Source organism: Lutra lutra, chromosome 10, assembly GCF_902655055.1.
Source record: "Lutra lutra chromosome 10, mLutLut1.2, whole genome shotgun sequence".
In the NCBI taxonomy this organism is placed as follows: Eukaryota; Metazoa; Chordata; class Mammalia; order Carnivora; family Mustelidae; genus Lutra; species Lutra lutra.
The window spans coordinates 107,245,291-107,311,882 of record NC_062287.1 but is presented as its reverse complement, the minus strand read 5'-3'; the positions used below and the strand labels follow the sequence as shown (position 1 = coordinate 107,311,882).

The window sequence follows — 66,592 nt, the reverse complement described above, 5'->3', positions numbered from 1 at the left end:
CGATGCGCTGGGTGGCGCCCTGTACTGAACTGCGTCCCCCCTAATCCCTTCTCCTTCCCTAGGGCACGTTCGCCGGCCTCCTCATCGGCCTGGCCCAGCTCAACTGCTCCGAGCTGAAGCTGAAGCGGCTCTGTTGCCGACATGGGTGAGCCCCCCATCCCCTCCAGCACCCCCAGCCTCCCTTCAGGGTCTCCCGTCTTCCCCTGCTGCATCCTGACAGGTTACGTGGCCTTGGCCGAGTCATTACTCCTCTGGTGTCTCAGTTTTCGCTCTGTAGAGTGGGCACAGTCATCCTTTGCACTGGGCTGGTCGGCTGCTGGGGAGAGTGTGGGGGTACCTCAGGCCCTGGCCCTCTGTGTGGGGCTGTGCCTCCAGACCCTCCTCTCCTCTCCCCTTCCCAGACTGCTGGGTGTGGACAAGGTGCTGGGCTACGCTCTCAACGAATGGCTGCAGGACATCCGGAAGAACCAGCTGCCCGGCCTGCTGGGGGGTGTGGGCCCCATGCACTCGGTGGTCCAGCTCTGTGAGTGGTGGCTATGGGGGCCCTGGGAATGGCTCTGACTCTGGGGCAGCCTAGACGCTGCCCCGGGAGGAGAGGGAGGAGGTCCTAAACCAGGGTCAGCACGGGCTGCACAGCCTCAGGCATGTCTGACCGACCCCATGCCTGCAGTCCAAGGGTTCCGGGACCTGCTTTGGCTGCCCATCGAGCAGTACAGAAAGGATGGGCGCCTCATGCGGGGGCTGCAGCGGGGGGCCGCCTCCTTTGGCTCATCCACGGCCTCGGCCGCCCTGGAACTCAGCAACCGGCTGGTGCAGGCTATCCAGGTGAGCGGGCTCGTGCTTCCAGGCCGGGTAGGGCAGAGCGGATCTGCCCCACGGCGCCCGATCAGTCCCCAAAGCGCTACTGAGGATGGCAGGTCTGGGGGCGCGGTCTTGTTCTCTGAGACACAGTCTTGCACGGGGGAGGCCCAGTGACTCCCACAGCAAGCCCTCGGAGTGTGGGCGCCCTGCAGCCTCCCGTGTCTGCTCCTGGCCAGCTCCTGGAGAGGAGGGAGGGGGCTGTGGCTCTGTTTACAGACAGGAAAACTGAGGCACAGACCGGCCCTTGCTCATTCAAGGCCCGCACATTGCCAGGCCCAGAGACAGACCCCGGGGAGGCGCGGGAGTCCTGCGAGCGGCTGTGGTTCAGTGCCCTGAACCCTAGTAGGAGGGTGAGGAGGCGCAGGCCTCTGTGCAGCAGTCACGGCCGATGAGCGCACAGATGATGGGGAGCTCGGTGCTTTCTGGGATCTGCACGCGCAGCCCCCTGTAGGCCGGGGCGAGATGTCCAGCCAGAGGCTGGAACGAGAAGCAGGCCCCAGAGAGGCCCCCAGATGGGGCAGGGGTCCACGCGTGGCGGTCCACCCGAGGAGGGCTGGGGGGTCCAGAGGACTTGAGGACGATCCCCTCAGAGGCATGCCTTCCACCTGAAGCCCCCCCCAACCCGGGTGCTGGAAGCATTGGCAGGACCCCCAGGAGCAGCACCATAACGCAGGGCCAAGGGACAGGCGGAAGCGTGATGCCCGCCCACCCCTACCCCGGGCTGGCCAGGGGTTCCACATGCTTCTCTGGGGCTGGCCCGGGGGCCTCAGGGCTGGGGGTGTGTGCCTGGGCTGGCTCCTCATCTGGTGCCCTCCGTGTCCCCTCAGGCCACAGCTGAGACTGTGTACGACATCCTGTCCCCAGCCGCGCCCATCCCCCGCTCCCTGCAGGACAAGCGCTCAGTGCGGAGGCTACGAAAGGGCCACCAGCCCGCTGACCTCCGGGAGGGTGTGGCAAAGGCCTATGACACCGTTCGAGAGGTGATGAGACCCTGTCCTCCTCCCAGTCCCACACCCACTTCCTCACCCCCCACCCACCAGTGGCTGACTTCCCGACTTCCGCAGGGCATCCTGGACACGGCTCAGACCATCTGTGATGTGGCCTCCCGGGGGCACGAGCAGAAGGGGCTGACAGGCGCTGTGGGGGGCGTGATCCGCCAGCTGCCCCCCACTGTGGTGAAGCCCCTCATTCTCGCCACGGAGGCCACGTCCAGTCTACTTGGGGGCATGCGAAACCAGATCCTTCCCGACGCACACAAGGACCACGCTCTCAAGTGGCGTGCGGATGAAGGCCAAGACTGAGCACTGGGCGCCGAGGACCCCGGGCGCTGCTGCCCTCCTCGCCCAGCCAGCCCCAGGGCCATCGTGGCTCCTGCGCCTCCCCAGAGCTTTTTCGGTCCATAGCCGGGCAAGCCCTCAGGGGAAGGCTCTGGAAGGACCCTGCCTGGCCCACCTGCCAATCGCTGTGAGAATGAGGCCTCCCCGCCTGGGGCTCAGCCCCGTCTCTGCACTTTTCCTCTGGGGAGAAAGGACACTGCCTCCACCACTACCTGGGCCCACACTGCCGCCTTGTCCCAGGACGGAGGCCTTTGGACCCTCAGACCCCAACCCCACTCAGCCAAGTGTCTTTCTGTGTCTGGGGGGAAGTAGGGGACAGACACTGTGGTTCAATGTATTTTTAAGCTCCTTGAACGTGTGGGTCCGTGTCTGCATGACGTGGAATAAACTGCACCCACCGCCAGCCCCCTTGTCCTGTGTGCCTGTGCTGCCCCAGCCTCAGCCTTGACCTTGGCCCATACCCAGATCCCCACCTCTGCCCCCAGGACCTCCCCTGTTACCAGCAGGGGTCACCACACCTTCCCAGCAGGTTCAAACTGGCCCCATCTACCTGTCTGCCCCCACAGTCCTTCCCCTGACTGTCTCTGCCCTGTGCTCCTCGCCATCGGCCCTGCTTCTGTGTGGCAGGAGCCCAGGGCAGCGGGAAAGAGGAGGCCTGGAGCCCACCTCACCCAGACCATGTTTCTTGCTTCCAGCCCTGCAAGAGCCCAGGATCTAGCCTTACCTAGGGCCTGGGTGAGGGGACAGCTGGGAGGACACTGAGCCGGAGCAAAGGGTCAGGCTGTGGGGTGCCCCAAGAAGTTTCAGACCCTCACCATGTATTCTGAGGCTGCGCCCTTGGCTCTTGAGTTTCGGGTCCCTCCTGGTAATCCCTGTCCACAACCAGCACAGTCAGTCAAGGCCATTCCTAGAAGGCTGCGCCCTCTGGAGGCTGCTCTGGCCATCCCTAGCAGATGGCTTTTTTGATGACTCAAGCCCCTCCCTGGGGTCCCAGCTCCAGGGCAGTAGAGGGGAGGGGCGCGGGGGCAGCACAGGCTAGCAGGGCTCCTGACGGACCTTTGCATAGAGACTTACATGGGGTGGGGAAAATAAATCGTAAACCGCTCCCCCGCCCCTTCCCACACATACCTTGTTGCTTCCGAACAAGAAGGAGCTACTCTGATCATACCCCACCACGGTTCCCCCACGAGCACTGCACGGAAGCAGGTGGGCCTGTGGGGAAACTGAGGCTCAGGTTAAGAGGCACAGTCTTAGAGAACCCTCACTTGCTATCTGCAGACCTCTTGGTGAGCAAAGGTCCCCCAAGTCCCCTCTGGGTCCTTGCTGTCCCGTTTGTGTTGGCACCAAATGAACAGAGCAGAAGTTCTGTCCATGGTCACCGGGGCCAGTAAGCCGAAATGAGGGGGAGGGTGTCTGATGCCACCAGAAGGGATGGATGGGGGCCCAGCCTGATGCTTCCTAGTAGTGCCCCACCCTGCCTGGGCACAGTCCAGGCTTCCATGCCCTTCGAACCACACTTGCCATCCCTATTGACAGGCGGAAGGATAATCATTAACCACCGCCAGGGGCTGGGCCAACGGCTCAAAAGGCACAGGGCCCAGGGCGTCCCCACTTCCTCCTTGCGCCCCAAGGGCCAGCCAAGCACCCAGGTAAGAGCCTGCCCCAGGCGGTCAGACCCCTACAGCCCCTTGGCCCCAGGGCTCTCCTGAGCCCTGCCACTGCTGCAGGGGACCCAGCCCTTCCGAGGAAAAAAGGGAAGGGCCAAGGCAGCTGCTGGGTGACCTAAGCAAGTCCCTTCTGGCCCTGGGCCTCCATTTCCACCTGTGAGATGAGGGGGTCAGGACTTCCGCTTGGGGGGCCACCGCTACTGCCTCCACCAAGCCTGGCGCTTGGCCTTGTCTGGGTGTCTTCGGGAGGCCCTCCTGGGCTTTGGCGGGTGGGCAGTGTCACCTGCTATGGTGTCTTCATTCACAGGCCTGTCCTCCCAGGCAACGGACTCCTGCCCGGGGACCTCCCATCCTACCTTGACTGCATCCCAAGAGGAAGGAGGCCACTTCAGCGAAGTCGCCAGACGGGACGGACCTCAAGGCCGGGCTCCGTGACCTTGGGCAGCTTCCTTTGCCTCTTTGGGTGTTTCCACTGCCGTGAGAAGGGGGCATGGCCCAAGTCCACTCTCAAGGCTCAGAATCTCAGGTCCCCCTCCTCTCTAGAAGTTTTGGGTTCTCTCCAAAATGTCCCCTAGGTGGGGAGGACTGGCATTGGAACCTGTCACTGAAACCTCTTGGGCCAGATCCTGTCTGGGGGGCGGGAGTGGGGGTGAGAACACACCTCGCAGGAGAAAAGTCTGCTCTCCTGGGGGTCCTGGTCTAGCTCAGGGACCACAGCAAGCAGCCCCTTCCACTTCCCACAGCAGGGGTGGAACCAGAGCTTAATAGGAGGGTGGCCTTGGGAGTGTGGCTTCCCACCAGGCCAGGCCAGAGGGCAGCACGGATCTCACAAGGCCTGATTTGCATGTGCGGAAACAGCAGCGGCTCTGAGAGGTTAAGCCAAGTGCTCAAGGTCACCCAGCTCCCAGACCCCTGCTGGCTCTCAGGCCACTGAGGTGCTAAGCCTTCTTCTAGCCAGCGATTGCTGACAGCCCTGTTCTTAGCATTCTGCCAGTTGGGTTAGCGTCTTTTCACGTTCCCTGTTCTCCCCCTCCCTCCCCCCTGGCCTTTCTCAGTCCCTTTTTGCTCTGTTCCTTTCTAGTTCCCTCCTGTTCCACACCTGCCTCTCTCTTGGCCTCTTGGTCTCATTCTCCTACTTTCTGTCTCCCCTCCCCTCTCAGTCTTGCCTCCAGCTTCTCATCTGGGGCCATCCCCAGGAATCTGGGCAGTCGGCGGTCCCTGAAGACTGACAGATGCCCAGGTGTCCCTCACTGTCCCTCGACCCTGTGGCCGTGGCAGGAAGGGTGGGCAAAGGGCAGAGGGTGGAGGCCGCCGTGGCCCAACCTGGAACTGAGGCCCGGTGCTGGCTGGGAAAGAAAGGAGGAAACAAGGAACTTGGGGACAGAGGGTGTGGGGGTGGCCCAGTGGGCAAAGGCTGCCCAGGAGCTGTAAATCGGAGCCACTCCCGGCTTTATGAGCCCAGCCGGGGCTGAGCCTGGACTTCGCCCGGAGGAGGAGGGCTGGTGTGGGGCCTCCAGGTGTGGGCCCAGATGATAAGGAGCCTCAATAAAAAGACCATGGGCCTGCGGTCATGAGGACCCAGGCAGCCCTGACAGGTGGGCATTCTGCCCGGGGGGAGCTGCCAGGCAGGCGGGGCCCCGGCCTCCAGTAGGCTCCCACCCCCTGTAACAGCAACTCCATGTGGAAGTGCCCACTGGTTCCAGTGGGGCTGCTGTTATCGGGGACGGGGGCCAGTACCCACGGAGGAGGGGAGCCGGCTGCTGCCCAGCAGACCACCAGGGACCTCCCTGGCCTCGCTCCCAGGCCCAGGATGGCCAAGGGCAGTGGGCCGTCCGCGGGCCGCTGAGACCGAGTGCACAGGGCTCTGACCTATGAATCGACAGCCAGTGCTCTCATCTCCCCTCTGGCTGCCAATTCCATAGGTCATAGGTATGTTCGCCTCAATGCCAGCCGCCAGGACCTGCGGGGGAAGGGATGGGGCTGGGGGTACTCTAGGGCAATGAGGACTTGCTACCCTAATGCAGCACTCACGCCAAACTCCCTCCTGTCTTTTTCCTACCTTTCCATTTCCCCTCCTGGGAGACTTCACTGCTTTAGGTCCCCAGTTACATATGGACTGTTTGTGGCGAGCCTCTGTGCCTTACCCATGCTGTTCCCTCTGCCTGGAATACCCTTCCAGATTTTTTTTTTTTGGGGGGGGGGCCAGGTTCACCCTTACTAACTGTTCCAAGCTCTGCCCAAGCATTTGCTGCCTCCAGGAAGCCTTCCTGAAGCCCACCCACTTGATCCCAACTGCCCACCTGGGCTCCCCTAGCACCCTCCACTTCTCTAGAGGACTGAACTCCCCCAGGGTTTCTATCCTCCCCATCACCTGGGAGCTCAGCTCCCAGCCCAGGCCAGGCCCAGGTGTGTGCTCAATAAATGTCTGAACAGATCCTAAGCCTTCGTCTTGCACCCCAAGGGAGCACCACCTATGTCCCAAGTGGCCAAGAGAGGCCAAGGGCCCTGGGCCCCGGTCTGTATTGGAGCTCCCCCCAGGACAAGGACGCAGAGCAGCCTCCCTCCTCTCTCTCGGATCCCCAACCCCGCAGGCTCCCCCCTTCCAGCCACCAGCTGTGGTGTATACCCTAGTGGGGCCAGACCCACTAGGATTCAGACGCAGTCCCTCCGCCAGCTTACCCAGCCCCTGCGCCAGCTTCCCGCACAGCCTCATTCCTGCCTGGCTTTGATACGAGGTAGTTCTGGAGACATTCTCATTTGAATAAAAAGGCTTCTGCTGCTAAAAGATACACTTTTCAAAACTGGAAACACACACCTAAGAATAAAGTTCGAGTTGCATAATAACAGGAGCTGTTTCTTGTGCCTCTCCGTGCGCTGAGCGCTTGTGCAGGTCAGTCACCTGGGGTCAGCTCGACGACCTTGCAAAGCTGCCATCATGAGCCTGTTCCAGAGGTGAAGACACAGACTCAGAGGAGGCACATCTTGCTGAAGCCACACAGCAGGGGCGCCTGGGTGGCTCAGTCGGTTAACATCTGCCTTCGCCTCAGGTCATGATCCCAGAGTCCTGGGATAGAGTTCCTCATCGGGCTCCCCGCTCAGTGGGGAGTCTGATTCTCCCTCTCCCTCTGCTGCTCCCCCTACTTGTGCTCTCTCCTGCTCTCGCTCTCTCTCCCTATCAGATAAATAAATATGAATAAATAAATACGAATAAATAAATAAACATTTTTATTTTTTTTAAGATTTTATTTATTTACTTGACAGAGAACACAAGTAGGCAGAGAGGCAGGCGGAGAGAGAGGAGGAAGCAGGCTGCCCGCTGAGCAGAGAGCCTGATGCGGGGCTCAATCCCGGGACCCCGGGATCATGACCTGAGCCGAAGGCAGAGGCTTTAACCCACTGAGCCACCCAGGTGCCCCATAAATAAGATTTTTTAAAAAAATAATATGGGCACAGAGTAGTTGAACCTTCTCTCTCCACGGACTAGGCAGCAGACAAGCATCTAGGCACCCTCTATTGGCACTTATGACGGTCACTTTTCCCAGGGTGGCTTTGCTTGCGGGGGCCCTATCTGCTTCGGCTCCCTGGACCCCCATCTCTACCGAGCTCAGCGGTCCCTCCAGTGACGACAGGAGCTGCTCCCCCTACGGCACCGGGGGCTCTGCGGGCCTCTCCCACCAGCCCCTGTCCTACTCCCGCAGGGTTGATACCTCTGTGCACTTATCTTACCCCAGCTCTGGTCTGAGACTCTTTGAGGGCAAAGTCCATGATTCACTCCTCCAGCCTGCCCCGCTCCCCCACCCAGCATAGTAAGTGTTCCAGATCCACCGGCCAAATGGCAAGGAGATGAACTCAGGCCCCAGGCCCCAAGTACTGGCTTAGAGGGGAAGGTGGTGACATGCAGCAGCCCCTGCCTTAGGTGTCCATCTCCACTGGCCTCGACAGAGCCTCTGCGGGCTCCCGCAGATCACATCCCAACTCCCGAGCAAGGCAGACCCAGCTGCCGCGGACAGGCTCCTCTCTCTTCACTGGCCTGTGCCCATCTCACCTCACCTGGATCCTGCTCTCACATCCTCCTGAGCCCTCTGGGACCCCTGCTGCTCGCTGTCCCATTCATGTTCTGGGAGCTCTCTTAGGGTCCCCACCACCCATGCCTAGCTATTTCCCGCCCAACTTGTGAACTCCGGGCAGCATCAGCCACTGACTTTTGGTTTCCTGTAACCTCAGAGGGCGCAGAGTAGTATCTTCGTAAACACAAGCCGTGGGACTGATAGTGGAGGGAGATGCCTGGGGGCAGGCAGGCATCCGACCCTGGAGCCACGGTCATGGTCAGCCAGCGCGGGCAGTGGGGAGGCCCTCAGTAAGGGCCAGCCGTCACCACACATTTGGGAAAGGACAGGCGTGCAGAGAGGGTATGCAAATTCACTGCTCTGACAGGAGAGGCCAATGGGGTAAGCAAAGGTCAGAGCACAGCGCCTTTGCCCCGGGGAAGTCTCCCTGAGAGGGGAGTCCGAGTCCAGCTTCTCCTGAGGTGAATCCTCCTGGAGGAGGAGGTACTAACAGGGGAAAAGGGGCAGACAGAAGGAGGCAGGGGGCTGGGGGTAAGGGTGGAGGGGAGCCGGCTCTTCTGCAAGCCTCACTCCCCGAAGCCACCACCAGGGGGAGCACTGCGCCGCGGCCCTCCCTAGCGGGGAGGGGCTCGGCGGGGCTCGGCGGGGCTCGGCGCTCCCACCCTCCTCCCCACCGCAGGGAGTCCTCCCCAGCCTTCCCAGGAGCCGGCGGCCAGAGGTCCGTCAGTGTCCTCAACACAGTGGCGGGTCCCAGGCATTCAGGGCGCACCTGGCACAAAGTGGGGGGGGGGTTCCTTGCTGGGGCTTTTACAGCTGCTATTCATGTATAAAACATAAATGTATAGTGTATATTTATGTAATTATAAAGTAAGTCCCTGTGTAACTACCACTCAGAAAAGAAAATCTCTGGGGTGCCTGGGTGGCGCAGTCGGTTAAGCTTCTGACTCTTGATCTCCGCACAGGTCACGATCCCAGGCTCCTAGGATCAATGCGGGGAGGGTGGAGGGGGAGGGGAAGGGGGCGTGGTTCTCGCTCAGCAGGGAGTCCGCTTAAAATTCTCTCTCCTTCTCCTTCTGCCCCTCCCCCCACGCTCGTACACTCTCTCTCTCTCAAATAAATACATACATCTTTAAAAATTTTTAAGAAAATCTCTGTGCTGCAGAGCCTACCCCCCCCCACAAGTGTCCTTCCAGGTGACCGCTCCCTAGGTAAGCACAATGGTGCCTTTTACAATCATCGCTTCATTGCCCTTCCCTGTTCATCCCCCCTCACCATGTATGCAGCCTAAAACAATATGTGTTCGTTTTGCCTGCATTTGTCGCTGTTGTCGTGTGCTTATTATCCAAGTGGAACCCTGCCGCCGGCCCGACCAGCCCCGGAAGTCGCTAGCGTGAGTTCAGGGCGGTGTGGCATTCCATCGCACCAACGGAAAAATAGTGGGTTTCTCCCTTTTACTATAAATGGACTTCGCTTAGCTGTGTCCGGCAGGGGGCAGCAAATTCACACTGGCCCGGTCCCCAGGGGGTGGGGCGGAGGAGCACCTAGTTACAGGCCTGATTTTGTTTTTGCCAAAACAAAAAAGTTGCAAGAAAAGTACAATGAGCAAAAGTTACCAATGAGGGGCGCCTGGGTGGCTCAGTGGGTTAAGCCGCTGCCTTCGGCTCAGGTCATGATCCCAGGGTCCTGGGATCGAGCCCCACATCGGGCTCTCTGCTCAGCGGGGAGCCTGCTTCCTCCTCCCTCACTGCCTGCTTGTGATCTCTCTGTCAAATAAATAAATAAAATCTTAAAAAAAAAAAAAGTTACCAATGAACTCTTCACCTGGATTCACCAATAAGAGTAACATTTTGCAACAATTGGTTTCTCTTTCTCACACCCCTGGAATTTCCTCGGACCCATCTGAGAGGAGGTTACCTAGGTTATGACCCTTCACCCTTAAATATTTCAACATTTACCCCCCCCAAAATGAGATCTCTTACACAACTGAGATATGGTTCCCAAATTTAGGCCCGGAGACAGTGAAGCAATCCTGTGTTGTGATCGAACATGCCATCCACTTTTTTTTGTTGTTGCTTTTTTTTTTTTTTAAGATTTTATTTATTTATTTGACAGAGAGAAATCACAAGTAAGCAGAGAGGCAGGCAGAGAGAGAGGAGGAAGCAGGCTCCCTGCTGAGCAGAAAGCCCGATGTGGGGCTCGAACCCAGGACCTGGGATCATGACCTGAGCCGAAGGCAGCGGCTTAACCCACTGAGCCACCCAGGCGCCCCTGTTGTTGGTTTTTTTAAAAAAGATTTTATTTATTCATTTACTTGAGAGAAAGCGCTTGCGAGCAGAGGGAGGGCCCGAGACAGAGGGAGAGAGAGAATCCCAAGCAGACTCTGTGCCCAGCTAGAGCCTGGCCTGGGGCTATATCCCACCACCCTGCGATCACGACCTGTGCTGAAATCAAGAGTCGGACGCTTAACCCCCTGGGCCACCAGGCGCCCCTGCCATCCCCTTTCCAATGTCACCAGCTGTCCCAATAAACAGAGATCACACCTCACATGTGGCCACCAGCTCCCTTCAGCCTTCTTCTTTTTTTTTTTTTTTTAAAGATTTTATTTATTTATTTGAGAGAGAGACAGTGAGAGAGAGCATGAGTGAGGAGAAGGTCAGAGGGAGAAGCAGACTCCCCATGGAGCTGGGAGCCCGATGTGGGACTCGATCCCTGGACTCCGGGATCATGACCTGAGCCGAAGGCAGTCGTCCAACCAACTGAGCCACCCAGGCGTCCCTCCCTTCAGCCTTCTTTAGTCTACAATTGTCCTTAGACTTGCTTTGTTTTTCAAGATCTCGACTTTTTTTTTTTTTTTTTTTTTTTTTTTTTAAGTACAGGCTGGGGCGCCTGGTTGGCTTAGTGGCTTAAGCCTCTGCCTTCGGCTCAAGTCATGATCCCGGGGTCCTGGGATTGAGTCCCACATCGGGCTCTCTGCTCAGCAGGGGGCCTGCTTCTCTCTCTCTGTCTGCCTCTCTGCCTACTTGTGATCTCTCTCTGTCAAATAAATAAATAAAATCTTTTTACAAAATTAAAAAAAAAGTACAGGCCAGTTGTTTCGTCCCTCAGCTTTCCCTCTCCCCCCAATTAAGAAAATCAAATATGTCCATTATATCAAGTTTGGGCAATATAGAAAAGTCAACAAAAATTGCCCCAGCTCCTATGATGCAAGCGTAGTGGTGTAGACATTTCCTGTGATCGCTCAAGTTAGCTGACTTTGTTTTTCTGTGCACGCTGCACAGCACCTCCTTTACCCCTAGAGGTAGGTGCTTTCCTGACAGCTGGTCTCAGAGACCTCAAGTCTTGCTGAAGATCACACAGTGGGTAGAACTGGAACCTGACCTTCCACTTGGCCCTTAGGCTACACTGCCTCTTGACAGTGGCTGGGTTCAAGTTGGCGGGGGGTGGGGGATGTCTCAACCTTCTATGGACATTTGGGGCTGGGTAATTCTCTGTTGGGGGCCGTCCTGTGTGTTGTAGGATGGTAAGCAACATTTTTTTAAAGATTTGTTTCTTTCTTTCTTTATCTATCTATTTGACAGAGAAAGAGAGAGAGAGAGAGAGATCACAAGTAGGCAGAGAGGCAGGCAGAGAGAGGGGGGGAAGCAGGCTCCCCGCTAAGCAGAGAGCCTGATGCGAGGCTTGATCCCAGGACCCTGAAATCATGACCTAAGCTGAAGGCAGAGGTTTAACCCACTGAGCCACCCGGGTGCCCCGGTAAGCAACATTCTTGACTCCAGCCTGCCAGATGCCAGCAATGATCCCCAAGTTGTGGCCATCAAGAATGTCTCCAGATGTTGCCCGATGTTTCCTGGGGAAGGAAATCTCCTCTGTTAGGAACCTAGTGTGTGTCTTAGTGTGTGAGTCTAAGTGAGTGTGTGTGTGTGTGTGTGTGTGAGTGTGTGTGTCAAGCCAGGCAGCACCCTGTTCAGTCTTGCAATCTGCCTTATCAGTTACCGACTCCACGATCACTGTGAGTGTCTTTCCTTTTCTTGTTGTCACCGATTGGCGCCAGTTGTTGCCAGTTGAAGAAATCGTCCATTGACCAAAAGACACACCCACCGCGGCAGTGCTCTTCCCACCACAAACTCAGGGGCTTAAAACAACCATTTATGGGGCGGCTGGGTGGCTCAGTCTTAAGTGCCTGCCTTGGGCTCAGGCCATGATCCCAGGGTCCTGGGATCGAGCCCTGCTTTGGGCTCCCTGCTCGGCGGGAAGCCTGCTTCTCCCTCTCCCTCTCCCCCTTCCACTCCCCCACCTCTGTTTTTCTCTCTTGCTGTGTCTCTCTTTGTCAACTAATGAATAAAATCTTTTATTTATTTATTTATTTATTTTTTAAAGATTTTATTTACTTATTTGACAGACAGAGATCACAAGTAGGCAGAGAGGCAGGCAGAGAGAGAGAGGAGGAAGCAGGCTCCCCGCTGAGCAGAAAGCCCGATGCGGAGCTCGATGCCAGGACCCTGAGATCATGACCTGAGCTGAAGGCAGAGGCTTTAACCCACTGAGCCACCCAGGCACCCCTGAATAAAATCTTTAAAAAAATTTTAAAAATAGAGTGTTTTAAAAAAAGTGTTTTTTAGCTCCTGGTTCTGCAGGTCAGAAGTCCCGAGTCTCAGATGCTGATGCTGGTGCTACCCTGGCTGAGTTCTCAGCGCGAGGCTCGGGGGCAGCAGGAGTCTCCCTCCGTGCCTGTTCTTGTTATCCCTTAGCGGGGATTCCTTGCCACTTGTCAGCCTCAGCTCCTAGAGGCCACCACATTCCTTCCACATGGCCACCCTCCATCTTTATTTTTAAGCCAACACTGGCACCTTGACTCCTTCTTGTGCTTTGCATTTCTGACTCCTTCCTCTGCCACCAGCTGCAGAAAACTCTGCTTTTCAAGAGCTCCTGTGATTAGGTCAGGCCACTGGGAGACTCTCCTATCTAAAGCCAACTGCGGGGACGCCTGGGTGTCTCAGTTGGTTGAGGGTCTGCCTTTGGCTCAGGTCACGATCGCTGGATCATGGGATCGAGCCCTGGGTCCGGCTCCCTGCTCAGCAGGTAGTCTGCCTTTCCTTCTCCTTCTGTCCCTCCCCCCTTCTTATGCACACAAGCTCTCTCTCTCTCAAATAGATAAAATCTTTAAAATAAATCCATAAATGAATAAGGTCAACTGTGCCACTGAATGTGACCTATCACAGAGTAAACCCATCACAGTCACAACCGCAGGATCTATACCCGGTGTGTACACCAGAGTGGGAAACATTGGGTACAGCTCAGAATTCTGCCTATCATGACTAGCAGACAGTGATGGGGTGTCTCAGGGTAAGGTCTTAGAACCCAAGGGGCCCGAGGCCAGGCTAGCTGAATAGCAAACATGGGTTCGAGGTCAGCTCTGGGAAGGGTCCTGCTGCATCCCTGCCCTTGGATGAGTCCCAGCCTGTGTCTCTGCCTGGGTCCTCTCTTCTCCCCAGATCCCAGTCCCTTTTCAGATGGCCCATTTTCGTTGCCCGTACTTAGGGCAGGATGAAGAAGACACAGGTCAGAGGAATGTCCCAGCTGGGCCAAAAGGGAAGTGAGAGACTGAGTCTTGGCAGAGTAGGTCACCTGGGGCAGCTGCATGGACCACCCAGCTCAGTGGAACTATTCAGGGAGACCGAGAGGAGGAAGGAGGAGGGAGCTGTAGGTCAGCAGACGGGCCCGGAGGGTGGCTTTGGGCACAGTGTCTGGCCCCCACAGAGGTGTGGGTGGTGGGAGGCAGGTCTAGAGCCCAGAGGAGCTGGCTTGTGCCTGGGTAGACATGTGTGACACCCTGCTGGGCACAGAATTGCTGTCCAGCCCCCAGCCTCTGGGGGCGCATGGGGAGGCTCAGGGTAGCCCCCACCCCATGCCGTGGGGGAACAGGGCCTCAAGGCTATGGTGAGGGAGAGTCAGCTGGCGCAGAAAAGCATGCCTGGAGGGGACTCGAGGTGGGGCAGTGGCCTGTACTCACACGGGCGGGGCTACACCTGTGGCCGCTTGGGCAGCAACATCTGAGCCCCTCAGGTGTCCCCTCCGACTGCTGAGACCGAACCTCCCAATCTTTCCCACCAGCCCTGGCAGCTTCCTAAGTGGCCGATGGCCTCCTCACGTCCTCCGTGGCTCCCACTGACCTCAGCCTCTTCCCTCCTGGGGGGCTTAGAGTTAACATAGCGCTCTGGGCTCAGCTGCAGCTCCTGGCTTGGGGGCCCCCGCAGGATGGGGGTGCTGGGAAGCCCAGCAGTGGGTGGAGTGTCTACCACAAGCGCTCAAGAGGTTTCTGGGGCTCAGCTCCGCAAAGCACTACGGGGTTCTGTACCCATAGCACCCGGCTCAACCTGCAGGCTGGGGCCCTGGGGTTGCAGAGCTCACAGGCGGAGTTCACCCCAGCCTGCACTTGGAAAGAAGGTTCTGGAAACCCTCTCCCACTGTGTGGCCACCGGCCCGACCCTGACCTTGCAACTTCAAGATGTGAGTGTGGAGAGGGGGCGTGTTGATTCCAAAGGCCCAGCTTCTTATTTGGCCTGAGTGACTCCAGGCCGGGCACTCACCATCCCTGGGCCTTGGGCTCTTGTCACTGAGATCAGAAAGCAGAGATCCTGAGCAGCCCTGACACTCTGTGTCACCTCCAAGCTGGGCCTGTCCCAGCCACTGGATACCTTCAGAGGTCCCTGGAGTGCAGCAACTGTTGCTGGGACCCTAGCACCATGGCCGCGTGCACTGCCGTACCCCTTCGAGAGGATTCGCGGGGTACAGAGGATGCCCTCGTGACTGGTGCTGGACACCCCAGACTGCAGAGGAACAGACCTCCCCCGTTCTTTACCTTGATTTGACAAAACTCACCCGTTGGCCAAATCTGTTCCTCCTGACTCCAAGAAAAGCTATTTCTACACAGACTTTCTCAGCAGGAAGAATGAACCACTCTTCCAGGAACAAACCTATGTGTTTTTGGTTTTTCCCCCCGCCGGCCTGGCTCTTCTGCCGTATTTGGACAAAAGTCTGCTTTTCTTTTCTCTTTTTTTAAGTTGTTTTTAGGGGCCTTGTACATAGAATCTTCTGCAGACCAGGCCATTACGGGACAGAGCAGATCACCTCCAGGGGAAGCAGATAAGCCTTTTCTCTGGGGAGACCTAGAGAACAAGGCCTGATTGGGCAGGTGTGTGTTTGTGAATTTGAAAGAAGGAAACACTAGGAGTGGGGGATGGGCCTCATTTCCACATTTCCTCATTTCCACGAAAAAGGAAAATAGTTGAACTCTTCCTTAGTCTTTTGTCACAGCCCTGGGCAAAGACAGACAGAAAGTGAAACAGAGAAACCAAAAGTGAAATGTTTCACTTAATGATTTACAAAACTCCCACCGAATAGAATCTCCCCGGCTCCGACTACAAAAAGAGAGTTAGGACATTTTCACAATCTGGGAATTACTAGCTCAGGAAGCTCCCCAGGATCCAAGTGCCAACTCCATGAATTTCGGGAAACTAATTTCTGCCCCCCTTGAGCCCCACTGAGGGAGAGATCCCTTCTTCCAGTCCTTTGTGTTCCTTGGAGAAAGTCAAGGGCCGTATAGAACAAACAGGGGGCTGGAGTCTCATGTATAAATAACCCAGGAACATTTTGTTGTTTTCAGTTTTATTGGGCTGGCTATTCCCAGCATAGAGGACTCTGGGGAGATGTGAGGACCCTGGCGGGTCAGTGTGAGCGTTGCCGAGAGGGGCCTTCTTGGAGCCTCATTCAGGCCACTGAACAACTGCCTCTTTCAGGAGCCTCAGCCCCGAGCCCTTCCCTGGAACAGTCCAGAAACTGCATCTCCGGGGTGGACCCCTCAAAGCGCCATGGAGGAGGCAAGTCCTTTGGCTTCTAAGGCTGGCCCCGGAAGTCTGGACTGGGCCCACCCAAGGCTCCCCATCACCAGCTGGCACACAGCCTTTGGGGACAGCCCTGCTTAGGAGTTCTCAATATGTTCTTTTGAGCAGGCCACCAAGAAGAGAGTCTTGTGGCTTCTGGTTTACTGGTATTGATGAAAAGAATGCTAATGAAACCCCAAATAAAAGCAAAAAAAAGTCATGGGCTTGAGAGCACAGACAGGGCTCTCCAATGGTTAGGGAGGCAAAAGAGGGGAAGGGAAGGCAATGGAGGGAACATTTTCTTTCTTCAGAAGACACCGAGGCCTCCCCTCCCCTGCACTTTTGCCCTCTCTGGTTCCCACTTGACCCAGCCCGCTTAAGAACTCTGCTCATTCTCAGATTTGAGTTTCTGCCTCCGTTCCACACCTCCCAGAAGCCAGAAGGTTGGACATGAGGTCTTCAAGCTCTTGCATGCATTTCAGATCTACCTAGGAGTCCCCCCAACGGCCCCCGCCCTCCCGGCTGTGCCCCCCCCCTTAGGTGTCCGGATACCGGTTACCCAACAATCACAATCCCCAAAGCTCTGACATCACCCGCTGAAGATTCTCACCAGCCTGGTCAGCCAAGGGGGCCGATGTACGGCCAGGAATGATGGCGGGGGAATGAGCATAATGGAACAGCCAGGAACTGGTAAGGTGGGGGGGGGGCACGGGTCAGAGGTAAAAGAGGGTAACTGTTGGTGACCCTGAGAGGAAAGCAGAAGTATTTGGGTTTTTTTAATTTCCCCTAAGTTTCCCACAAGATTTCATTGTTGCCCCACATTTCCCCTCCTCCCCACATAGGGAATTTCCGATTTCACTTCCTCAAAACTCGGGCCAGAGGGCCTCAACTTCCTTTGTACCCCGACCCCTCCTCCCGCAGAGGCAGCCTCTTCAGAGAGGCCATCTCGTCTCCCCCATGTCCAATGTCCTTTGTGTCTTCCACTGCCGCGGCCCTCTTCCAAGCCCCAGCGCCACCGGCCTGTGGGGAGCTCAGGCGTCTTGCTGCCGGTCGGATCTTCCCCAGGGACCTCTGACTCCCTCCCCATTCTTCTTTCCCTCGTCACCAGCCGGCCTCCTCTACCACATCTCTCTCTCCCTCTCCCAAAGCAGATCAAGAAGGGTGCGAAGTAGTATTAGGGAAGCAGGGGCGGGGAGGGGGCGGGGAAGGGCGGCTCTGACGGGAGGCACTGGCTCCCCCTTCCCCTGGGGTCCGCCGATACTTCCGGGGATTCCGAGCCAGCGGGGGAGGGAGGACCGTTCGTGGGGGAACTGCGGGTGGGCCGCGCAGCCGGGGAGCTGGGTGTCTAACTGAGCGTCTCGCGGACGTTCGAAGGCGTAGGCTCCGGGACCTCTTCGCGCCGGACTCTCGCTTCCCGCCGTCCCAACCGCAGCCCTCGCGCGCGCGGCCCCACCGAGGGAGGGGCGAAAACAGGTGCGGTTGCCACGGCAGCCGGGCCAGGGGCGGGGAGCAGAGCGAGCGGCGCTCGCGATATTTGGAATTGGCCAATGGGAGGCGGGGGAGGGGAGGACGTGGCGCGGAGTTCGCGGGCGGGGCTCCTTTCTCCTCTGCCCTTTTCCCCGCGGCTCCGCGCTGCGGCGGTGGCCGCGGCGGCGGCGGCGCGCGCGCCCGAACATGGGGCCCGGCCCTATAAAGGCGGCTCGGTGAGGCGCGCGCTCCACTCCGCAGAGGGCGCTCCGCGGGCCGTGCCGTGCGCCTGCGCAGTACAGGCCGCTCCCCGCCCCCTGCCCCGCCGCCCCTCCGCCGGCCGGCCGGGCCCCGCCTCGGCTCCGCGCCCTCTCCCCGCTCTCAGCCGCCGCTCTGCCCCGCAGCAGCCAGCGCCGTCCCCGCCAGCATGTTTAGCTGGGTCAGCAAAGATGCCCGCCGCAAGAAGGAGCCGGAGCTCTTCCAGACGGTGGCCGAGGGGCTGCGGCAGCTGTATGCGCAGAAGCTGCTGCCCCTGGAGGAGCACTACCGCTTCCACGAGTTCCACTCGCCCGCGCTGGAGGACGCTGACTTCGACAACAAGCCCATGGTGCTCCTCGTGGGCCAGTACAGCACGGGCAAGACCACCTTCATCCGGCACCTGATCGAGCAGGACTTCCCGGGAATGCGCATCGGGCCCGAGCCCACCACCGACTCCTTTATCGCGGTCATGCACGGCCCCACCGAGGGCGTGGTGCCGGGCAACGCGCTGGTTGTCGACCCGCGGCGTCCCTTCCGCAAGCTCAACGCCTTCGGCAACGCCTTCCTCAACAGGTACCCGCCCCTGGCGCCGGGGAGAGGGGGGCGGTGGGGGACCCCGGGGGGGGGGGCCCGCACTCGGGTCCCGGCCGTAATGTGGTCGTGGCCCGCCCCCACCCCATTGTCCTTTGTCTCCGAGGCCCCAGCGAGCCCCTCTGCGACCGCTCCCTGGGACAGGGGCCCCTGCCGCTTCGCACCAGAAACCCACCCGGAGGTCTGGCGGTGGGTATCGCCGCCCCCTCCCCCGCTTCGGTCACCCCAGAATTTTCCAGGTTATCAGTTTAACTCCCGCACCGTCCCGCAGGTCCCAGCCCCACTTTCCTCAGAACCGGGGTCAGAGTTGGGAAGGTGAGAGATTCTTGTCTCCACCTCCTCCCAGTGTAGTTAGTCCCAGGCTGGATGCACCGAATTCATTCAAACCAGTCCCTGTCCTCCTCCCTTCAAGTGGCTGCTGCCTAAGTGTCCTGGAAAAATATGTGAAACTTTTAGTCATTCCCTTCGCTGCTGTGCTGTGCTGTGCTTCCCTGGGGACCGCTGGTTTTGTGTGGGAGGGACAAGGAGGATCTGCTGTGGCCTGCCGAGTTTGGGGGCCGCCCACGAGGTAGCAGACAGATGGAGTGTGAACACTCCCCCTTGGGGGCAGCTCCACAGGGCCTGTGCTCTCTTAGGGGTTTCAGGAAGCAGCCTGTCGATAGCACTGGGAGCCCAGGAATGAGATCTGGGCCCTGACTCCCTTACTAGAAGGTACCTTAACCTGTTTGGGCCTCAGTTTCCCCAGTTAGACAGGGGAAATCTTGCTTCTTCGTGATACAGGTCATCCTCCAAGAGTCTAACTGTCATGCTGCTGGGAAGGAAACACATTGATGTTTCTGTGGTGTCCAACAGCCAAGTTCACTCTTCTCTAAAGGAACTCAAAGGCGCTTGTCAGTGGTTCTAACCTCCCCATCCCCACCCCTACCCCCAGGGACATACCAGAGGACTTCACAGATCTGCCTTTCCTGCCACCCCCCACTCAAGGAGTGACTGCACATGCCTTTCAAAGTGTGTGTCAGGGAAGAGCCTAGGAAAGAATCCTTGACTCTTGCCTTCCAGGTCTCCACCCTGTGTGATCACATTCCTTTCCAGACACTGTCCAGCCGCACAGGGTGAACCAGCTTGCTCCCGATCCAGGCCAGTGGCCAGCCTACCTCTCTGTACAGAGCTGACTTTGAGAAGACAGGCAGACTCGTATTACATTGTTTTGCCCCTTTCGGGCATTTAAGCCCGGCCTCCTGTTTTATGGCTGTTGGCGTTTGTGCGTCAGGGCCGGAGCTGTGTAGAGCCCTTTGAGTGAGAGGCACGGCCCTCTTCACCTTGAGCCTTCCTCCGGAGAATCCCTGCGTCCCGGAATTACTGTGCCGGTGGACCCGCAATTGGCCGGGACTGTTAGCTGGTGGGCACCAGACGGCGTTGTGCATTGTTTGGCTGCTGTGCTGGGAATTCCAAGCATTATTAGGTCTTGACTTTCACATACAACTATGGGAAGCTAGAAGGAGGGGTGGTGCACCTTCTGTCCTTGGGCCTCCACTTCTGATTGTGAGAGCAGACAGCTTTTGAAAGGAGAAATGGAGTATGCGACATGTTTCTGAAGTTGGAGACCTAAAATTTCGGTCAGACGGGATTGTAGACTCATCTGGGCACACACCCCCACCCCCCAGTCTCGGTGCCGGCTCAGAGGTCTCTGCTGATTTGCTGAGCTCACCAGGGCAGCTAACTGTAGGGCCAACTGGCTGACTGGCCTTCGTGTGTCCGGTCACCGCCTACTGCTGCTTCTGCCTGGGAAAAAAAGCACAGGTCAGGGATGCTGGGTCCAGGACAGATACTCTGATGATGTTGGTGCCTCAGGATTCAAGAACCACACTTTGATTTCCCTTTTTTTTTTTTTTTAAAGTAGGCTCCACACCTAATATGGGATTGAACCCCTGCCCCTGTGATTGAGTCTCAGGCTCTGCTCACGGAGCCAGCCAGGCACCCCTTATTTTCCTCTTGCCACTTCATCTTCAGAGGGTTCTTGATCACTAAGTGGCCTTATCAGCCCAGGGGTGGGGAGGGGGTGGGGCACGGGTTTGCACTGGAGCAGAGGCCCCAAGCTGTGTCAGCTTGTGGAGTGCACGGACCGCCAGCCCGCCAGCCCGCCAGCCCGGGCATACAAAGGGGGCTCTTCTCTGGCTGACACAGCCTCTCCCAGCAGCTTAAAGAGACCTATTGAGTCATGAACTTGACTTTCTGTCCTTTTCACCGTTAAGTGTCTGCTCTAAGACTAAAATCCAACAGAGCAGACCAAGTCAGGCTGCAGGCAAGGTGTCCTAAGAGCAGCCTCTGAAAATTCACTGTGTGGCTGCCACCAGCCACTTGTGGGGTGAGATGCAGTCGGTGTGTCCTTGCTGGTGGGAGATGAAGCCTCTGTGTCTGTACTGCTTGCTCCCTTTCCTGTTTCCCGCCAGGCTCCCAGGGCTCCGAGGGGCATCTCACTTCCAGGTCTTACCCATTCCCTTACTCACAGGTCTCCTTTACAAGGCGGTGCTGTGTATTGTCACTACTCCAGCCAGTTCTACTTTTGGTTCTTTTAATTGGGGCTTCTCTCCTTGACCCTTCCCCGCAGGATCCCCAGGGCTGGCGCACAGATAATCAGGGCGTGCGCTGCTGCTGGCAGGGGGAATCACCGGGTCCAAGGTCTGAGGGTCAGCAGGTTCTGCCCCACTGTGCCTGCAGACACCACCCCTCGCCCTGGCAGTCTGCTCCAGGCCTGACCACTGGTCACTTTGGGAGGGGGGAGGGCGAAACCGAGAACCTTATCAGCTCAGATTCCTCCCCACAGTTGGAAAGGCAGCTTTAAGCCTGCATCCTACAGACAAAGGGTCAGTATTTTCTTTGCTCACAATGTCTTTTTCAGAGGTTTTTAAAGGAGCTTTTTCTGTGGCCAGTGAAGAATCTCTGCTATCAGTTGGGACAGCCCCTTGCTGTTCTGGGCTGTTCTACGCTTAGTGGGAACTTGGGCACACACGGTTAAGCCCTGGCCCAGGAGTTGCCAACCTCTCTATGGCTTAAATTTGTCCCTCCTCCGGCCTGCTCCAGCTTTCAGAGAATGGGGTCCAGACTCCCTGTCCCGCCAACCAGCCCATGCATCCCCCAGCTTTTACTGGCCGCCCCCTGCCATCCCTTCATCCAAGCAGCTGGGTGGAGGGGGTAGACTGGTCCCAGCAGCAGTAAGGAAGCCTCTCCCCCACTTCGGGGTGTGAGAAAATTTACTAACTTCTACTGTCACCTTTATGTTTCCCTTCTGGAATGGAATGGTGACTTAGGCTCGTGCGGTTTGCACTAACACATCAGCAACTTGAAAGCTGAACTCTTGAACCCTGGGGGAAAAGCTAATGTGAGGGAAGTGCTGAGGCAGGCCAGATTGAGCTGCTGGTTGGGTTCTCAGTTTAGACAGTACAGAGTTGAGGGGCTCCTGGGTGGCTCAGTCAGTTAAGCTCAGGGTCATGATCTCAGGGTCCTGGGATCAGGCCCTTCCTGGGGCTCCCCGCCCAGCAGGGAGTCTGGTTCTCTCTCCCTCTCCCTCTGCTCCTCCCCGCTGCTCGTGCGCTTTCACTCGCACTCTCATAAAATAAAAATAAAATAAAATAAAATAAAATAAAATCTTTTTTAAAAAAGACAATACAGAGTTCAATGGCCACCGCAGAAACACAAGAAACTCCTTTAAACTCCTTGGTTTGGGAAAAGAAGGCAGAGGTGGAGAGGAGGGTGCACAGAAAGGCCCCTGTCACTTTTAGAGCAGTGAGAGCTGAGTCTTGACATGTCCCCTCTGGCTCTCGCTGCCCTGCAGGTTCATGTGTGCCCAACTGCCCAACCCGGTCCTGGACAGCATCAGCATCATCGACACTCCCGGGATCCTGTCTGGAGAGAAGCAGCGCATCAGCAGAGGTAAACAGGCTCTGACACAGCCCAGGGTGCCTTCCATCTGCGGTCTGGGACCCGGACCAGATGCTGCCCCTGAGGTCCCTTCAGCCCAAGTGAGAACCCGTCTGACATTGGCCGGGTATCTGCCCGGCATGCTGAGCCCTGAGGGGTCAGGAGCTGTGCTCTCCCTTGGCTCCCCGGGCTCAGGTTACAGAGAGTTGTCCAGGGGCAAGCACAACCAATCTCGCATGGCTCTTGTGCTTTCCAGCCCCTGGGGCATGCTGGGAGACGGGCAGACTGGCGAGATGGCACCTTGGGCTGGCTGTGAGGTCACGGGAAGTCACTCTGTGTCCGGGCTCCAGGTCCCCCAGCCAGCATCGTTGCTCCCCTGGGGCTCCCTCACCTTAGTTGGGGTGTAAAGGCTAAGCCGTCTGAATTCCTGGCAAGCCCAGCAGGTCTGTGAGCAAGCACTTGACTCCAGCCCACAGGAGAAGCTGCGGGGTTTGTTAAACGTTTGGGGGCTCGTGGAAAGGGGTTTAGTTTGCTCCGGGGTTAGCAGTCAGCAGCCTCCCCAGGGGCTGTGCACACTGGAAGGTTTTTGGGCTGAGTGCTGGGGCACCCGGCCCCCACTTGTCGGCTCCTGTCTCGACTTGGCTGCGCTTTCCTCAAGATCGGGTTCAGGATAAGCCTGAGCTGGGCTATGTTTCTGCTGCTGCTCCTTTTTTTTTTTTTTTTTTTTTTTTTAAAGATTTTATTTATTGATTTGACAGAGAGAGATCACAAGTAGACAGAGAGGCAGGCAGAGAGAGAGAGAGGGAAGCAGGCTCCCTGCCGAGCAGAGAGCCCGATGCGGGACTCGATCCCAGGACCCTGAGATCATGACCTGAGCCGAAGGCAGCGGCTTAACCCACTGAGCCACGCAGGCGCCCCTGCTGCTCCTTTTTGTGGAGGGGCGGGGAGCCTCGGGGCCTGAATGCTTTCTGGCAGGAGCACGAGGGTAGGCCAGGAGCAGAGCCTACAGCTGCAGATGGGGGGGAAAGGAAAGATCAGGCTTAGACCAGGGGTGGGGGAGAAGCTACCCGATTTGTGTATCATTTACTTGCAAATCTTTCCCCGTGGCCCTTCCCCTCTGAGCTGCCCAGCTTCGGCAGGTTTGCATTTGAAGCCAGCAACCTGGTGTTTGGGGGATGTTTATGTCTGCTGTGGCTCCCAGGGGGTGGGGGCCCTGTTCTTGGTGCTGAGAAGCCTTGCTTCTCTTTTTTTTAATCCAGGCTGAGGGCCCCTGCCAGTAAAGGCTTACCTCAGAGCTCCCTGAAACTGCTCTCTCAGTCTGGTTTAAGCTCTTAGCTTCTGCACCCCGGTGAGAAAGACAGTCCTGGGAGTTCAAGGGAGCAGCTTTGGGACCCCTTCTGAAAAGGCGAGGGCTAGGGGCTTCTGGCTGGCTCAGTCGGAGGGGCACTCTTGATCTCAGGGTTGTGAGTTCGAGTCCTATATTGGGTTTAGAGATTACTTAAATAAATAATACGGGGTGCCTGGGTGGCTCAGTCAGTTAAGTGTCTGCCTTTGGCTCAGGTGGAGATCCCCCTCACCCCACCCATCCCAGGACTGAGTCCTGCTTCAGGCTCCCTGCTCAGCGGGGAGTCTGCTCTTCCCTCTGCCCTCCCCCACCTTTGTGCTCTCACTTGCTCTCTTGCTCTCAATAATTAAAATCTTTAAAAAAAAAAAAAAAAAAGAAGAAAACTTTACCAAAAAAAAAAAAAAAAAAAAAAACTTTAAAAATAAAAGGGCAAGGCTGTTTTTCCTTTCTTACTGCTCTTGTTCCAAGCTGGTTTTAAGAAAATGCCTGGTAAGCATTAAAGAGAAAGACCCACAAGGGGGGATTTATCCTCTGTTTACTTCCAGCCTGAGTTATCCTAGAGGGACCTCGTTGGAGGCTCTGTAGTGGTATCTTCAGAATGATCTGGAAGAGTAGGCGGAGGGGCTGCTTGTAAGTGGGGCCATGGGGTAGAGAACTAAGCCGCCTCTGGGCTACGCACAACGCTCCCAGCCCAGGGGTCAGTCGATGCGTACAGGTCTTCGGATAGGGGCCGGGATAGGGACCGTAGCTCACAAAAAGAGGCTTATCATCTCAGACTGTGTTCACTGTGACCTTCAGAGCTGGGAGTTAAGGCATTTGCAGGAAAGGGCACAGGGTTCCTGTGACCCTTATGACCCCCGTGACTACTGTTTTCCCCCAGTGCTGTGGCGTGCGCCTGCTGGGGGGGGCGTGTCTTTGACACATCAGCCTGGGTCCAGGGAGCCCAGTGGGCTGATGGGTTGGGAATGTCGGTCTTGCTTTGGGCACCCTGGCCCTCTCTGCTGGGATGCTCCCCCTGCCCCTGGCCTCCTTTCCTGGTTGGCAAATGGTGGGCAGTGGTGTCCAGACCTTCTCTCTCTGGGATGGGCACCACTGCGGCCCCTCCCTGGGCTGTCGGGGGGTGGATCTGTGGACATAGGGTCCATGAAATGGGGGAGGTGTTTGGGGGGACATGTGGTGTGCAGGGCGGTCCCCACCCTCAAGTTGTCTGTGCAGGTGGCAGATTCTCGGAGGAGGAGGCCAGCAGGTGACGCCAGGGCTCTCCTCTGCTTGCCTCTGCCCCCCTCCAGGTATGAGACGTGGCCCCTCTCTGTTCTGGGGCAGCTGCTCCCCCACCCCATGGTGGGCAGGAAGGTGGAGTGGGGTTTAATCTGATTGGGGGAGGGCTTCCTTCTGTGAAATAACGAGATCAAACTGATTTTACTAGACGGTTTCTTTCCCTCCAGGACCCAAGGTGTCTTGGTTTCTTCTACTAAAAATTACTAAGTTGGGATTTGCTCTGCAATATGTTAGGTGTGAGTGTTCTATCAGCCGGAGAGAGACCATAGCTCATTACCGCTCCGTGGTGCTGGCTGTGGTCTTCGAGGGAGGTGGCTGCTAGCTGGACAGGGAAAGGAGTGGCTGTCCGCTCGGAGGCCCCACCCACCAGTCTTTGCAAAGGTCCCGTGTTGCCCTGTCCAGCAGAGGAAGTCAGAGGAGGGCAGTGTGTTCCAGGCTCTGCGGCCAGCTTGCCTGTCTGCTCCCTTTGCTGACAGCGTGGAAAGCAGGTGTTTCCCTCTCAGCAAGATAGGGCCAGCAGAAAACCCGGGTCCTGGGCAGGCAGCGTGCATTTCTGTGGTCTGCCGATCTTGTTCCCTGGAAACAGAAGGTTCTTTTGCATTAGAGTTGTTAATTACATTTATGTCCATTTCCCACCCTATCTGCCAGGCCCCTCCTGGCTTCTTCCCCTTTTTCCCCGTTGTCCCTAATGTGTGCAGGAAATACCTTCTGGAAAGATAACGCAGGGGCTGTGTAGGCCCAGAGCAGTCAGGATATAGGCCAGGCTCTGCAAGAGACCCCTGAGAATTACTCCAGGAAGAAGGGGTCTCCGTGGGGGTCTCAGGCTGCACTTCCCCTGGTGTGCTAATTGGAGGGACATTTTTTTTTTTTAAGATTTTATTTATTTATTTGTCAGAGAAAGGGAGAGAGAGCAAGCACAGGCAGACAGAATGGCAGGCAGAGGCAGAGGGAGAAGCAGGTTCCCTGACGAGCAAGGAGCCCGATGTGGGACTCCATCCCAGGATGCCGGGATCATGACCTGAGCCGAAGGCAGCCACTTAACCAACTGAGCCACCCAGGCATCCCACATTTTTTTTTTTTTAAATATTTTATTTATTTGAGAGAGAGAGAGAGCACTCATGAGAAGAGAGAGGGTCAGAGGGAGAAGCAGACTCTGCCAAGCAGGGAGCCTGATGCGGGACTCGATACCCAGGCTCCAGGATCATGACCTGAGCTGAAGGCAGTCGTTTAACTAACTGAGCCACCCAGGTGCACATAATCCGAGTGACTTTAAAGATAAACATTCTCCTGTGTCAGCAGAGAAAGGTGATTTGTGGGGACAGCATTCGTTCTTGAGTGCCATGTGACTGATAAAGGGCATTCCAAAGGGCATCCAGGGCCTGGTGGAGCGGGCGCCCTTCGCTCCCAGGCTACCGCCTGTGCCTGCGTAGTCACGAGCCGGAGCAGGGATTTCCCACAGCGGGTGCAGGGGTTGTGGGGGGCAGGCATACTCAGGCCGAGGCCCAAGCCTGGGGGTCAGGGGCCTGGCCAGGGCACTCCCTGCCATCGTCACCTTGTGGCTGTGAGCTGGCCATCGTCACTTTTGTGCCTTGATTTCTCCCACACGAGGTGCGTCCGCAGGGAAGTGTTCCTTCAACTTGGGTTTGGAGGCTGACACCCGGCCAGCCTTGGGCCTGCCGTTCTGCACACTGTCTGCACCAATGCCTCGTGAGGAGGCGCCCCTTAGCTGTCACACAGCTACACACGGGCAGCCCTGCTGCCTTCCAGATGAGGAGGCTGAGGCTTGGGAAGGTTAAATCGTTCGCACCAGGCTGCACGGTCAGGTGTGTGTCTGTGGGCCCAGCAGGAGCAGTGCTCCCGCCACCCAGCCACCCAGCCACCCGCCACCCTGTTACAGAGAGGGCACCCTCCAGCCGGGCCCACCGAGCACTGAGAGCCCAGATCGGGCATGTCTTTGGCACTGCCGGGTGGTGAATTGCGGGGCTTCTGAGCTCTCCTGACAGTTCTCTTCCAGCCTCAAGTCAGACTCTGCGTTTACTAATGGACCCAAGGTCCAGGGCTTGGAACAACCATGCTGGTGTCTTCTTCCTTTTCCCTGTTCTCTGCCTCTAGCCAGGATCACCTCCCCGCCCCAGACCCTCTGTGGATGGGTGTAGGACCCCTGGCCAGGGCTGGCTTCTCACTGGCCCTCCTGCTGACTGTGCCTGGTTCCCAGGCTCCCTCCAAGCCTGGAAACCTCCCCAGTAGGCAGGTAGGGCCTTCCAGGGGCAGACCTGAAGTCCTCTGACTCTGAGGGGGCCCGTGCTGTGGGCAGCCTCCTGTTCCTGCTGACCCTTGTGACTGCCTCTGGAGCTGCCCACCTCTAAAGGCCCTTCATCCAGGTCAGTGTTCTCTGCAGCCCGTAGAATGCTCCATGAGATGGCCTGCAAGCCTCTGGCTAGGCCACGTGCTGCACCCCTCTTGGACTCCCCGTGCACACAGAGTGGATGAGGATGGAAGGTTGGGACCCAGCTCCGTACCTGAGCCGGGGACCCTGGGGAGTTCCTGCAGCCCGTGTGCTGACCCCTTGCCCTAGTACTCATGCTCAGTGACATGTTTAGCCAGCGTCAGCTAATTACAAACAGGTGTCCAAAAAATCCAGGAATTCCCAGACTTTGATTAGAAAGACCTTTCTCTGACTAACACCCCGAGGAGGCCAGAGGCTAGGGAAGCACTGACTCAGCCGGAGTTTCCCTTCCTGGCCCCCTGGCCGCCTCCAAGCCTCCCTCTCACCCCCGCCCCACCCCCACTCTGGTCCCCGGACAGCTTTTGGCCCAGCCTTTGGCGAGGATGCAGCAGCTCTGCTGAGGGGCGTGGGCCGCCGCCTGCGGAGGAGTGGGACCAGCCGGCGCCCGGCACCTGCTGGCTCCGCGGGCTGCGAACGTTCCGTTTATATTCGGTGGTACGGGGCATTCTTTGAGCGTGAGAGGTGGTCGTCGCCCACACAGCCCTCCAAGTCTGCACTCCTTGAGCCCGAAATACAGTTCCTGTGTGTAAATGAGAACAAACATTTACTAGCGCTTACGGGCCGCCAGGCACCACTTCGGTGCCTGCAGCAGCCCCGCGCGTTAGAGACGGGACGTGCCCGCGTCACAGATGGAGAAACAGGCTCCGAGAGGGGCCTCGGCCTGCTGGGGTCACGCAGCTGGTTGTGGAGTAGAGGGCTCCGGATTCAAGTTCCCGCCTGATTGCAGAGGCCATCGGTCCTTCCCTGCCCTTTGCCCATTTCCCAGTCACAGCTACTGAGGTCTTCGCTCTGTTAGGTGCGCAGCTCAAGGAAGCATTTGCGTAACCATCACCATGATCAGCATCTGGTCTTTCCATCAGTCTGGAAAGTTCCCTGCTCCCCTTCGTAGTCCCCTGTGGTCCCCGGCAACCCACGGACCTGATACTTATCCCTGAGGTTTTGCCTTCTCTAGAATGCCCGGTACAAGTCTTCCATGCTTGGGGGCGTTCGTCATGTTCGAGAACATCGACCCATCATTCCTCCTGTGTACCTTATGCCTGATCCATTCACCTGCCGAAGAGCCTTGGCGTTTCCAATTTGGGGCTGTTTTGAATAAAGCTCCTACAGACATTTGCATAGTACAGTGTGGAGTTCAGTTTCTTTCTTTCTTTTTTTTGTAAGATTTTATTTATTTATTTATTTGACAGACAGAGATTACAAGTAGGCAGAGAGGCAGGCAGAGAGAGAGGGGGAAGCAGGCTCCCCACTGAGCAGAGAGCCCGATGTGGGGCTCGATTCCAGGACCCTGGGATCATGACCTGAGCCGAAGGCAGAGGCTTTAACCCACTGAGCCCCCCAGGCGCTCCATGGAGTTCAGTTTCTTAATTTCTCTTGGGTCAATACCTAGGAGTGGGGAGGCCCCTTTCTCCTCGCCGCTGAGCAACACCAGCAAAGTCCTTCCCTGAAGAGAGTGCCTGCGAGAGGAAGCTCGGCCACCACGTTGGTCCTCTCTCAGCTCCTTCATCATCCCCTTGCTCTCCCGCGCCCCCTCTCCCGCACCCAGCACCGGTTGGAAACGTGTGTGGTGGGAGCCACGGCAAGAAATACCAAGGCCCACGCAGCTTGAATGGCAGGAAACAAAAGTCGTTTGCAGACAAGCCCTCTATTGTTGATGTTCTAGAAACTTGGAATGTATGAAGCAGCTTTTCCCCCAGCTGCTGGAACTACCTGTATTTGGAGGGTGCCAGGAGAGGGCGAGGACCTGTCACAACTTCCTTTCTTTCACCTCTGTGCCTGTGGCGGGGAGCGGGACACTTGTCAGGATGGCAGACCTGGTGAGGAGCCCGAGGGGCCCGGACGAGGCTGGGTGAGGACAGAGCGGAGATGGGCGGCACGTTTGGACGTCCTGTCCGCGTGGCCCTGTGTGCTTGCTTCCCGAGGCCAAGCCCAGCCCTCAGCCGGGTTGCCCCGAGGGCACAAGCGACTCTTCTTTGTCCTCTCTTCCCCGGTCCCCATGTCTGTGCGGTCCCCATGTCTGTGCGTTGAGACTGACCGCGATAATAACCCTTCTCAGTGCACGGTTCAGTGGCATCGAGTACGGTCGTGGTGTGTGAAGGTCCCTACCGTCTGCCTTTCAGACTTTTCCATCTTCCAGACAGAAACCGTATCTCCATTAACTACTCGTTCTCCGTTTCCCCCTCCCCGCAGCGCCTGGCCCCCTCAGCTCTCCTTTCTGTGTCTGCGGACATTGGATGCATGGAATCGTGCAGCGTTGGTCCCTTTGTGCCCAGCTTATTTTAAAATTTTTCCAAAGTCCCAGAACTTTCTGTGTGAGGGCTTGCCCCTTATCAGAGATGGCACTGGCTTTTCCTCACACTGTGGATTCAGGGACCAAATGCGTCCTGAGGCCGAGGCTGACCCCTCGTGTGTCCCGAAGCCTGGAGGCTCACCGCCTTGGGTGATGCCTAGGGTGGGGGCACTGGCCTCGATTCAGGCTTCGGTGCTGCTGCCGCTGTGGGTCCAGCCCTGGAGACACCATCCATCAGGCCAGAGTGAGGGTTTGGTGGACAGATGGGTGCTGGGTGGGCGTGGCAGTGGCTGCAGCCACGTGGGTATGCACGGTGATGACCTCACACACGCCCAAGTGCCGTGACCCTTTTCGTGACCCATGGACGTACTTGGCCAGGCACCGTGTCTCCCGCCCCGAAATTGGGAGCATTTTTCATAATAAACAGGAAATTTCATTCACCTGCACAAAAAAAATGGACTTAGCTCTGTTGCCTCCAGCTTCAGGTGTTGGCGGATAACGGAGTTTGGGGGGGGCGGGAGGGAGCACTTGGAGTTCTTGGCTCTTCCCGTGGTGACTCGGGCGCCACGATTCAGAGATGGCTGCTCCCCCTCCTCCTCTCTGTCATTCCTGGAGTCTTTCTGGGCCCCTATCAGCGGGGGACATTGGGTGGAGGCCGGGGGCTGAGCTCAGCTCTCTCTGCGCTGTCCTGACTCCTGGGCCAAAATGAACTTGGCCTGGAGCCCAGCCCATCAGGGAACCCCTGGTTCCAGCACCTCGCCTCTGGCGTTGCTGCCTCCCCAGCCGTGCGAATCTGGGCTCGTTCAGCATGCGCAGGTCTGAGGACAGGCAGGGTGGCGAGGGCAGGAGTTGGGCCTCGGTTTTGCTGAGCAGGAGCCGTCGTGCAGTCCTGAGTCAGTGCTTTTCCAGCGCTGACCAGCCGCTCCCGGCGCCAGCCGTGCAAGGCTCCCTGCCCGCTTCCCTCGCCTGCTGCTCTGCCCTCCCTTCGCGGTTTCTGCCGGGGGCTTCTCTCGGAGCCAACCGCGTGGTGTCTGGGGCCGTGGGGGCCGCGTCCTCTGCCCCCGGCGGCCTGTGGTGCTGGCTCAGGCCTCCTCACACCCTCTGGGCACGGACAGTTGGGTGGTCCGGCTGTTTCCCACCCTCAGCATGGGCCTCGGGTAGGCCGATGGCTGCCCTGCCTGGGCTCAAGTTCAGATTCTTGGAGGCTTTACTGCCCCGCCCCCCGCCCCTTCCGCCCCGGTCCACCGCCCCTCCCACCGCCCCCCTTTGGAAACTCCAGCCGGTCAAGCGGCCGCTTCTGATCGGGGTGCCCTGTCTCCCTGGCGCACTGGGCCGGGGCACGGGTTGCCCATTGGAGGTGTGGCGAGGCTGCGTGCTAAGTCAACGGAAATAGTGAATTTGAGGTTTTCCTGAGGGTTCAGTCTCACCCCGAGGACGAAAGCTGACCTCTGGCCCCAGGACCAGGCTGAACTTTGGTGACTCTCAGTTCTGACTGGTAGTGCTGGCCCAGGCCCCTCGGCTGCTCCTGCCTGAGAGCTTGCGCGCGTGCGTGTGTGTGTGTGACCTGATCTCATCTGCTCTATAGTCAGAGAAGGAGGAATTGTTTCTGGAATTCCACAAATCGAGAAATCGTAACTCAGGAGTGAGGGACAGCGGGTCGCAGTCAGCGCCCGGCGCTGGGAGTCGAATCCGGGTCTGTCTTGGTTAAGAGCCCGCGTTCTTTCTGAGTGCTTAAGTGTGGGGCGAGGCTTGGAACGCTGTGGCTTTGGGCATACAGTTCCGTAGCGCACTTGAACCTGGGGAACCTGGTGGCCAGAATGTTTATCCTTCACCCCTCGGCATGCCCTACCATAAACTGTATCTTAAAGCCCTGGCAGTGGGGGCCCTGGTTCTGGCCTGAGTAGAGGTGGTCTCTTGGGGATCCCATTCGGGGACCTGCATTCAGTCCAAGAGCCTTGGCAGGACCTGGAGCAGCTGAATACCTCCCTGCTGACCTACTGAGCAGGTTCCCCTGGGGCCGGGGAGGGCTGCCCTCCCCCATCATGGTGCTGTCGGTCACTCTGTCCTTTTTCTCTGTTCTCTCCCTCTACCTGGTACTTTTCTGTAACCTGTAGTCCACACGGTGCATGGCGACATCCCAGTGTGTTCAGGGGTGGCAGCATGTTGTGTAGGCAATGCTAGCCTGGGGCAGGCTGTCAGGACCAGGAGGGTGGTGGGCCCGTGGCTGGCCAGGGTCTCAGGCTCTTCTCTAAGGAAACAGCTTCTCCAGCTTACTTTCAGGAGCGCGACTGTGCTCTGGGGTATGTTTGCTGCTGCTTAAGAGGCCCGGCCTGTGTTGGACACGGCCTGTGGGGAGTGGGTGAAGAACCAGGAGCCCAGGGACAAGGAGGCTCGCCCAGAATCACCCGGAGAGGAAATGGTAACTCGGGGGCTTTGAGCCAAGCTTCCCAAAGACTCTTAGGCCATTGTTGTCACGTGGTCTTCCTACATCTTCTCATCTTTATTCCTAAAAGTTGAGAAAAATAGGGGCGCCTGGGTGGCTCAGTGGGTACGTGTCTGCCTTCAGCTTGGTTCAGGATCCCAGGGTCCAGGGATCGAGCCCCATGCTGGGCTCCCTGCTCAGCGGGGAGTCTGCTTCTCCCTCTGGCTTGTGCTTGCGCGCTCTCTCTCTCTCTCTCTCAAAGAAATAAATAAAATATTACAAGTAAAAAAATACAAGATGAGAAATAGAACCTTCCCTCCCTTCTGGGGGCAGTGGAAGAAATGGAAACATTTCGAAGAGACGTGACTGTGAAATAGGGTACAGGTTAAAGTGCTGTTGCAGAGACCCAAAAATCCTTTGGCTTAAATCAGATATTAGCTAGTTTACGTGGAAAGAAACAGTCCAAGGCCACCCTGAACGTTCAGCTTTCATCTCTGAACTCAAGGTGGTTGCTCCTGCTCCTGCTATCACATCAGCATTCCATTCCTTAGGAAGGGAAAAGAGGACAAAGGTCTTAGAGACCTTGTTCGTGTCTGCTGCAGGAGAGGCTAGGAGATTCGGTCTTAAACTGGCGGGCCAGAAGTCAGCTAGAACTGGTCCATTCTGTCATTCGAGGGAGAGCTCTGATGAGCAGTTTCTGCTGCACTTGGCCACGTCCACCAGGAGGCTTCCACTGGACGGTGGGAGACTTGGAGTTGAGAGCTAAACTTGATGTAGTCCAGCTACCTCATTTTAGAGAAATGTTTAAGATCTAGGGGGTGGGGTGTGGTGCGTAGCATTGCATAGGCTTATCTGGGCCGCAGAGATGGGCTAGAGTTAATGGTTTGGGCCGTAGGCCTGTGGTCTCCGTCCTACAGCTGAACTCTGCTGCTGTAGACATGGGCAGCCACAGACGGTCCAGAGGAATGTGGCCATTTCCCAGTAAAACTCCAACATACGGAGCAGGTGATGGGCCAGCTGCCGTTGGCCAGCCCCTGCTGTGGAGAATAAACGAGGTTCCTAGAGGAGGGGGTGCCGGCACGGGTGCCCCGCAAGTAGCAGCTGCAGGTGTCACAGCTGTTCCTTACTGTCCTTGTCCTACAAGAGCATCTCGCCGGCAGGCCGCAGCCCGGGTCTCTGTTCTTCTCGCCATACCGTGCTGAGCTCCCCTCCTTGTCCTTGCCGCCTTAGAGCTCATATTTTGTGACTTCTTTTCTTTCTTTTGAGATTTTATATATTTATTTGACAGCAAGAGTTGAGGATGAGCGGGACGGTGTGTGGGGGGTAGTGGGAGGGGGAGAAGCAGACTGCCCGCCGAGCAGGGAGCCCGATGCAGGGCTGGATCCCGGGACCTGAGCCGCCAGCAGACCCTTAATGCGCTGAGCCACCCAGGCACCCCTGGATTTTGTGACTTTTTCTGCATTATTTATCTGTGGCGCACCTCTCCGTGCCAGGTGCTCTGTGGGCAAGGGTTACACCAGGTGGACACAGAAATAGGGGGACCCAACGCCCCTGCGCTCAGGGTGCTGTGCTGGCCCCGTGTGGACATGGTGGGGATTTAAACGAGCCCAGGCTGGGCAGTCCCAGGTCAAGTCGGGGAGGAGAGCCTCAGAGCAGCCTGGCTCCTGGTGCCCCTGAGCTCAGCCCGCTCTTCCCACAGGGTACGACTTCGCCGCCGTGCTGGAGTGGTTCGCCGAGCGGGTGGACCGCATCATCCTGCTCTTCGACGCCCACAAGCTGGACATCTCGGACGAGTTCTCCGAGGTCATCAAGGCCCTCAAGAACCACGAGGACAAGATCCGCGTAGTGCTGAACAAGGCGGACCAGATCGAGACCCAGCAGCTGATGCGGGTCTACGGGGCCCTCATGTGGTCCCTGGGCAAGATCATCAACACTCCCGAGGTGGTCAGGGTCTACATTGGCTCCTTCTGGTCCCACCCGCTGCTCATCCCTGACAATCGCAAGCTCTTTGAGGCGGAGGAGCAGGACCTCTTCAAAGATATCCAGTCTCTGCCCCGTAACGCTGCTCTCCGGAAGCTCAATGACCTCATCAAGCGGGCGCGGCTGGCCAAGGTAGACTTGGGGGTGCGCTGCTGGGGGGGGCCCCAGGATCAAGCTGCCATGGCTCTGGGGTGCCCGAGACCCGTCCCGTAACCCACTGCCACACCGCTGTCCTGTGTCTAAACGGGTCCTCTCTTCACCCGTGGGTGCGGCCCTTTCTCAACTGAGTCCTCCTGGTGCGTGCAGACGTTAAGCGGGAGGGGAACGCTGGGCCGGGGAAGGGCAGCCTGGGAAGTGGGGAGGAGGCGAGGGCAGGGCTTACCGGCTTCCCCTCCCAGGCCTGTCGAGCATTCCGCACGGGCGGGCTGCTGGGGACACAGTGGGGACTGACACGCATTGTCCCTGCCTTTCCAGCGTGCCCCGGTTGTACCAGGAAGGCAGAACGTGTGGAGGAAAGTCAGGCCCAGTTGTTTGTCCTGTCGTGGGATGCCGCAGAAGGCAGTGACTGGGAGGCCGCGGGTGGGCACGGACGTATACGCCGGGACAGGAGGGAGTGAGTGGAGAGATGGGGGGCAAGCCTGTAGGCTGAGGGAGAACCCTGGGTGGCCTTGGTCCCCAGCAGTCTCCAGAGCCATTCCCCCCCCCTCCCCCAGGGAGGCACAGGGCCCGCTGGCACCTGCTGGCGGCATCCGGATTGCTCAAAAGCCTGGAATCTCGACACTTGCCTACAGACTTCAGGGAGACCCCCGCGTGGCTAGGGCTGGGAATGAAGGCGGATGCCGCCAGCAGGCCCTTCGGGTCACGGAGGGGCAGAACACATCCCGCAGTGTAGCCCGGCCACCTCTGTGCACGTGCACAGATCCTAGATCCATGGGGCTCCGAGCTCGGCTTCAGCGGGGACCCCGAGCATCACCACTTCTCTGACGATTTGGCCGTGGAGGGCAGGGGTGTTCACACCCGCCTCAGGGCTCTGGAGGTGCAGGAAGGGGTTCCGTGGGGGTTAGGGCTTTGGCAAAGGCAGTCCTGTGGCCGGTGAGACACAGTCACCCCAGGCTCCCCAGTAAAGGACCGAGGAGGGGCACCTCCTCTCCAGTGGCAGGCCCCCTTCGGCAAGAACCAAGAGGAGCCCTGTGGCCCGGGCTCCTGGCTCTGGGAACCCACATGTGTGCAGCTCTGGCTTTTGAGTGTCCGCCATGGGCCCCACACAGTGGCTCAGGCTGTGCCACACCATTGTGAGGTCTGAAGTCAGGTGGCATTTTGGTGCTCACTGTCTTGAGTAAAAAGAATTCAACATTCACCTACCACCAGTCCGTGTTTCCACACTGGTTACCTGGAACGCTCGTGGATCCCACCGGAATGTGCTAGAAGGACAAGCTCTCGGGCCCCACCCCGCATGGCTGAACCATCTGGGGATCTGTCTGCACAGTGAGGTCGCAGGATCTGCTCTGGGGATCCAGGGACACTCAGTTTTCCACATGTCTCACTTCTGGAAGCTTCCCAGTGAGGGGGTTGGTTCTGGGAAGGGAACCCGTGAGAAAACCCGTGTCACTGGCTCCTGGCCTCCCATTTCCAGGCTGCAGGGAAGGGCAGAGCTCCTCCCACTTTGTCCAGCGCACCACCACCCCCAGCGTCTCCCACCAGAGGGGCCACCTGTGCCCTCGTGCAGCCTTATTCAGGGAGAGAACGAAGGGTCGGCTCTCCATTCACCCATAAGTGGTGTGTAATCGCCTGGCCTGCGGGCACCCTGAGTCACCGTGCCCGGAAAACCCCAAGGCTTCCTATCTTGTCCCACACCCGTGGGTTCCAGACGGCTTCCTTTTCCTGGAGCGAGTGGCTTTTCGTGCCAAGCTGCACGGGCCGGTGATGGGCAGAGCGGTGGCTGCCCTGCTGCAGCAGGCCTGCTTCCCTCGGGCCGTTCTCAGCCGGTGGGGCTCCCAGCCTGGGGCACACAGGGTCTGGCTTGTGGAGGGGCTTCGAGGGGGCAGGGCTGGGAGTAGGAGGGTGAGGCTGGCTGGCTGCCTGCAGCCCTTCACGCCTGGACATTCCTTGGCAAGTCAGTGGGATCCAAGAGCCCGTGGCCTTGGAAGGCGGCCAACACTACCAGCCCACTGAGGGAAGTGAAGGGTGTGCCACCCTTCGTTGGCAGACGTCGAAGTAAGGTACCGAGCTTTGAGGAACTTCAAAACATCGGGGCGAAGGCTTATGTGCTTTTCCTAACACTTACTCATTCTGAGCTGTCCAGGTGATACACTGAGCGGAGCTCGGGCTGCATTGGGGTTTTGTGACCTTGACGTCAGCGGCCCCCAGTGTGCGCGTGCGGATGGCGGGACAGCAGGCCCCGTATCTCTGCTTCGGGATGGGGAGCTGGGGGTGTGCCCGGCGCCGCAGAGATCGCGGGCCCTGGGTGGCTGCGGGCGGTCCCTGGTGACCTCAGCCTCCTGGGGCAGCCCACCTCCGGTCCCTCCCGACACGGTGTCCCTCCCTGTTTTCCAGGTCCACGCCTACATCATCAGCTCCCTCAAGAAGGAGATGCCCAATGTGTTTGGGAAAGAGAGCAAAAAGAAGGAGCTGGTGAACAACTTGGGAGAGATCTATCAGAAGATTGAGCGGGAGCATCAGATCTCCCCCGGGGACTTCCCGAGCCTCCGCAAGATGCAGGTGCGGCCGCCCCGCTGGGCCTCCCGCACAGGCCCCCGAGTTCACGGCAGCGCCCCACCGCGGCCCTGACACCGCGGAGGGGAATGTGGTGACTCACCCTGAGCGGTGGGGGAAAGGGCGGGGCACCAAGCCTCCCAGCACTGTCAGGGCTCATCCCTCGCCCCCCCACCCCCCACCGACCCCAGCCCTCAAAGGGAAGGTGCTATTGCCACTTTGACCTTACAAGCTCCAGAGCCAAGGCCGGGGGGCGAGCCAGGGTGGGTCGTGACCTGGGCCCAGCTCTTGCCTGGCATGGCATCTGCGGGGACCTAACCTGGCCTTCCCCCCTCCCCGGCCCACCACAGGAGCTCCTGCAGACTCAGGACTTCAGCAAGTTCCAGGCCTTGAAGCCCAAGCTGCTGGACACGGTGGACGACATGCTGGCCAACGACATCGCCCGGCTCATGGTGATGGTGCGACAGGAGGAGTCCCTGATGCCCTCCCAGGCCGTGAAGGGCGGCGCCTTCGACGGCACCATGAACGGGCCCTTCGGGCACGGCTACGGCGAGGGCGCCGGCGAGGGCATCGACGACGTGGAGTGGGTGGTGGGCAAGGACAAGCCCACCTACGACGAGATCTTCTACACCCTGTCGCCTGTCAACGGCAAGATCACGGGCGCCAACGCCAAGAAGGAGATGGTCAAGTCCAAGCTGCCCAACACGGTGCTGGGGAAGATCTGGAAGCTGGCCGATGTGGACAAGGACGGGCTGCTGGACGACGAGGAGTTTGCCCTGGCCAACCACCTCATCAAAGTCAAGCTGGAGGGCCACGAGCTGCCCGCTGACCTGCCTCCACACCTGATCCCACCCTCCAAGCGGAGGCACGAGTGACCGCCCTGAGTGACCGCCAGCGCGGCCCCCTGGGGGGGAAGGGCCATAAAGACTGAGCCGCGGTTCCTCGGCTCTTGCGAAGGAAAACCACCATCTTTCTTTTCAGGCTGTTCCCGGGCCCAGCAGGGAGGCGGGTGGTACTTGTATGTGAATGATGGAATTTTGTGCACAAGAACTATGGATATTTTTAATATATAACGTTAGAGGCAGCGTTCTTTCTTGCCTCCTCCGTCTGACAGCCCCACACACGTGAGCCCCTGTCCTCCCTGCCTCCGGCTCTACTGTACAGCACATGCCCTCCCCCCGCAGCTGTGGGGACCCCGCGGCCATGTGTAGACAGGAACCCCAGCATTCCCGCTGGTTTCTAAGCTGAGTGCCGCTTTGCTGAGCCCATGGCTCCTTCCCTGTCCAGCTCTGCCCCCTCCCCACGCTCCCGGAATAAGCTGGTCTGGTGCCTTCCACCTCGCCCTCCCGGGAAGCCCTCATGTGCGGACCCTGCTCTTCGCTCTCACATCTCCCCCCACCCCAGCTTGAAAGTCACAGAAACAAGCCCAGCTCCCATTTTTATGAGTTCCAGGGAATGAGGAGGGATGTGAGAACGTCCCTCAGGAAAACATAAGCTACTTTTGTTCTGTGAAGTGACACCTTTCCTACTTGACCGAATTTTCCAGTAACTTTGCAACTAGGGGCATCTCCACCCAGGAACCGTGGGATGTGGAGAGCACACCCTGTCTGGGACCCCAGGGTTTCCTGCTTCTCCCTTTCACTCTCCTGGAACATTCTGGTGTCCCTCCTCCCCTACCTCGGATGGGTGGTGGCCTCCATGAGTCTGGCCTGGCTTGGTGCTCCAGCCCGGGCCTCGCGTCCAGACATCAGAGACCAGGGACAACCCGCCCCTTCCTGCTCCTCCATTCATTCCCCACCGAAGCTCTCTCCTCCCTTCTCCCCTCGAGCAAAAAAGGGCAGTGGATGTCTCGGATGCCCTGGGAATCACATCCCTCTGGGCTGAGGGATGGGACTGGAGACAGCAAGCAGAGCAGCCGGGGCAGGCCGCCTCTCGGCTTTGCCTTGGCTGGGCTCTCCCAGCATGGGGGGGATGCACCCCACTCACTGGCTTCCTGCTGGAGCCTCGGGCAGGGGAGCCTGCGTCCCACCAGGCAGCCCCCGCCAGGCCAGGTCTCAGGGACTCCTCCATCGGACCTCTTCTGTGCCCCCTGACCCCAGCCCCCCAGTGCTGCTCCCCGGGCTCCCGCAGGGTCTGAGTTACCTGCGCTGGCTTTGGCCCAGCAGCGTGTGCAGTATCAGCTGAGGGCCGCGGCAGCCTCCTGGTTGCAAAGTCGCCGTGAGGGGCCCTAGCTCATCCCCACCTGCCTATGGCAAGGAAAAGCAAATGGAAGATGGCTTTTTTTTTTTTTTTTCTTGCATTAAAAAACAGGTTGACTTGCACTGAAGCTGGCTTTTGGTGCTAAGTTGTCTCTCCCTGGGGCCTGCTCCGCACAGCACCTGCTGGGACGCCGGCCGAGCGTCAGGAGGGCGGAGGCCACTGGGCAAGCCTGCCGGGGTGCGGTGGGGGTCCCCTCCCCGGGATGCGCAGCTCAGCAGCATAGAGTGAGGCCTGTTATGCGGCTGACGGCCCCTGGTCCTTGTGCTGGTGTGGGCTGAGCCGAAGTAGTTTTATTGGGAAGGGGAGGACGGGGTGAAGAAGCGGAACTTATGGTGACTGAAAGCAGGCTGGCCCCGGGGGCTGGGGGAGAAGGTACCCGCCCTCTGCCGCCTTCCCAGCTTCACCTCCAACCCGGGCCCCTCCCTAGCCTCGGGCAGTTGGGGGTGCCACGGGGCGCTCGGCCCTAGGAGGGATCACATAGACAAGGGTTTACCGGGCCACACGCTAGCCTCAGGGTGGCTTGGAGACCCTGAGGCCCGGCGGGCACACCAGCGACAAAAACACAATTAGGAAGGATTGGTTCCAGAGGGAACCGTGGGCAGTTGAAGCGAACGGGCCCTGGAAGGTAGAACACTCAAGATGTGGTTGGGGTGGACACCGGTCAAGCCGGGGCTAAAAAGCAGGTCACAGAGAGGTGCCCGTGGCTTCTGAGGGCCAGGCTGCGGGCCGCAGCCCACGTGGCAGGTGTCCGGTCTGATGGCCAGTGGCCGAGCTAGCGGGGGCTCGCCAGCCCTCCCGGTACCACTCAGAAGGTTTGCCTTGACCACCAAGACCCAGGAAATCGCTTTTTCCCATTTCACTGCCAGGAACCGGAGACTGGGGAGAGCTGGGAGACTCCAACCCGGTCGGCCCGACTGCAGAGCACCAGCTCTCGAAAGCAGCCTTTAAAAAGGAGACGGTCCTGGGGTGCCTGGCAGGCTTAGTCGGCTGAGCGTCTGCCATCAGCTCAGGTCATAATCCCGGGGTCCTGGGATCGAGCCTCACATCCGGCTCCCTGTTCAGTGGGAAGTCTGCTTCTCCCTCTGCCTGCCCTCTCCCCCTGCTTGTGTTCTCTGACAAATAAAATCTTAAAAAAGAAAAGCTCGCTGTGCTCCCAAAGTCTGCGTGAAAGACTCGGGTTCGAGAACCCCATGCTGAAGGTCCATTGCGGTCACTCCAGCCCAGGGCCTTGAAGGCTCAGGACAGCCCTCAATTTCCAGGGGTCACCCGAGAGGTAGAGCGTGCTGTTCGAGCTGTTAGAGAAAGAAAACACAACTTCCAAGTTCTTACGGAAAGTGGGTGAGAGGCGCTGCTGGCGGGCTCGGCCTCCTCCAGCCACGGCCCACACAGCACTGGGGTGCTGCCCATCTGAGGCTTGGAGGAGAGGCTCTCCGCAGCTGTCTGCCCCCCTGCTGCTTCAGAGCCTGTGTCCCCAGTCTGTGTTTTATAGCTGAGGGGAGTGGGGTGTCTTCTCCCAGCCTGAGGTTCAAGTGTGGCCAACCCCCCTGAGGGCTGGCCCCCCATCCCTCCTCCTCCCCACCCCACAGCTGGCCAGAATTCTGGGCAAAAGACCCCTCTTCAGAGCCTAGTCTGGGGCACAGGGGGCTGCTTGCACTCGGCCCCCAGAGCTCCTGGAATGAGGGGCACCTCAGTCCAGCACCCAGGGAGCCATGGGTTCCACCCCTGTCTAAGCCACACTCTGTAGCTCTGTTTTCTTAAAATATTTTTTTTAAAAATATTTATTTATTTGCTGGAAAGAGCAACAGAGTGTGAGAACACAAGCAGGGGGAGCAGCAGGCAGAGGGAGAAGCAGACTCACCGCTGAGCGAGGAGCCTGATGTGGGACTCCATCCCAGAACACTGGGATCATGACCTGAGCCAAAGGCAGACAGATGCCCAGCCAACTGAGCCGCCCAGGTGCCCCTTTTTAAAATATCTTATTTATCTGAGAGAGAGAGAGAGCTCGTGAGCTTGAGGACGAGCAGGAGGAGGGGCAGAGGCAGAGGGAGCTCCGCTGAGCAGGGAGCTGGCTCCATCCCAGGACCCTGATCACGACCCAAGCCAAAGAAGGCAGACGCCCAGCCAGCTGAGCCACCCAGGCGCCCCCGTGGCAGCTCTGTTTTACACATCCACGTTCCACGTGAGAACACACCAGAACGAGCATTACTTCTATTCTTCTACTGTGGGGCTCAGGCCAGGCAGGCAGGAGTTAGAATCCCAGCTCCGCCACTTGGCCGAACTCAGCCTCTCCCTTCCCGAGACTGTTTTCTTTCGGTGCCAAATGCAGGGACCCCAGCTTCACTGAGGCCGGGTCCCTGGGGTGCCCTGCTCCAGCCACCCGCTGTGGTTGGTGCGGGAGTGGGGTGTTAAGGGTTGGTGCAGGGGTGGGGGGGGTTAAGGGTTGGTGTGGGGAAGCCCAGCACTCCACCCAAGTCCCAGAACAAAGCAGGCAGGGCCCACCCTTCCCTGAAGCGGCTCACAGACTGGGTGGCGCCCGTGGGCCAGAGGGGTGGTGGCCGAGGGGCTCCTGGGCTTGGCTTCCTGTGCACCCAGAGGGATTGATAATGATAAAACCACGTGGGGCTGCCGCGGCTGTGGAGCGTGGGAGCCCCTATAGCGTGTTGGAGCAGCACAGAGAAGGTTTTTGGAAGAAAAACCAGGATGATGAAATCACCATATGTCCACCCATTTGGAGCTTTGGACTTTTCAAAGACACACCCCCGGTGTGCTGGGGAGGGCAGGGGAGCTGGGCTGCCAAGACTAGCTTGGGGAGTGGGGGGGCCCCAACCGCACCATCTCCATCAGCCCTTCCCCGAAAAGCCACCCCAACAGACAGACAGTGCCATTAAACCCAAGTGCCTGAGCAGCAGGACACAGCGACCGCCCTGCCTCCCCGCCCAACCACACACTCTTCCTGGACAGACAAGGTCCAGCAGCCATTGGTGGTCAGTCCTCTTTTGCGTCTCTGGCCTGAGCTGGGCAGTTCTCCCTGGGGCACAGAGACCAAGGCCCAAAAAGAGAGGGCAAGTGCCTTGCCCCAGGCCACATGCCCGGTCAACAGTAGGCAGGGCTGTATGAGGCCGCAGCCAGCCTCTCAGTTTTCCCCAGCCCTCTAGGGCAGGAGTGCGTCACTGCTTCTGGGGCGGCCAAGGGCAAGTACAGTCTGGCACTCTAGTCCCCCCTGCAGGACCATCTGCTAGAGCAGCTTCCCGAGCACGGCTGGGAAGGGTTCAGCCTCAGCCACGGGGCTGTCTCTCTCTCGACTTTGGGGGAAAGGGGAGCCACAGACCAGGCTGGGGAGGCCTACGATGTGGCTGTCGATGCGAGAGACCCTGGAACCAGGGTCTCTATACTCAGAGGGCTATACTCCGGGGGCAGGAGAAGTGGGGTTCCCTGCCCCTGACTTGGGGCCCCCTTATCTGGGCTGGCCTCTCTCCCCCGGTAAGCCCAGGTCACACCGTCTAAGGCCCTTGGCAGAAGGTCTATGTCAAGTCCACTGTCATTTGGCCTTTCCTCACTCCTGTCCCCAGCATAAAGGCACAACACACTGCCCTCCTGTTCCCCGGCACTGGCGGAGACCGGCAGCCTGGGTCAGGAGGCAAGCTGGCACTGCCCCCTCCCCCCTCCCAAGCCTCAAGGTATTAATTTATTACAGGAGGGAAATAATAACCCCCTCCTCGTGAAGATAACAGATCTGCAGTCCCTTTGAGATGCTCAGAAGCACCGCAGGAATGGAATGTAAGGTGTAATCCGGAGATCTGCTCTCGGTGGGACTGGGTGAGAGAGGGGGGAAGAGGTTATGAGGGCAGCAGGTGCCGCACCTGGGTGGGCCTCACACAAGCAGTGAACGAGATGGCAGTAGGGAAGAGGGAGGTAGTGGGGGGTCTCCTGCTCAGACTCACCCGCTGAGCACCCACTGGGCTGGCCCACAACAGGGGTCCCTGGGGCAAGGACCTAAGCTCAGAGAACAGATGTACTGAGACAAAGCAACGCTGGGTGCAATAACTTTCTGGGCTCAGGGCTGGAGGACAGGTGCTTGTGAATGCTGGAGGAGGAGTTCAGGCACTGACTGAGTCCTGAAGGGTTTTCCAACCTTGGAGCCCCGCGGGAGTGGGCAGAGCACCCAACCTCCTTTTACAGATAAGGAAACTGAGACTTGGAACAAGGATGTGACAAAAATGAATACAGAACCAAACTGAACCAAGTACCAGATAGGTGGGGAGTGCCGAGCCCTGGTCCCAGTTCAGCCCAAGCAGACCTCAGCAGGACTCCTGTTTTTGTGGCCTATGACTCAGTTTCCCCTCTGCTGTCCAATGTGGGCATGGAATCTTCTTTTCTTTTTAAAATTTTAAATTTTCATTTTTTAAAAAAATATTTTATTTATTTGAGAAAGAGAGATAGGAAAGCACGAGAAGGAGAAGGGGCAAAGGGAGAAGCAGGCTCCCCGCTAAGCAGGACCCTGGGATCATGACCTGAGACGAAGGCAGAAGCTTAATGACTGAGCCCCCGGGCGCCCCAGATTTTTAATTTTCTTAAGTAATCTCTACACCCTGGGGCTTGAATTTACAACCCTAAGATTTCAAGAGTCGCAGGCTCTAGGAACTGATCTAGTCAGGTGCCCCTATTGTGATGTTTTTTATAGGGAGCCCCCAGTAAAAGGCAGGAATTCCAGGCATTCAGGTCCCTGTAAGGTGGACTGAGTCAGCCAAGAACCCCTGTGGGGATGGAGACTTCTGGGCAAGAGGATAGCCTTGTCTGAGAATAGCATTCAGAGGCTAGGGACTTGCCAGAGGTCGCACTTGGGAGTGATCCAGGACCCAGAGGCCTCACTGGTTGGCCCGTGACTGCTGACCCCTGGGGGCTGGGGGCAGGGAATCAGGGTGTCCAAGAGGGGCAGAGGGAATGGCCCATCTTCCCACCCAGGACACTTTGCCTACCCTCTAGTTCCCTAGGAGATGGGCACTTGGACTTGGCCTGAGCACCGGGCCCTCCTCTGGTCTCTGGCGCCCTCCTGTGGTCGGTAGAGGTGGGGACTCTTCCTGTGGGCCCCACCCCAGCCCTGCCCCATGACGAGGACCCAGAATGCTTCAGGTGCGAGCACCCCAGAACTCCTGCCCCTACTCCCTGCCAGGAGTGAGTGAGACAGCCTGACTCCATTTCCCCACTTCGCTGACAGTGGGCACAGGGAAGCCACAGGGCAAGTCTCAGAGGACAGCAAATGGGACACCTGAGAGAAAGTCCCCTGTGTCCTGCCAGGGAGGCTCAGTTCAACTCCGCTGACATTCACAGAGTGCCTCCTCCACCAACGCTGGCAATGACCCTGTCTGGACTCTACAAGGTCCCCGTCTGAGGGGGCAGGCAAATCCCCAAAGAGATCTCCTAATGGAAGAATTTGTTGTCTAAAGCCACTAAAATGCCCCACCCTTTGTTCTCTCCTCTTGGACAGACCCACAGTCCCCTGGTGTCCGGTCCAGCCCAGCTGGAGACAGCTGGGCAGAAATCAGAAATGTCACTGGACAGAATCAGTCCCTCCCCCTCCCACCTCCTCCTGCCCAGCTTCCACCTCTCCTTGGCCCTCACGTTCCAGGCTGGCCACAGGCCTTGCTCCCGCCAAGGCTTGAAAAGCCTGTGGTGGAGTTGCCAGCCCAGCTCCACTCCAGGGTCTAGCTGCGGGACCTCCTCACCCTCAGCCTCTCCATTCACCTCTGTCCTTCTCAAGCCTCAGTGTGTCCATCTGCCAGATGGGTGTAACTATCCCTGCCTCACCTACCTGTCTCCCGGGTCGGCCGTAACGATACAAATAAAATGAAATCAGAAACTAGCGAGGTTCCCACCCCTGCCCCGCTCTTGGGGGTAGGGGGTTGTGCCAAGCACGGCGGGCATCCCGGGGAGAGAGGGGACTACAACTCCCGTCCGGCTCCGGGGCCGCGGGCGTCTCCAGCCCCCTCTCCCTGAGCTAAGGGAGAGGCAGTCGCTGTCCCAAGGAGGCGAGGGAAGCTGAACTGCCCCGGTCATCCCCTACCTAGGCTAGGGGCCGGCGAAGGGCCCGGTAGGGCTGGGCCTGGGGCCGCGCAGAGATCTAGGCAGCCTTCCCGGCCAGTACGGAAAGACCCCCCTGTCCAGCCCAGCCAGGAGTTTACTCTTCGGGGCCCGCCCCCCCACTTCCTGGCTGAGGTTTGGCCCCGCCCCCGCGCGCCTCCGCCCTCCCACCTTCACGTCCAGTCGCGTCTCCCATTGGCCGGAGCTCACCTGCCCGTCCGTCGAGGGGCGGGGCAGAGGGCGGGGCGCGGCGCCCAGGTGTGGGCGCGCAGGCGGCAGCGGAGGAAGGTGACAGCGGGGAGGGCGGGAGGGGTGGGGGGAGGACTCGCGGACGACCCGCGGACCGACAGACGGACGGGCCGACGGGCCGGCATGCAAGCGGCCTGGCTCTAGCCCGGGCGTGGGGCTCTGGCCGCAGCCATGGAGCGGCGGCTGCGCGCGCTGGAGCGGCTGGCGCGGGGCGAGGCCGGCGGTGGCCCCGGGCTCGACGGCCTCCTGGATCTGCTGCTGGGACTGCACCACGAGCTCAGCAGCGCCCCCCTCCGGCGGGAGCGCAACGTGGCGCAGTTCCTGAGCTGGGGTGAGTGACTCGGGCGGGACCGAGGTGGGGCGGCCCTAGGGACACCGCGCCGAGACCCTCTCCCTCCCGCGCCCTGCGCCCACAGACCCTCCCGCGGGGAGCGGCACCCCGACGAGCTCCCCGCTTAGAGCCCGCACTGGCCCTGACATGTGCCACTGGACCCCTTGGGCCCTCTCGGCTGCACACCTTACCCTCCCTCAGACTCACACACACACTCCTTCCCATGCACAGAAGCTGGCGCGTGTTCACAATACACAACTTACGCAGACACACACAAGCTTGGTCCCAAGTGTAGACCTCAGACTCGTGTCCACAACACATACGCTACAGAATCGGGTCAAGGACTCCTCACTCACCCGTCATACTTCATGACCCTGGAGAGCAAACAGGCACACACGCAGACCCGTATGTCTCACGCACTGACACACACACTTTTTCAGTCTCCCACATACCACACGGACATGCTGAGATCCTCACAGCTCAAAGAGAGATCCGGAGAGCCCCACACTTCGCCCTGAACGCCACCCCAGCCGCACTGGCTGTTACACACTTGCCTACTTCTACTCACAGATCCATGGGGATTGCACACTTGCACATTCCTACGCACACACGCGCGCACACACACACACACACACACACACAAACACGTCCATCTCATGGCATACAAGGCCACCCCAAACTGGACACAGGAACCAACCTCGGGCCCTTTCCCTGTGCAGGTCGCTGGCCAGGCTTCCTGAGGTCTATTCCCCAGGGCGGGGGTGGGGGGACCCGGCTGGAGGTGGGTCTGCACCCCTTCCTAGTTGACTCCTCTGAGTCACCGGAAGTGGGTGACCCAGAGCAGCGGTCAACCCAGTGTGGGGACAAGCCTGGCACCAGCCCTGGGCCTCCCTGGTTATGCCTGGCCAGGCCGTGGTGGGGGGAGGGCATGGGGCCTGGCCGGGAGGGTGGGGTGAGGCCAGTGTTTGCCCAGTGTGTGACTAGCGTTCTGGGCACTCCTTAGCTCTGGGTAGGCACAAGGCCTGGCCTGGTTGGGGGCCCACAAGACAGTCCAGTGAGCTGGCCCCGAGCCCAGCCCTTTCCTCCAGGGTGAGGACAGCTAGGAAGCCCCTGCTTCTGGTGCCTGCCACTCTCCCTGGGACTTCTGCGCCTTACTCCTGTGTATCTGACCGCATTGTCACCACCTGCTGTGACGCCCACGCACGTGTGTGTATGTGTGTGTGTGTGTGTGTGTGTATTTGCACATACATGTGCTCCTCCCTGCCAGACTCTAGCATCTCTGCCTAGGACCCCAGCATGGGGGCCTGTCTGTTGACATCTCCCGAGGTAACCCAGCAGGGCGGTGACTCACTCTGCTCCTGCTCCAACTTGTCCCCGCTCCTGCCCAGAGCCCCCATCCCCTGTGGCAAGGCAAGAGGACTGGGCAGTTTGTCCTGGGGACCTTGATCCTCCCGACTGTGGGCCCTGGGTTTTGGTTCTTGTCTGGCTGACAGGTAGCCACCCTGGCCTCAGTCCCCCCCCCCGGATGCCTGTGGCTGCTTCCCAGCTGCACACACAGACCTGGGAAAGAGACAATTAATTTCTGTAATGAGGTTTGCACACCACCCCTGCTGCGGGGGTTCTGCCTGATCAACCTGTGGAGCAGCTCTCTGTCCCACCCACAGACCCGCCCAGCCGGCAGGGAGTTTACCTGCCGGCAGGGGAAACTGAGGCAGGGAGCCAGACTGCAGCTGACCCCAGCCCCACCAGCCATTCTTGCCTCCCTGGGTTTCCAGGCTCCGACCTCCTCCCTAGGCCTGTGGCTTCTCAGGGCCCGGAAAGGGCCCGGGCGCGGCTGGAGATGTCCCTCCAGGGAGTGTCGGGGGCTGGGAGAAGAGGGGCTTCTTGCCTGGGTGAAAGCCGAGTCCAGAGAGGGAGGCAGGGCCTAGAGTTGTAGGGCTGGTCAGGCCCGGAGGAGATCTTGAGGGTTCACGCCCTCGGGTGCCAGCGTCAGGCGCCAGGGAAGGGTTTCTGGCTCTGTTTTTAAGTCTTGTGAGAACGTGGGCAGACCTATTTATGCCTCCAGACCGAGAAGGCCCCACATGGGGCACACAAAGCCTGTCCTCCCAGAGCCCTGCAGAACCAACGTGTGACCTGTCCTCTGGGGCTGCCCCAGGCCTCCCTCCCAGCCAGGTACCTCTGTGCCTGTAGGGTCCCAAGACCAGGGCTCCCAGCTCCCAGGGCCAGGGAAGCCTCTCCGGGGACAAGGAATGTCGTCTGTCCAGTTTCCCAAGACAGGCCCGGGCCTGGTCCTGCCAGGTGCCAAGAGCTGTGAGCTGAGGGTGGGACTGGTGTATCCCCTTCCTCCCCAGGGTGACCTGGTCAGCCAGGGTCAGCCCCAGACTGGGAAGGACTACAAGTTCCATCGGCCCCTGGGACCAAGACTGCCTAGAGTCAGGGAACCCTGGATTTCAGGAGGTCTGGGGGCCAGGTGGTCAGCAAAGCCCACCTTCCGTGCTTCTTACTCCACGACTGAGGCAGGGGTGGTGCAGCCCCTCTCAGCAACTTGACCAGAGACTCCCCGCTCCGGGGAGGCCATCCCTGCCCTGGCCTCGTGGGGGTCGCAGCTCCTGCTTCTCCCAGGCAAGAGACGGAGCCGGGGCCCTCCCCTTGGGGTCCCTGAGCTCTGCTCTGTGTCCCCTCAGCCAGCCCCTTCGTAGCGAAGGTAAAAGAGCTAAGGCTGCAGAGAGATGACTTCGAGATCTTGAAGGTGATCGGCCGAGGGGCCTTCGGGGAGGTGAGCGCAAGGCATGGGATAGGTGGGGAGAGGGTTTGCACCCGGGCAGAGCTGATCCTGGTGCTCCCTGTGGCCTCAGGTCGCCGTGGTGAGGCAGAGGGACAGCGGGCAGATTTTTGCCATGAAAATGCTGCACAAGTGGGAGATGCTGAAGAGGGCTGAGGTCAGTTTGGGCTCTGACGGGACTGGGGCATCCTACCAATGGGCAAGGGGTGGGGACGGGTGTGCTGCCACTGGGGTGTACAGGGCATACCGGGGAAGGGGCAGGCGATGCTGCTGAGCGCGCCTCCCCCATTGCTTCCCCATGATAAGCCTTTCTTAGAAGCTAACATAGTTCCCATTTTCCTTACGATAACACTGAGGCCCAGAGCCATAGAGCACAGGCCCCGGCTCACACAGGCAACCTCGTTCTGAGCTCCCAGACTTACTGATTCTTCCTCCATCCCCTGAGCTGGTGAGGAGGGTTTCCTGGGCCCTGATCCCACCGTCCCCCCCCCCCCCCCGCCCCACTCCCCAAAACTGCTGCAGACTGCCTGTTTCCGGGAGGAGCGGGACGTTCTGGTGAAGGGGGACAGCCGCTGGGTGACCGCTCTGCATTACGCCTTCCAAGATGACGAGTACCTGGTGAGGGGACTCAGCCAGGTTGGGGGGTGTTGCCTGGGGACGAAGGAGATGCTGGGTCCGAGGAGAGAGAGACCCCTCCTGCGGGAACCTTGAGGCTTCCGCTCCCTACCACCTGCTGGGCCTCCTATGCTCTGGCTGGAAGCTAGTGACCCCAGAGCTGCTGGGAGACGCTCATGCCTTCCCAGAACACCTCAGGACCATGGGGAGGTGGGCAAAAGCCAGGGCCCCAAAACAGTTACCCCTACTGTCTGATTCTTGGCTACCCCCTTCCACCACCATCTAGTACCTGGTGATGGACTACTATGCTGGGGGGGACCTCCTCACTCTGTTGAGCCGCTTTGAAGACCGCCTCCCGCCCGAGCTGGCCCAGTTCTACCTGGCTGAGATGGTGCTGGCCATCCACTCTTTGCACCAGCTGGGCTACGTCCACAGGTAGGGCCCCCAGCCCATCCGCTGACTGCCCTGGGGACGGCTGCCAGTGGTTGAGTGCTCAGCACATGCCAAGCCCTATGCTGGCGGCTTTGTACATGTGACGCCTTTGAGTCCTCCCACCAAAACCCTGTGTGATGGGGGCCTGCCCTTGTCCCCAGGTGAGAAAGTCAGGGCTTAGCTTGGGTTTAGCTAGCAGTCTGCACTGGGGCAGTCTGACTCCCGCGTCCCCCACGGTGGGCCCTGCTCCCTCCAGGGATCATCTTTACGGGTCCTTCTTCCCAGTCTAACCAGCTTCTCCCTTCTTGGGAGTCAGGAGGCCTCGTCACCAGCCTCCACCACCCCCCGACCCTCTGTACACATGCGTACACACTGTTCCTGTGTGCTCGCGGACATACATGTGAGCAGATACACGCCAGCGTGCGTGTGCCCACGTACTCCCATCCAGGCACGTGCCTGCACACACCCCTGCACACACAGCTCAAGCCCTTCCCTTCCCCTGCGCTCCCTCAGGGATGTCAAGCCGGACAATGTCCTGCTGGACATGAACGGTCACATCCGCTTGGCTGACTTCGGCTCATGTCTCCGGCTCAACAACAGCGGCATGGTAAGGCCCCAGGGTGAGGGCAGGGGCCCCCGGCGCGCAGAGCTCCTGGGGCAGGAAGGACTGGGTCGAGGCCCCAGGTGGGGTCACTGGGCCAGTGGGAGTGTCAGGGCCAGACCCGGGGGATCTGGTTAGGAGCCAGCAGGCCTAGCCAAGCCCAAGGCTATCCTCATGGTGTCGTCACCCCTCCACCCACCCCACCCCACCCCACACAGGTGGACTCGTCAGTGGCGGTGGGGACACCGGACTACATCTCCCCTGAGATCCTGCAGGCCATGGAGGAGGGCAAGGGCCACTACGGCCCACAGTGTGACTGGTGGTCTCTGGGCGTCTGTGCCTACGAGCTGCTCTTCGGGGAGACGCCCTTCTATGCTGAATCCCTCGTGGAAACCTACGGCAAGATCATGAACCACGAGGTCTGGCTGCCGGGAGGGCGGCAGGAGTCCTAAGCCCCCACGGCTGGGATGTCCGTGGGCGGGGGTGGGGTCCGGGACAACCACCTGCACCCTCCCTCCCCCTGGCCTACAGGATCACCTGCAGTTTCCCTCGGACACGCCCGACGTGCCCGCCACTGCCCGGGACCTGATCCGCCAGCTGCTGTGCCGCCAAGAGGACCGGCTGGGCCGTGGGGGGCTGGATGACTTCCGGAACCACCCCTTCTTTGAGGGCGTGGACTGGGAGCGCCTGGCAACCAGCACGGCCCCCTACATCCCTGAGCTTCGTGGGCCCGTGGACACCTCCAACTTCGACGTGGATGACGACACCCTCAACCATCCGGTGAGTAGTGGGTCCCGCTGCAGGACCTTGCTGGCTGTGGGAAGCCCCCAGAAGTTCTCCAGAGGATCACGGGCATTACGGTTCACCTGTGCTGTGATGGGTTGTAACGAGTGAAGGTCTTTGGACCTCAAGTGTCATCCTATTAACTGGATGTCTTGTGAGGAAGAACTCTCAGTGGCATCTGGGAGGCCATGGCCATGAGGACTCGTGGGGGTTGTGGTCTGCTTAGGTGGGGACCATGTCACCCTCCTCGGTTCCATCTGAGCAGGAGGAGGTCGGCATTCCCGGTCCCAGGGCAGTCTCCAGGTTTTGAACCTCAGCCTGGAGAGGGGCCTGTGGAGTGTGACACTCCTTCCCCTCCTTCTGCAGGGAACCCTCCCACCACCCTCCCATGGGGCCTTCTCTGGCCACCACCTGCCATTCGTGGGTTTCACCTACACCTCGGGAAGGTGAGTCTAGACCTCACATACCTAGTGGGAGGCCTGGCCTGGAGGACACTGTGCATGTGGGCCACTAGGACCCCAGGAAAGAGGTTGAACGGCCTACCCGGTGACTGTCCGAGTCTGGGAGCGTACTCTGAGCTCTTGAGGAGACAAGTCCAAATTCTGGTGGAGCCATGCCGATGCCCCGTCTGGGTCCCATCCCAGCGTCTGGCCCTTAGAGGACCCTCCACGCAGGCTGAGAGGGTCCCGGACTCAGAACCAGAGACCTAGAGCTGGAAGGGCCCCTCCCAGTCCCTGAGCCGCACGTTATTGCCTCTTGATGCCCATTCTACACTGGGCCAGGCGACCTAGATCATTCGAGGGGCTGGCCTGGGACGGCGGCGGCGGTGAGGAGGCACTTGGAGGTGCCAGCAAACGGATCCAGCCTGCACTCTGAGCGCCACCGTGTGCCAGGGATGGGGCCAGCTGGCCCCGATCACCGCGTCCTCATGCCAGTCCCTCGAAGAGGGCCTTGAGGAAACTGAGGCTCAGATATGTTAGGTGACTAGTCAAGTTCAAGCGGCTTCTTAGGTCCAGGGCTGGGGCTTGAACCTGGGTCTGGGGGATCTTGGGGCACGGCCCTGCCCACTGGGATCCCGGGGGCGGGGTCTGGTCCAGTCTGGTCTGTTTCTGCCAGCACAGAGCCCAGGGCTGGGTCCGGAGCTGGCACGCAGAGGGTATTTCTTGGATGAATGGATGAGTGGATGAGGGAAGGTGGAGGGGCACTGCAAGGGGTGGGGTTTCTGCCACCAAATGTCATCCTGCTCTCCCCAGTCCGGACCCTGAGAGCAGCTCCGAGCAGTGGGCCGGCCTCGAGCGGCAGCTCCGTTGTCTAGAGCAAGAGAAGATGGAGCTGAGCCGGAAGCTCCAAGGTACTGGGGAGCCAGCCGGGCCGGGGTTGGCTGGGGGGGGTCTGACCCGGAAGCTACTGTTGGACTAGCTACTCACCAACCGGTGCCCACCTCCTGCCCCACAGAGGCCCTGCAGTTCTCCTCAGACCACCGGGAGCTGGAGAGGCTACGGAAGGAAGTGCAGACCCTACAGGGCAGGCTGTCAGGTATCCCGCGTCCCCGCCCCCCTGCCCCCTGATCTCTTCCCCCCATCCTCACCCCAGAGGCTGAGCGGTGTAACTGGCGCCCCTGGGTCCAGCCTGGATTCCAGTCCTGCCCCGACTCTGGACACGAGGTGTGATCTTAGGGAAATATTTTAAAATCTCTGAGCCTACACATAGGAGATGAGCCAAGAAGACCCACTTTCTTGGGCTGGGGTGAAGGTTTTGGGAGATGCCGCACATGGAGTGGCTGAGGCCATCAGTATGCAAGGGCCTCATGACCATTCCTGGCAGAGACGCCGAGGGACAGCAAGGCCCAGACAGACGGTGGGAGCCCGGGCCAGGACGGCGAGCTACGGCAGGAGCGAGACCGGCTCATCCGGGTGAGGGCCTGGTGCGGTGGGGGAGCGGCCCAGGGCTCTGTGCTCAGGAGGTCCGTGCCCTGACTCCAGGCCTTGCCCTCCCCATCCGCTCTCTGGGCCCCCAGGAGCTGGCTGAGGCTCAGGCGGGGCTGCGGGCGCAGACTCAGGAGCTACGCAGAGCCCAGGAGCGGCAGGAGGAGCTGCTCCAGAGGCTGCGGGAGGCCCAGGAGAGAGAGGCAGCCACAGCCAGCCAGACCCAGACCCTGAGCTCCCAGCTGGAGGAAGCCCAGGAGAGCGGCAGAAAGGTGTGTGATAGGGACAGGTGGGGACTGCCGCTATCACACACACACACACACACACACACACACACACACACACACACACCTTGGGGCTGGAAGAAGCCCTGGGAGCTTTGGGCTTGGTGGTGGCAACACCGAACGCCTTTGCACCCCCACTGTGGATGCCCGAGGCCCGAGCGAGGGGATGCGTTGGCGGGGACACCCGGCTGGAGGGTCACTGCCTGCATTCCTGCCATGGCTGGCAGGGCCCAGAGAGTGTAGCAAGGCAGGGGAGCGGCTTGGTGTGGACATAGTCAGCAGTGGCTGTCCCCATGCCTCCTCGTCACAGTTGCAGGCCCAAGTGGCTACCCTCTGCCGGGAGGTGACACAGCTCCAGAGACAGAGGGAGCAAAGTCTTGAGAAGGACTCTTTCCGGGTCAAGGTAGTGAGGTCTAACCTCTTCCAAGGGGCACTTCTGCCTGGGTCCCTGGGGCGCGGTGGGCCATAGCTCCTCAGGCCCCTGCCCTAACCTGTCTCTGTGTCCCCAAGACTATCCACACTGCCTCTGAGACCAATGGCACGGGGCTGCCGGAGGCTGGGCCTCAGGAAGCGCAGCTGAGGAAGGAGGTGGCAGCCCTGCGCGTGCAGCTAGAGCAGGCCCGTGGCCACGCGTGAGTTGGGCTGCTGGGGTTGGGGGAGCGGAGGGGGCCTGTGCTGGGAGTCATCGGGCCATCTTGGCTTCCCCAGGCTGAGTGGGAAGGAGGAGGCTCTGTGCCGGCTACAAGAAGAGAACCGGAGGCTGAGCCTCGAGCAGGAGCGGGTGAGCATGGCAGATGGAGGGTGGACAGACTGACGGGCAGCGGGACAGAGGTGGGGAGCTAGCCGGGGGGATGGTCCGAGCTGCCAGGGTCCTAGAGCAGGCGGTCTCCCCAGCCCGGTAGCACCCACAGCTGGCAGGTGAGCTATGGTGGGTAAACTAGGGTGGACACGGATGGGGCTCGAGGGTGCTGGGACCCCCGGGGACTGACCCTTTTCCTGCCTGGTCCCCAGCTGGTGGAAGAGCTGGAACGGGAGCAGCAGAGCAAGCAGCAGCTGGAGGGTGAACGGCGGGAGACGGAGAGCAACTGGGAGGCCCAAATCGCTGACATCCTTAGCTGGTGGGAGCCAAGGGGGTAGTGGGGAGGGGCTGGGCCCAGGTGGGGCTGAGGGTCCAGGCCATGACCCTGAACCCCCTTTGCCATCAGGGTGAACGACGAGAAGGTCTCAAGGGGCTACCTGCAGGCCCTGGCCACCAAGATGGCCGAGGAGCTGGAGTCCTTGCGGAACGTGGGCACCCAGATGCTCCCTGCCCGGCCACTGGTGAGCACCTGCGAACACCCTGGGGGGCGGTGTCCCAGGAGCCTCCCTCGGCAGGCAAGGACATTAAGCTCTTGGAAGATCGGTGACTTGCCTGAGCTCGCAGCAGGCCAATGGCCAGTCTAGGGCTTTGAGTCTGGCCAGGTGGCGTGGACGGCAGTGTGCTCAGGTGGGAGGGGCCTCTGAGGCAGCCAGGCCCCCGGGAGGCATCTTACACCGGCGCCCCCTGGCCACCAGGACCACCAGTGGAAGGCTCGGCGGCTGCAGAAGATGGAGGCGTCGGCCAGGCTGGAGCTGCAGTCGGCGCTGGAGGCCGAGATCCGGGCCAAGCAGAGCCTGCAGGAGCAGCTCACGCAGATGCAGGAGGCCCAGCTGCAGGCCGAGAGGTGAGAGCATGGGCAGGCCCCGCCAAGGGGCCTCGGGACTTCTGCGGAGGCCCCTCACGAGCCCTCTGCCGCCTGTCTCCCAGCCGACTGCAGGAGGCCCAGAAGCAGAATCAGGGCCTGCAGCAGGAGCTGGCTGCCCTGCGAGAGGAGCTGGCGGCCCGCGGCCCAGGAGGTGAGTGCTCCCGTGGCCCCCGGGAGCAGGTGTCCCCACGGCCCCAGGGTGGGGTGGGTGAGTGCTCCCACAGCCCAGAGGTGGGTGCTCCCGCAGCGCAAGGGGTGAGTGCTTGTCTGCCTGCCTGTCCTGGAGTGAGGCCTCCGGCTCCAGCCTCATGGGGACTGAGGGGGGTCCACGACGGCCTTACAGGACTGTGGAGACAAGTCCAGACTCTGCTGCTTACCCCACCGTTACCCGGAACTTAGAGAACGCCTGCTGTATGCGTACCCACCACAGCCTGCCGTCCTTGCTCCATTTCACTGAGGTGGAAACTGAGGCACTGTCTGGCCGCCCCCAGTTCCTCAGGAGCGAGCGTTAGGGCTGGACCAGGGCCCCACCCCCAGTGACCTGTGCTCTCTGTTTGCAGACACGAAGCCCTCAAACTCCCTGATTCCCTTCCTGTCCCTCCGGAGCTTAGAGGTGAGAACTGTGTGCAGCAGGGCCGGTTGGAGGGAGCGCTGGGGAGCACAAGCGCCGTGACTTCCCCTCTCATCTCACTGCCCAGGAGTCCACCAAGGACACTGGCCTCTCAGGAGAGGCCCCGAGGCCCGGTGTGGAGCCAGAGCTGAGGCCAGAGGGCCGCCGCAGCCTGCGCCTAGGGGTGAGGACAGGCGTGAGTCCCGCGTTTCGGGGGCTGGGCCCCCACCGGCTGCCTGTGCCCTCCTCACCCATCCACTTGCCTCCCCCGTAGGCCGTGTTCCCCAAAGCGCCTGCTGCTCCCAGCGCCCCTGCTGAAGGTCCTCCAGCAAAGGTCAGCACCCGGAGGGGTGGAGTGGGGTGGGGGCACCAAGCCATTCTGCCAGGTCCCTGCCTGGGTCCCTCCCCAGGCATCACGGCTGGCAGACTCCACAGGGGACGGGGGCAGTGAGTTTGAGCTCCGTGATGGGCTCACTGGGGCTGGGTTCACACTGCCGAGGCTCGTTCCCTGGTTCCACCGGACGCCTCCGGGTGGCTTCGGGGATGGGACACAGGGTCCTGGGAGGCCACGGTCAGCTGTGGGTAACAGGTGTGTCCCGCCTCCCCAGCCTGGTTCACATGCGCTGCGACCCCGGACCTTTCCGTCCCCTACCAAGTGTCTCCGCTGCACCTCGTTGATGCTGGGCCTGGGCCGCCAGGGCCTGGGCTGTGATGGTGAGACCCCACCCCGCTCCACCTGCTCGCCCCGCTCCTGTCCCTGGGTGGAGGGAATGAGACGGCCCTAATCCGGACGCACCCCAGTTTTCTTGCTGCTCCATTTCGCGCTCTCTTTTTTTTTTTCTCACGTGATGGGGGAATTGGTGACCGTTCAGAGTCCTGGTTCCAGGCTGTCCCCATCCAGCTTCACACCACTGGCTTCTGCTTTCCCCACAGCCTGTGGCTACTTCTGTCACTCGTCATGTGCCCCCCAAGCCCCGCCCTGCCCCGTGCCCCCTGACCTCCTCCGCACAGCCCTGGGAGTGCACCCAGAAACGGGCACGGGCACAGCCTACGAGGGCTTCCTGTCGGTGAGCTGGGTCTGGCCAGGGAGAGGGAGGCCAGCGCGGGTAGGCTAAGAGCCCGGCGGGCCCTCCCATGCCTGCCGTTCCCGCCACCCCTGCAGGTGCCACGGCCCTCAGGCGTCCGGCGCGGCTGGCAGCGCGTGTTTGCTGCCCTCAGCGACTCCCGCCTGCTCCTCTTTGACGCCCCTGACCCACGGCTCAGCCCGACCAGCGGGGCCCTCCTGCAGGCCCTGGATCTGAGGTGGGTACCAGGCAGGGGTGGTGGGAGTGAAGGGCTGCAGGGGTTGGGGGGGAGGCAGCCAGGGGCCCTATAACTTCTGACCAGCTCCATGGACTTCCCCAGGGACCCCCAGTTCTCAGCCACCCCGGTCCTGGCCTCTGATGTCATCCATGCCCAGTCCAGGGACCTGCCATGCATTTTTAGGGTGAGTGCCAGGCGGGTTGGGCCAGGCCGCCGTCCGCCTCTGCATGGCCCTGCTCCAGCCACGCTTCTCTGTGTCCTTCTCCGTGGCTGCCCTCTTCACCGCCCCTGCCCCCACCACCCCATCACCTCCACAGGCACAGCTACTGTAGCCTCCATCCCACAGTGCAGCACGCTTTCTGTGAAGCTGGCCGTGTCCTCCTTTAGGATCCTTCTGTGGCTTCCTATCACCTCAGGGTGCTCCTGAGTGTGGCCTTGAGTCCTCCCATTTCTGACCCTGCAGGCCTCCCCAGCCTCCCTCTGGAGCCTCTCTCTGCTCTGAACACAGCTTGCTTTCTCCAGTTCCAAAAGTGCCCTGTAACCACGGACCCTTCCCATCCCGTTTCCTCTGCTCGGCCCAGGCAACCCCTGAGCCTCTCCCCAGCCTGGACCATTCCCGGTTACTCCACTCACCCTCTGGGCTCCAGCGGAAATGTTTCTTCCCCGAAGAGGTCATCCTTTCCTCTCAGCCTGCTGGATGTTCCCACAATGCCCCGTCCCTCCCCACCATGGCACTGGCTCAGGGCTCTGGCCTTGGTGTGCCGGTCTGACCGTCCTACCTGGCAAATCACCTGCTGGAAGACAGCTTCCAGCCGGGCGCCTGACTGCTCCCGATGGTGTTAAGAGGCGTCGACCCGGGGAGGGAGGGGATGGCCGACCGTCAGTCCACAGCCCTCCAGCCTGGGCCCCTGCCCGCAGGTGACGGCCTCCCAGCTGACCGTGCCCCCTGCCGTGTGCACCGTGCTGCTGCTGGCCGAGAGCGAGGCCGAGAGGGCGCGCTGGCTGCAGGTGCTGGGCGAGCTGCAGCGCTTGCTGCTGGACACGAGGCCAAGGCCAAGGCCTGTGTATGCGCTGAAGGAAGCCTATGACAACGGGCTGCCACTGCTGCCCCACGCGCTCTGCGCCGCCATCATCGGTGAGCCACACGGCTCTGGGGAGGAGCCTGGGCCTGTCGGGAGGGTTCCTGTCTGGTCACTGCCTGGTCCCTGCTGGGTCCCTATAGCCACAGGCTGCAGACTCTCCACATTATGTCCGTGACCCTCCCCCAGGCGTGGCTGTGTGGGCAGCCCGGAGCCAGGGGCCGGGGGCTTGGCTTCTGCCACTCCATTTCTCTGTGCCTCAGAGTTTCTGCTTTTCTCAAAGCATCTTAAGTGAGTGAAAAGAGCAGAGGCTTTAGCAAGAGACGAATAAGGGCTCCCGTCCTGGCTTTCTTACCGGCAACAGGGAGACCACGGGGGAGCCTCACACTGCCCTCTCTGGGGCCACTGTGTTCGTCCAGGAACCTGGGGCTCAGCGGGACCTCCATGAAGAAGTGAGGGAGCAGTGCCTCCTGGCTTCCCTAGGCAGCTGGCCTTGGCCCTGAGCCAGCCCCTGCCCTGGAGACCTGGGGCCACCCCCTACACTCAGAGTGGGCACCCCGGGAGAGACTGTGCGGCTCCTCCAGGGCCCCTGTGTCCACTGGTCACTGGGGGGACAAGGGCACTGGCTGAGCAGGGACTACTGTGAGCGGGGCACTCATGGGCAGCTCTGGGAGAAAGGACCCCTTGTCCCCACTTTACTTCAGGAAGAGACAAGCCTCTGAGAGGTGACAGGACTTATGCAATTCCCACAACTTGGGGTGGGGGCCTCTCACTCTGCCCCTGGCCCTTGTGGGCCTTCCCCCGGCCCCCCATAGAGCCAGCCCAGACTTTGAGAAGGGTCCGGTGACTCAGGGACAGCGGGCTCGCCGTCCCCATGTCCTCAGGAGAAGCTGAGGCTTAGCAAGGACGGGCAGGCTGCCTCATCTGCAGCTACCGATGGGCTCCCTGAGCCCTGATTCTCTCCCTCCCACTACCAGACCAGGACCGGCTCGCTCTGGGCACCGAGGAGGGCCTCTTTGTAATCCACCTGCACAGCAACGGTATGTGCCAGGCGGGGCGGGGGTAGGCCTGGGTGGGGGTCAGCCCCAGGGGCCGGGGGAGGATGGGCACGGCTGCTGACACTCTCCTCTGCCAACCCTGAAGACATCTTCCAGGTGGGCGAGTGCCGGCGGGTGCAGCGGCTGGCGGTGAGCCCCGCGGCGGGCCTTCTGGTCGTGCTGTGCGGCCGAGGCCCCAGCGTGCGCCTCTTCGCCCTGGCCAAGCTGGAGAGCGCGGAGGTGGTGGGTGCCAAGATCCCCGAGTCTCGAGGCTGCCAGGCGCTGGCAGCCGGGCGCATCCTGCAGGCCCGCACTCCTGTGCTCTGTGTAGCTGTCAAGCGCCAGGTGCTCTGCTACCAGCTGGGCCCGGGCCCAGGGCCCTGGCAGCGGCGCATCCGGGAGCTGCAGGCACCAGCACCTGTGCAGAGCCTGGGGCTGCTGGGCGACCGGCTGTGCGTGGGAGCCGCTGGTGCCTTTGCCCTCTACCCGCTGCTCAATGAGGCTGCGCCCTTAGCGCTAGGGGCTGGTCTGGTGCCCGAGGAGCTGCCACCGTCCCGTGGGGGCCTAGGTGAGGCACTGGGCGCCGTGGAGCTCAGCCTCAGTGAGTTCCTGCTGCTCTTCACCACCGCGGGGGTCTATGTGGACAGCGCCGGCCGCAAGTCTCGCATCCACGAGCTGCTGTGGCCAGCAGTGCCCACGGGCTGGGGTAAGGCCTGCTGAGGGCCAGGCTGCGGAGGGTCCTCCTGCCTGACCACACCCTGCTTTGCCCTCGGTGGACCGCACCAGATCTTCCTCTCCTGGGCCTCTCTGCTCGTGCTCTTCCCCTCGCCTAAACTGTTTTTCTTGTACCTGGCAAACTCTTAACAACCAAGTCCAGCCCCGATGCCGGCTCAGGGCCTGGGGCTGGTAGGCTCTCCGTAAATGACCACCACGACTTCTGTCATTGTCATTACTGCTCTCACGTTCCCCGCCCTGCCTTCCCCCATTTCTGGTCCTTTGTTCCTTTTTGCTCCCCTACCTGTGTATGCAGACCTCAGCCCTACTGCTCTTTGTACCTTCTTGTAATAACTGGTTTGGTACGGTGGGGGTCTTGTGGAATTGGCTGGGGCTGGGTTCTTCATCACATCCTGCACCCAGCCCAGGGAAGCACATCCTAGGGGCTATGAATGTTTGGAGGAATTAATGAGTGAATGAATGAATGAATGAATGAACGGGGCAGTGGAGAAGTCCAAGACATGCACAGGTAGCTGCGAGATGGCGTTGGGCTAAAAGACAGGGACACAGCTCCCTTCACAAGCAGAGGCTTTTCTGGGGTTGGGCCTGTGGGTTGGGTGTAGCACAGACTTCCTCTGTAGGAGTTGGAATCAGGCTGCCCAGGGCTAATTCCCAGCTCTCACTCACCACTGGGTGACCTTGGCCACTACTCAGCTCTGAGGTTCCATTGCGTCATCTGTAACTTTGGGATGATAACGCGACCTGCCCAGAGTTGTTTAAGAAATGAAGGAGAAAAAGTCTGCCAAGTGGTGGGAACTATGCCTGGCATGCCACTTAGTGAGTGCTCCAAGACTGTAATCTGATTTCTTCTGGATGTTGGGTGGGGCGAGCTGGAGTCTTCAGAAGGACCTTCGGTGGGGCGTGGAAGTTACTGTGCAGTGGCAGGACCCAGGGGGTGTTCCCCGGGCCGCGGCGGAGGAGACGAGGGCACAGAGGTGCCTGGCTTGCAGGGGCTGCACAGCACGTCTCCTGCCCCGCAGGCTATGCAGCCCCCTACCTGACAGTGTTCAGCGAGAACTCCATCGATGTGTTTGATGTAAGGAAAGCAGAATGGGTCCAGACGGTGCCACTCAAGAAGGTGAGGGCCTGCCCAGACCCCTGGCCCTGGACTGGGGTGCAGTCGGGGAGCGCGGCTGACCTCTGTGCCTGCTGCCTCAGGTGCGACCCCTAAACCCGGAGGGCTCCCTGTTCCTCTTTGGCACGGAGAAGGTCCGCCTGACCTACCTCAGGAACCGGCTGGCAGGTGAGAAGTGCGTGTGCAAGACAGTACGGAGTGTGTGCGTTCACCTGTGCATGTGTGACGCTGGGCTCCAGCGGACGGGGGCCCTGGGCACTTGGGAGCACCGTCCGGCCCTCTGCTCCTCCCACAGAGAAGGACGAGTTTGACATCCCCGACCTCACTGACAACAGCCGACGCCAGCTGTTCCGCACCAAGAGCAAGCGCCACTTCTTCTTCCGCGTGTCGGAAGAGCAGCGACAGCAGCGGCGCAGGTACGCCTGCGCGATGCGGCAGCTGGGCGGGGCCTCCCGGGCTTGGGGGCGGGGCGAAACCCAGGCCCGTCCCAGGGGCGGGTCCGTTTGGGGAGAGGGTCGGGGTGAAGGAGCTCCCCCTTTCCTATATCCCCTTCCCCCCATATCCCTCCACCCGCAGGGAGATGCTGAAGGACCCCTTTGTGCGCTCCAAGCTCATCTCGCCGCCCACCAACTTCAACCACCTGGTGCACGTGGGCCCCATGGACGGGAAGCCCGGCACCAGGGACCTGCCCCGGGTGAGTTCTCCGGAGCCAATCACAAGCCGCCGTGCTGAAGCTCAGCCAATCACCGGCCTTCCCGACCCGCTTGAGCCTCTGCTTACCTGGGACCCGAGACCTCAGCCTGTCCAGGCGGGGGTCCCCACTGCTACTGCTTCACCGCCCGGTCCCAGCCCTTCTGCACTGCCCCCCAACAGGCTCCAGAAGGGAAGGGCCGAGGCACGCGCAGCTCCGGCCCGCAGCGTCCCCACAGCTTCTCAGAGGCTTCGCGGCGCCCAGCCTCCGTGGGCAGTGACGGGCTTTCTGGAGACACGGATGCCAGTAAGGACAACCCCCCTGCTTCCACTGCCTTCATTCGCTCCCCCAAGTTTCCACCCGCTTTGGACCCCTCATATTTGACCTTGGATTTCTGTGTCCCTCCCCACCCCCACCCTACCATCCTGCTCCTGGAGCAGTGAAGAGGAAGCCTTGGACATCTCTGTCCAGCGAGTCCGTGTCCTGCCCCCAGGGATCTCTGAGCCCCGCAGACTCCCTGATACAGGTGAGCTGGTGGGGTTTTCTCCTCCCCTGTAAAAGCACAGGCAGTTCTGTTCTGTGCTGGGACCTGAAGCCAGAGAACAAGCTGGGCCCATCCCTGCCCTGGATACTAAGAGAGACCGACTGGCCCCACAGTGGGCCCCAACAGAGGCCTCGAGGCAGGTCACCCTAGGTGGGAATCTTGGCCCTCACTGTCCCAGGGTGTGTGCCCTGGGCGAGATGTCCGGCCTCCCTTTCACCTATAAAATGAAGTTATTGTGAGATTGTTCTAGAAGTGATAGCTGTACGAGGCGATGATGACTACAGCAGGGTACCTGACACATGGGGAGAAGTCACAGAAGGGGAACTCTTCAGAGGCCCAACCTGGGGTGGAGGATCAGAGGAGAGTCCGCTCTGGCTGGGCACAGGGGAAGGCATAAGAGCTGGGAAGGCTCCTTCACTGCCACCCCCACGGGAGCCACGCCAGGCCACTCAGAGCCCTGGGACTTGCCATATTCTTTCACACCTTCAGGCTCTTGCCCCTGGCGTCCCCCCGGCTGTGAATGCTCTCTCATTAACGTCCAGGCCACTCTCAAGGCTCTCCACTAATATCACTACCTGGCAGCCACCAGCCTCCCTAGGACCCGGGCCCTGCTCCGCATCCCTCCTTGTCAATCCTTCTGTGCTATGGTTTTCCTCTGATGCCAGTCCTCCTCCCTCTACTGTGGGCTCCCCGATAGTGAGGGTCAAGTTTGGCTTCTGCCTAGAGAAAAGCGTGTTTGCTGACTGATGAAGAATTGAGTAAATGAACAAAGGGGCTTTGATTTGGGCTCCAGGGTTAAGTAGGAGTTACCCAGGGCTTTTTCTCCTATAGTCCTATTCCCACCTCACATCTGGCCGCCTCCAAGGGCCCTGATGCAGCAGGTGATGGGTCTTGGAAGGCCTGTGGGGGGCACTGGTCTGGTGAGGAGAGAGTCTTTCCTTCTGTTTCCCCCTCCAGGTGTCAGAACGGCCCCGGAGCCTCCCCCCAGCCCCTGAATCAGAGGGCTCCCCTTGACACTCTCTGGCAGAGCCCACCCCGATCCCAGGACCAAGAGACAGAAATGAGCAAAGAGCTTGAGGAATGCCATGCTCCGGCTGGCCGGGGATGTGTGCAACTTCGGACTCAGGGAGGGCCTGGGTCGGAGAGCGACTTGGAAGCTGGTCTGGGTACCCAGGACCCCGGGGGCCTGACTCCCAGCCCTTATCCTGCCTTTCCCCTCTGCTCCCAGCCCCTGTCTGTGCTAGCTATGGGAATAGAATGGCCCCCTTTCTGCCCTGGGGGCCCATCTGCCCTGGAGTCCTAGGGGCAATTGTGCCAAAGCTCTCCTTTTCAGTGCCAAGCCTTAGAAAGCCTACAAGCAAGAGTCAGGATGAGGGATAGAGAAGGACTGGGCCTTGGGAGCAATGGTGGGGTCTTGGCTGTGGACTGTCTACACTGTAGGTGAGGCCAAGTTGGGGTGTATCACAGTATCTGCTCAGGGTCGACGTAGGAAAGTCTGATCCAAAGGAAAGGAGAATGGGGCGCCTGGCTGGCTCAGTCAGTAGAGCATACAACTCTTGATCTCAGGGTTGCAAGTTCAAGCCCCATGTTGGGTATAGAGATTACTTAAAAATTTAAAAAAAAAATTTTTTTTTCAAAGGGAAGGAGAATAGACAGGAACAGAGAGAATGTAGGTGAAGGAGGATGTAGGCGAAGGAAGTAGGAGAAGGTAGGGGAAGGAAAGGAAGTGAAAGAGGCTATATTAGTGACTGGCAGGAGCGGGGAGGCACCCAGAGGAGGACGGGGATAAAGGAGGAGCAGTAAAGAGCAGCAGAGAGCCGAGGGGGGCCGGGAGGAGAACACTACTAATAGGGGCCTTTCTCTCTGGGGAGGAGCTCAGCGGGGTTGGAAACAGAGAGGGGCCCTGTGAACCAACTGACCTTGTATCTAATCCGCCCAGGGGAGATCACTCCTAGACAGGGACAGGATGGGGAGGGTATTTATAAAGGCTACTTGGTGGGAGATGGCACCTGATGGGGGCCGCTGGAGGGTCTCCGGGCACACTCTGGCCCCTCCCAGAAAGGGGGGGGTGGTCCTTTCTCTCAAAGCTTCAACCACCTGTGTATTAGGGGATCATAGGAGGCATTTTATTATTGATCATAGTCATTATTATTGTTATTATATTACTATTTTTATTAAACTTCCCTCTACTGACAAGTTGGGGGCAAAATAAGTATTTATCTCTTCAAACGCCATATTCCCAGGAGGGACTGACCCTGATGCTCTGTGAGGCAGTTGGAAACCAATAAAGATGACTTTTTAAGCTGCTGGCCTCCCTGCCTGGATCTGTCTTCCTGGGGCTCAGAAATTGGGGTGGCGGGGAGGGATCAAAGATGGAGGGAGGGGACGCCTGGGTGGCTCAGTGGGTTAAGCCGCTGCCTTCGGCTCGGGTCATGATCTCAGGGTCCTGGGATCGAGCCCCGCATCGGGCTCTCTGCTCAGCAGGGAGCCTGCTTCCTCCTCTCTCTCTGCCTGCGTCTCTGCCTACTTGTGATCTCTCTCTGTCAAATAAATAAATAAAATCTTAAAAAAAAAAAAAGATGGAGGGAGGAACGGGGATGTCAGGGAGAGTTAAAGAATTGAGTTCTCTCCCCCATACTTCCAGGAATCAGATGACACATGCCAATGGGGGTGAGGACAGTTCAACAGCAAAGGGACGGTTTACAGAAATGCGGGCAGTGTTCATGGAACCTGTCAAGGAGAGGCAGGGCTCCTGAGCGCTAGCCTCCTGGGAAGCTGTCAGCACCCGCAGGCGGGAAGAGACGGCGGTGTCACCTGATAGAAGCTGTGGCTCTCAGTCAAACTTGGCAGTGGCTGAGCAGAAAGGCAGCCAGCCCAGGAGCGCATTCCTCATACTTGCTTCCACCTCCCGCCTCCCTCTGTCCAAACACAAGCAGCAGCCAGAGGACCGTAGAGCTTGGTCCCCGCAGCTCGCAGTAAGCCTTGGGGGCACAGAGCTGGGTGGAGCGAGGTGGACGGGGATCTGCGGGGCACACCTTCGGCGCCAGCGCCCTGTTGCCCCACCCAGGCTGGTAGGCGTGGGAGGGTTCTCATTGTTCTCAGCTCTAGGGTCCATGACTGAGCAGGACCCAGGCCTGAGGTGCACAGGGAGGGAGGATACGGCCTGTGCCCCTGGGATCAGGAAAGGCCTGGGGAGGGGCGCCTGGGTGGCTCAGTGGGTTAAGCCTCTGCCTTCGGCTGAGGTCATGATCTCGGGGTCCTGGGATCGAGCCCCACATCGGGCTCTCTGCGCGGCGGGGAGCCTGCTTCCCCCTCTCTCTCTGCCTGTCTCTCTGCCTACTTGTGATCTCTCTCTCTCTCTCTGTCAAATAAATAAATAAATAAAAATCTCAGGGGGAAAAAAAAAGAGAAAGGCCTGGGGAGCTGAGGACTATGCCCTGAGACGCATGGCCAGCCCTAAACCGGGGACAGTACCAAGAAGGGGCCCCAGTGTCACATCTGGCTGGGAATGGGAGTTGGAGGGTGCCCTGGGAATTCCAGCCTTGAGAGTCAGACAACCTGAATTCTAGCCTAGCTGTGCAGTCATGGACAAGTTACCGACCTCTCTAAGCCTCGTCTTCCCATCCGTAAATGGGGGATCCTAAGACCCACTTCATGGGACGTTCTGGCGAGACTTCGGTGCAATGAGTGTAAAATGCCTTCAGTCCCCTCTGGAAATGTTTGCTTCCACCCACTGAGATGCAGAACCCCAGAGAGGGGGCAGGGACCCCAAGGCCTCTCGCAAGCTAAGGCCCGCAACCATCCTCCCCAAACTGGGGAAATGGCTGCTTCCCAGACACCCAGCAATGATTCAGCCAAAAGATTTTCACATTTTTTAAAAATTTATTTTCGGGGCGCCTGGGATGGGCTGGAAAACATAAAAGGATTTTAAAGTTTAAAATCATCTCTTAGGGGCGCCTGGGTGGCTCAGTGGGTTAAAGCCTCTGCCTTCAGCTCAGGTCATGATCCCATGGTCCTGGGATCAAGCCTGGCATTCGGCTCTCTGCTCAGCAGGGAGCCTGCTTCCCTTCCTCTCTCTCTGCCTGCCTCTCTGCCTACTTGTGATCTCACTCTGTCAAATAAATACATAAAATCTTTAAAAAAATTTTTTTCTCCCAGGGCACCTGGTTGGCTCAGTCAGTGGAGTGTGTGACTCTTGATCTTGGGGTCATGAGTTTGATCCCCACATTGGGCATAATGGTTACTTAAAAATAAAATCTTAAAGGGGCGCCTGGGTGGCTCAGTGGGTTAAGCCTCTGCCTTCAGCTCAGGTCATGATCCCAAGGTCCTGGGATCGAGCCCCACATCAGGCTCCCTACTCAGCAGGGAGCCTGCTTCCCTCTCTCTCTCTTTGCCTGCCTCTCTGCCTACTTGTGATCTCTCTGTCTTGCAAATAAATCAATAAAATCTTTAAAAAAATAAAGTCTTAAAGATAAATAAATAGAATTAATTTCCTTCCAATGTTTCATGTGGACAAATTTCAAACCTATGGAAAGATCAAGAAAATAAGCTCTCCTTGTACTCTCCACCTCTACTCACCAACTGTTCACATTTTGCTGCCTCGGCTTCCCCTCCGTATCTATCCATATCTGCATTTGTATATAGCACATATCCTGCTATCATATGAAAGGAAGCTGCAGATGTCTTACACTGAGCACCTCAATATTTCACAGGCATCCCTTAAGAACAAGGAGTGACCATGCGGCGCCTGGGTGGCTCAGTTCGTTAAGTGTCCAACGCTTTAATTTCGTCTGGGGTCATGGTCTCGGGGTTGGTGTCCAGCTCCGTGCTCAGTAGGAGGT

The 66,592-nt window shown here is 59.5% G+C and overlaps 3 protein-coding genes across 7 annotated transcripts in view; all 3 read left to right on the top strand.

Moving 5' to 3' along the window:
• Positions 1-2,316, top strand: part of ATG2A (autophagy related 2A) — a 19,455-nt gene extending 17,139 nt beyond the window's left edge. For both annotated transcript variants that reach the window (XM_047692136.1, XM_047692135.1), the window contains exons 37-41: positions 63-145; positions 402-523; positions 671-825; positions 1,689-1,841; positions 1,926-2,316. In XM_047692136.1, coding sequence (XP_047548092.1) covers positions 63-145; positions 402-523; positions 671-825; positions 1,689-1,841; positions 1,926-2,162 — 750 coding nt within the window. In that variant the 3' untranslated portion in view covers positions 2,163-2,316. The remainder of the gene's footprint in view (positions 1-62; positions 146-401; positions 524-670; positions 826-1,688; positions 1,842-1,925) is intronic.
• Positions 2,317-16,383: 14,067 nt separating this feature from the next.
• On the top strand, positions 16,384-38,902 carry EHD1 (EH domain containing 1). The gene is made up of 6 exons (XM_047691241.1): positions 16,384-16,502; positions 17,684-18,110; positions 21,961-22,058; positions 33,584-33,996; positions 36,418-36,582; positions 36,927-38,902. The coding sequence occupies exons 1-6, from the start codon at positions 16,475-16,477 to the stop codon at positions 37,449-37,451; spliced, it is 1,656 nt and encodes a 551-aa protein (XP_047547197.1). The 5' UTR covers positions 16,384-16,474; the 3' UTR covers positions 37,452-38,902.
• Positions 38,903-45,167: 6,265 nt separating this feature from the next.
• Positions 45,168-64,053, top strand: CDC42BPG (CDC42 binding protein kinase gamma). Of its 4 annotated transcripts, none has more exons than XM_047692843.1 (37): positions 45,168-45,493; positions 48,178-48,269; positions 48,349-48,432; positions 48,798-48,893; positions 49,177-49,325; positions 49,836-49,929; positions 50,142-50,342; positions 50,455-50,703; positions 51,073-51,152; positions 51,960-52,057; positions 52,162-52,242; positions 52,531-52,619; positions 52,724-52,903; positions 53,226-53,318; positions 53,426-53,547; positions 53,624-53,696; positions 53,927-54,033; positions 54,121-54,235; positions 54,470-54,618; positions 54,702-54,790; positions 55,200-55,252; positions 55,338-55,433; positions 55,524-55,583; positions 55,858-55,963; positions 56,183-56,316; positions 56,412-56,551; positions 56,654-56,735; positions 57,470-57,686; positions 58,608-58,670; positions 58,774-59,373; positions 60,422-60,519; positions 60,600-60,684; positions 60,812-60,932; positions 61,093-61,210; positions 61,390-61,513; positions 61,645-61,733; positions 62,709-64,053. In XM_047692843.1, the coding sequence occupies exons 1-37, from the start codon at positions 45,334-45,336 to the stop codon at positions 62,763-62,765; spliced, it is 4,644 nt and encodes a 1,547-aa protein (XP_047548799.1). In that variant the 5' UTR covers positions 45,168-45,333; the 3' UTR covers positions 62,766-64,053. The 4 variants fall into 4 exon arrangements, with proteins under 4 accessions (XP_047548799.1, XP_047548798.1, XP_047548801.1 ...); XM_047692842.1 differs by having other exon boundaries at positions 55,335-55,433; XM_047692845.1 differs by having other exon boundaries at positions 45,170-45,493; positions 61,648-61,733.
• Positions 64,054-66,592: the final 2,539 nt, after the last annotated feature.

Excerpts from the sequence above, each read along its gene's own strand:
- EHD1 (XM_047691241.1), top strand. The coding sequence starts at position 16,475 with ATGAGCATAATGGAACAGCCAGGAACTG. Across the intron at positions 18,111-21,960 it reads GGCAACGCCTTCCTCAACAG|GTTCATGTGTGCCCAACTGC; the intron begins GTACCCGCCCCT and ends GCTGCCCTGCAG. Across the intron at positions 22,059-33,583 it reads GAAGCAGCGCATCAGCAGAG|GGTACGACTTCGCCGCCGTG; the intron begins GTAAACAGGCTC and ends CTCTTCCCACAG.
- CDC42BPG (XM_047692842.1), top strand. The coding sequence starts at position 45,334 with ATGGAGCGGCGGCTGCGCGCGCTGGAGCGGCTGGCGCGGGGCGAGGCC. Across the intron at positions 54,619-54,701 it reads GCCCAGCTGCAGGCCGAGAG|CCGACTGCAGGAGGCCCAGA; the intron begins GTGAGAGCATGG and ends CCTGTCTCCCAG. Across the intron at positions 55,964-56,182 it reads CCAGGGCCTGGGCTGTGATG|CCTGTGGCTACTTCTGTCAC; the intron begins GTGAGACCCCAC and ends CTTTCCCCACAG.